Source organism: Pleurodeles waltl, chromosome 4_2 (genome assembly GCF_031143425.1).
Source record: "Pleurodeles waltl isolate 20211129_DDA chromosome 4_2, aPleWal1.hap1.20221129, whole genome shotgun sequence".
NCBI lineage: Eukaryota > Metazoa > Chordata > Amphibia > Caudata > Salamandridae > Pleurodeles > Pleurodeles waltl.
Window position 1 is genome coordinate 595,843,619 of NC_090443.1, and position 72,089 is coordinate 595,915,707.

The window sequence follows — 72,089 nt, forward strand, 5'->3', positions numbered from 1 at the left end:
TGGCGCACCAGGACGTCCTTGGGAGCACACCAACCCCCCATCAGGTCAGAGTCTACCCCCTGAACCTGATCATTCAACCCAGCGTCACCACCCTGCAGTTGAACCATTGCCTGGCACACCAGGACTTCTAGGGGGGCACTTTTACCACCCTTAAGGGACACACCATCCCCAAGGGCCACACAAGAGTCTGGCTGGCGCAGGTCTCCTGACCTCTGCCCATCTGACAAAGTCTGGATTCCCCTCAACCCAGAAATGGTCTCACCAAGGTCATTCATGGGGGGCTCTGCTCTCAGAGCTGACCCCTGACCCTCCAGGTTCTCCACTGGGGGTCCGCAACCCCCTCTCAACCCTCTGACTGGACTTCTGCACCCCCTCACTAGGAGTGGTACTGCCAGACACCTGAACTGGTGGGACGCTGGCTACAGCCGCCCCCCCCAAGTTCTCCTGACACTGTGGGGTCTCCCTCCACAGATGGCCCTACGGTACAGGGTAGGCTCCCCTCCTGGTGTTCCCTCATGGAACCCTCCAGGACCTTGGACCGGATCTCGGGCACCTTGGGCCTCAACCCATCCCCATTCCCTCTCCCTCTCCTCTGAGACTGGACATGGGGTCACTCACCCATCCCACTACACTGGGACCTACCTGGGACACTACAATCCTTCCCTACCTCACCTGGTTGGGAACTACCTAGACCACTCCTCTCAGGAGCACCCCCAAATGCCTCTTCAGACTCTCTGGTACTCACCCAGAAGTCTGCCTCCATTGTAAGCTCCCTGGGGTCAGAGAACTCACACTCCACCTGGTGTTGGCATTGCTCTGGAAAATAAGGACTAGACATATCCTCTCCAGCAATTACATCACTCAGCCCCTCACATGAATTAACCAAAGTACCCTTCACCCAACCATCCAGTGACTCTGCTTTGAAAAAGCACCCCACATCACCCTCCTGAGACTGGTGAGACAGTACCTGACTGTCCCTGACACTCAACCCACACTCTTCTGGGATGTCTTTGCACTCCATAACCAGGACTTCTACCTGGGGGGAACCCCTCTCCCTGTCACTCTCACCTAGAGTCAGTAGAGTGTCCCTCCCACCAGTAGGAATATGACTCCCCATGCCAGTTCCCCAATCCACCTCAGGGACCCTGTGCATCACTGGAGCTACCTCATACCACTGAACCTCCTGGTGTGTGTTAACTCCCTCCTTCAAGTAGAGCACCACATCTCTGGGCATGTGCACTTCTTCAGCAGCACTAGATATAAAATTGTTGCTGCCACCATTCCAGCTGGACTCAGCCCTTATGACTTCCAGCTCCTTCATTTTGAGCTCATAAGCCCAAATCCTCTTTTTGATCTCTAAGTCCCTCCTCCTTTTTTCCAACTCCTTCTCCCTTTGCATCCTCAACTCCTTGAACTTCAACGGGTGAGCCCTCTCTGCCTGTCTGTCCTGTAACTCTTCAGGAGTCAGACAATTGGGTGGCACCCTGCTATCCCTCCTGGGGACCCTCCCCCCAGGCGTAACAGGTACCTCCACTACACCACTGTGTATCCTCTGCACTTCCCCACCCACATTCTCCTCCTCTGTGTGCCCTCCAGCCTCCTTGACTGTCTCCCAGGCCCTCTGTGCCTTTTGCAGCTCCCCCTCCCTGGTGGAGCTCTCAGTGGGACAGTCAAGATCTTTAAGGAACTGTTTCAATTGAGCAACTGAGTACTCCTTCAGTTTCTGTATTTCAAACACAGCTCCAGCTGTTGCATCTCCAGATTGAGACATGATGGTCACAAGTGCAAAGTTCCAAAGGCAGAAAATAAGTTCCCAATGAAGTAAAAAGAATCCATCAAGGGATCAGCACAATCATGGAAGTAGAACAAAAAGGAGTCCTTAAGAGAAAAAGCAAAAGATCACCAAACAAGTAGTATGTGGTCACGTAGTGGTCTGAACTCAAACAGTAGTGTACACTTAATCACTGTATGTCAAGTACAAATACAAGTCCAAATCCCAACCGCTGATCACCAATGTTAGAAATGGGGTCTTTGGTTGACAGTCAGGTTACCCCCTGTTCAAGCAAGGACCCTCACTCTAGTCAGGGTAAAAGAGAATCACCCTTAGCTAACCCCTGCTTACCCCCTTGGTAGCTTGGCAGAGCAGTAGGCTTAACCTCAGAGCGCTAGGTGTAAAGTATTTGTACCACCACACACAGTAACTCAATGAAAACACTACAAAATGACCCAACACCAGTTTAGAAAAATAGGAAATATTTATCTAAACAAAACAAGACCAAAACAACAAAAATCCGACATACACAAGTCAAGTTATGAATTTTTAGAGATTAAACTCAAAAATAGCACTTAGAAACAAAAATGCTTCGATGAGATGTTAACACAGCGTCGTGACAGAGTCGTTCCCAACAAGCCGACACCAGCAGCGCCGGACACAGAGTCGTGTAGACCCCCAAGTACAGTACCTTTGGTGATGAATAGAAATAAGCCGATGCGCGAAGTCGGAGATCGCGGCGTCTGTGCGAAACGTTGAATCCGTGCACTTCGAGCGGCGTCGGTCACGACGTGGTGCGGCGACTTCCACGGAGTCGCAGACTTCAGCGGGGCTGCTGCGGCGTCGGGCCTGCGAAGAGCGTCGCGTTTCAGTGAAGGTCACAGCACCAGGTGCAGGCGGCGTTACCGGATTCAGCAGCGGCGGCGGTCCGGAGTCGTCCGAAGTCGATTTCTTTGGATTTCCACCAGCTTTCCTTTCAAGGGCCCAGGGACTGGATAGGGCGACACTTGTCAGGGTAGGAGTCTCACCAGAGAATCCAGGTGCTGGCAGAGAGAAGTCTTTGCTGTCCCTGAGACTTCAAAACAACAGGAGGCAAGCTCTAAATCAAGCCCTTGGAGATTTCTTCACATGATGGAAGGCACACAAAGTCCAGTCTTTGCCCTCTTAATCTGGCAGAAGCAGCACTGCAGGAAAGCTCCACAAAGCACAGTCACAGTCAGGGCAGCACTTCTTCCTCAGCTATCAGCTCTTCTCCAGGCAGAGGTTCCTCTTGGTTCCAGAAGTGTTTCTAAAGTCTGTAGATTTGGGTGCCCTTCTTATACCCATTTTAGTCTTTGAAGTCACCTTTCTTCAAAGGGGACTCACACCTACTTGTGAAATCCTGCCTTGCCCAGGCAAGGCCTCAGACACACACCAGGGGGTTGGAGTCGGCATTGTCAGAGGCAGGCACAGTCCTTTCAGATGAGAGTGACCACTCCACCCCTCCCTCCTAGCAGAGGTGGCTAATCAGGAAATGCAGGTTACACCCCAGCTCCCTTTGTGTCACTGTCTAGTGCGAGGTGAAAAACAACCCAACTGTCAAACTGACCCAGACAGGGAATCCACAAACAAGGCAGAGTCACAGAATGGTTTAAGCAAGAAAATGCTCACTTTGTAAAAGTGGCATTTCCAAACGCACAATCTTAAAATCAACTTTACTAAAAGATGTATTTTTAAATTGTGAGTTCAGGGACCCCAAACTCCACATGTCCACCTACTCTCTAGGGGAATCTACACTTTAATCATATTTAAAGGTAACCCCCATATTAGCCTATGAGAGAGACAGGCCTTGCAACAGTGAAAAACGACATTGGCAGTATTTCACTGTCAGGACATATAAACCACATTACTATATGTCCTACCTTATCCATACACTACACCCTGCCATTGGGGCTACCTAGGGCCTACCTTAGGGGTGCCTTACATGTAAGAAAAGGGGAGGTTTAGGCCTGGCAAGTAGGTACACTTGCCAAGTCTAATTTACAGTGTAAAAATACACACACAGACACTGCAGTGGCACGTCTGGGACATGATTACAGAGCTACTTATGTGGGTGGCACAACCAGTGCTGCAGGCCCACTAGTAGCATTTGATTTACAGGCCCTGGCACCTCTAGTGCACCTTACTAGGGACTTACTAGTAAATCAAATATGCCAATCATGGATAAACCAATCACATACAATTTTACATAGAGAGCATATGCACTTTAGCACTGGTTAGCAGTGGTAAAGTGCTCAGAGTTCAAAAGCCAACGGCAACAGGTCAGAAAAAATAGGAGGCAGGAGGCAAAAAGATTCAGGATGACCCTGCATAAGCAAAAGTCCAACAGTACCCCACCCCAGAGCCCAGGAAAGCAGGAGTAAAGCACAAAAAGTTTCCTCAGTACACACTACAAGTCGGGATAAGAGATTTTGCAAGAACCAAGCAAGACTGCAAGCAACAAACAATGGATTCCTGGATCTGAAGACCTGTGGAGAGAGGAGTCCAAGTCCAGAAATCAAAGAAGAGTCCAGGAAGGACAGGAGCCCCAGCCAACCTAGAAGATGGTTGAAAAGTGGATTCTCCGATAGGAAGAAAAGTACAGAAGAGCACCAAAGAAGATGGCTGTTGTTAGACCTGACAGCCCTAGGGTGGTCACCCCTAACTTTTTGCCTGCCTTCCTCCACTTTTTGGACACTGTTTTTGCTGGTTTTTAGACTCTGCACACTTTACAACTGGTAACCAGTGCTAAAGTACATATGCTCTCTCCCTTTAAATATGGTAACATTGGATCATACCCAATTGGACTATTTAATTTACTTGTAAGTCCCTAGTAGAGTGCACTATATGTGCCCAGGGCCTGTAGATTAAATGCTACTAGTGGGCCTGCAGCACTGATTGTGCCACCCACTTCAGTAGCCCCTTAACCTTGTCTCAGGCCTGCCATTGCAACGCCTGTATGTGCAGTTTCACTGCCAATTCGACTTGGCATTTAAAAGTACTTGCCAAGCCTAAAAACTCCCCTTTTTCTACATATAAGATACCCCTAAGGTATGCCCTAGGTAACCCATAGGGCAGGGTGCTGTGTAGGCAAAAGGCAGGACATGTATGACACAGCTCCTGCCATGCGGGAGAAAATTCCATGCAACACCCACCGGATCGATGCAGGGCTTGTGACTTCGCTCCGCAAGCCCAGGATTCTACGCACAGAACCCAGGGTGTCTGAAAAACCCCCAACCCGAAGAGGATCCACGCCTGAGCACCGGAAATCGTTGTACAGCTGTCCCTGCGTGGAAACTAAATGACGCATCACTGTGTGCGGCCTGATAAATCAACGCACATCCCTTTGTTTCCACGCTTCTCTCTCTGCGGCCCTTTGTGGAGATTCAGGTGACCCAGGTACATTGTGCTTGAAAAAGACTTTGTTTGCTTTAAAAAGACTTAAGACACTTTATATCACTTTCCAGTGATATCTCTACATTTACTTATTGCATCTTTGATCGTTTTGACCTCCAAGTATCCAGATAAATATTATATATTTTTCTAAAAACTGTGTGGTGTATTTTTGGGGTGCTATATGGTGTTATTGTATGATTTATTGCAGAAATACTTTACACATTGCCTTCTAGGTTAAGCCTGACTGCTCAGTGCCAAGCTACCAGAGGGTGAGCAGAGGATAATTTGGATTGTGTGTGACTTACCCTGACTAGAGTGAGGGTCCTTGCTTGGACAGGGGGTAACCGGACTGCTAACCAAAGACACCATTTCCAACAGCTGTGAGTTTCTGCTTGGTGCAGGTGATGTCCAACGTTGAGTTGTTGCATGCAGGCTGTTTGCATGGCTGGATTCCGCCAACAAGCCTTGGTTCAAGCAAGTACATGATTTGAATCAAAAAGGAACTACCTGGACCCAGCAGGGACCTGGGGGTCTCAACTCAGACTGAGGAGACAGTGGGGGCTCTCAGCACTTCAGAGAGCCCTGAGAAGACCAGGCAGCACCCAAGGGAGTCCCAGAACATAGGGACAAAGAAGATACAAAGTGAAGTCATTGCAGCACTACACAGGAAGGTCCCACGCCACTGGAGAACAACTCAGCAAGTTGTGCTTTGCAGGATGGAGTGCTGGTGACCTGGGCTACACTGTGCACGAAGGACTCTTGGAAGAAGAGCACAGAAGCACAAGGATCTGGAGAAGATGTGCTGCACAGGGGTACTGTTGCAGCATTGGGAGGCAAGCTCTTACCTCCACTAAATTTGGACAGCTGGACCTTTGGACAGTCTGGGTCACTTTGGTCCATCACTTGTGTTCCAGGGAGCATGCTCGTCGTGAGGAGTGGAGTCCCAGAGTACTGGTCATCATTGCAGAAGGGTGCCTGCAGAAGCAGGGGAGTGACTCCGTCACTCCACAGGAGATTCCTTCGGTTCTTCTGGTGCAGGGTGAAGATAGGCCGTCCTCAGAGCATGAACACCTTGGAAACTGTTGCAAATACTGACTGGAGTTCAAGTTGCATGTCACAGGAGTCATCCTGGATACTCTGTTGCAGTTACAGCAGTTCCTGGAGTAGTCTGCGGTTGATCCGACGGTCGGAAGCTGAACCTGAGGATTCCTGGAAGAGTCTTGCAAGCTGAATTTGAGGAAACACCCAGAGGAGAGACCCTAAATAGCCCTGAGAGGGGGATTGGCTGCCTACCAAGGTATGCACCTACCAGGAGGGGTCTCTGATGTCACCTGCTGGCACTGGCCACTCAGAGGTCTACAGAGGGTCCCCCACCTTGGAATCCAAGATGTTTAACACCAGGGACACTCTGGAGGAGCTCTGACACCACCCCTGGGGTCACTCCCCTTTCGTCTGTCCAGTTTCACGCCAGAGCAGAGACTGTGGGTCATTCAACCGGTGTAGACTGGCTTATGCAAGGAGGGCACCATCTGTGCCCTTTAAAGCCTTTCTAGAGGCTCTGGGAGGCTACCCCTCCCAAGCCTGTAACACCTATTTCCAAAGGGAGAGGGTGTAACACCCTGCTCCCAAAGGAAAAGCATTGTTCTGGCTTTCTGGGATTGAGCTGCTCAGTCCCAGGAGGGCAGAAACCTGTCTGTGAGGTGGCAGAAGGTGGGACTGCAGTGGAAACCACAGAGAGCTGGTTTGGCAGTACCTGGGGGTCCATGGTGGAGCCCCCAGGGTGGATGGGATTGGGCCCCCAATACCAGATTTGGAATGGGGGGCAACTGCATGATCTTGGACAACTCACATGGCCATATTCAGAGTTACCATTGTGAAGCTACATATATGTATTGACATATATATAGAGCACACATGTATTGGTATCTCAGCACTCACAAAGTCCGGGGAATTGGTCCTGGACAACATGGGGGCACCTTTGCTAGTGCAAGGGTGCCTCACACACAGCAAATTTGCACCTAGCCTTGAGTAAATGAAGGTTAGACATATAGGTGATTTATAAGTTACTTAAGTGCAGTGAAAATGGCTGTGGAACAGTGTGTGTGCACTATTTCACTCAGGCTGCAGTGGCAGTCCTGAAGAAAGGTTTGTCTGAGCTCCTTATGGGTGGCAATAGAAATGATGCAGCCCATAAGGATCTCATGGAACCCCAATGCCCTGGGTACCTAGGTACCATATACTAGGGGCTGAAGGGGGGACCAGTGTGCCAATTAGAATTTTAACATGGAGTCACTAAATTGTAGTGACAAATTTGGTAAGTAGAGAGAGAATAAGCACTGGAGTTCTGGTTAGCAAAACTTCTGTGAGTTAAGCATACTGACAACACACATAGGCCTCAAACTATGAGCACTGGGGTCCTGGCTAACAGGATTTCAGTGAGACAGTCTGAATATACTGACAGGCATGGTTTTAAATATGGGCACTGAGGTCCTGGCTAGCAGAATCCCAGTGAGATAGTAGAAACACACTGACAAACACTCACAAACAGGCCAAAAATGGGGGTAACCATGCCAGAAAGAGGCTACTTTCTCATGCTCAGCCAAACCCTAATCCAACCACTGACACACACAGGCACACTCCGATACAGGCTCTAACAAACCCATCCAGACACTAATTCTGCTATTGACACATGCATGCACACACTGATGCAGACAAGGACACTCTTAGCCAAACTCTAATACGGTCACTGAAACAATCAGGCAGACACCAGTGTAGGCACTGACATACCCAGTCATACACTAATGCAGCTACTAACACACGCATACGCACACTGATGCAGACAATGAAACACCCAGACAGGCACTAATAAAGTTACTGACACATCTGACTAAACACTGATATGGGCACTGAGACACTCAGCCAAATGCTAATACAGTCAAAGACTGTGTACAAAGACATGTAGAGCACACATATGCCCTAGTGGCATGTGTGTGCTCTATTGCACTTTTAAAAAAAAGCATCTTTGGGTGCTTTTTTCTAATTGCACATGGTCACCATTGACACTAAGGGGGTCATTCCGACCCTGCCGGTCCAAGACCGCCAGGGCCGGGGACCACGGAAGCACCGCCAACAGGCTGGCGGTGCTTCCCAGCCCATTCTGACCGCAGCGGTAAATCCGTGGTCAGAAAAGGGAATCCGGCGGTTTCCCGCCGGATTTCCCCTGCATGGGCTGAATCTCCATGGCGGCGCTGCAAGCAGCGCCACCATGGAGATTCCGACCCCCTTTCCGCCACCCTGTTTCTGGCGGTTTTTACCGCCAGGAACAGGATGGCGGGAACGGGTGTCGTGGGGCCCCTGGGGGCCCCTGCACTGCCCATGCCACTGGCATGGGCAGTGCAGGGGCCCCCTAACAGGGCCCCATAAAGATTTTCACTGTCTGCATTGCAGACAGTGAAAATCGCGACGGGTGCAACTGCACCCGTCGCACCCCTGCAACTCAGCCGGCTCCATTCGGAGCTGGCTTCATTGTTGCAAGGCCTTTCCCGCTGGGCCGGCGGGCGCTCCTTTGGCGGGCGCCCGCCGGCCCAGCGGGAAAGCCAGAATGGCCGCCGCGGTCTTTCGGCGGCCTGATTTTGACGGACGGCAACCGCCGCCCGCCAAAGTCAGAATGAGGGCCTAAGTCTATTGTTATTGTATTTCCAAAATGTCCAATTCGCATTTAGGAAATGCTTTGTATATCTGATTAGGAATTGCTAATAGGTAATCCTTATTTTGGATTTTCTCTTTAGAGGATTGCAAATTACGATTTCTATTGGGAAGAAATCTCAATTTGTGATCCCCTAAAGGGCTTTGTACATCTTAAAAGCCCATTTAGCATTTCATAACGGCCCGAAATAACAATTCAGACCATTTAGACATTTTAAATTGCTTTGTACAGCAGGCCCTTACAGTGGCTATTACATAGTGAAATAACTATTTATGTAGCTACTTAATTGTTTATCTATAATAATTCAATAGTATGTAATGTAAAACTAAATGTATTGTAATTTTCTTTTTGTTTTCAGACATCTACCTGCATTTACAAATAAAGAGTAAGTGTTGGAAAGAGGATTGCTGTTAAGGGCAGGTAGGTACTCACACTTAGAAGCAGGCCACAATCCCATACTAAGTCCAACCAAGGTCTCAATAAATTAATCCTTGCTCAAACCTTGGTAGCTTGGCCCACGGGCAGTTAGTCTTAACTTGGGAGACAGGTGGTAGAGCATTTAGCATCAACAAAAACTTAAATAAGTAAAACACTACACACAATAAACATCCAATACAAATTTGTAAATATAGGAAATAATTGTATCTTAAAATGACATAAAAATGACAAAAATCCAATGTAGGGTACCAGAGATATGAATTGTTAAAGATTAAATGTAAACATGGGCTTTCTATTACCTAAAAATAAAAACTGCCAACTGGGGACATCTGATCACTCCTGACCAGGGCAAAGTCAAAGTTTAGGGCTGACCGTGATGGAGCCCAGGTCGGATACACTGAGCGGTAGGCCTCAATCAACATTTCACCTTCTGACTTAGGCCCTCATTTTTACTTTTGTGGTCTTTTACTAAGAGCGCCAAACCCACGATTGCCAGAAGAACGCCAGTGCTGAAGGTCTTCTGCCTGCCATATAATGAGTACTGCCAGATTTCTGCCACGCTTTGGGTGGAAATCCGGCAGTAGTTGTGCTGGTGGGCGGTGGCGATCTGGTGGTACCACCACCTGCCCTACCCTGCCAGAAGGACTCCACCAGCCGTATTATGACCAATAATGCGGCCTGGCTGTGTCCTGCTGGCGGGGAACTGTCGGTGGTGGAAGTACCCCATCCCTGTCCCCTGCTGTACGACCTTCTCCCTGGAGCAGGTAAGGTGGTTGTCCGACAGGGGAGGGGGTGGGACGGTGGGGAGCATTGTGTGTGCATGTATGAGTGTGTGATGTCTGCGTGTGTATATGAATGTGCGCATGCATGGTTGTATGCGTTTGAGTGAATGTATATATGAATGTTGAAGTGAGTGTGTGTCTGCATGTCAGTGTGCATGCGTGTGAGTATGTGTGTTTGAATGGGTGTGAGTATGTGTGTCTGAATGCGTGTAAGTATGTGTAGGTGAGTGCGTGTATGGATGCGTGTGAGTGGATGTGCATTTGTAAGTGTAGGTGAATGGGTGTCTGCGTGGTGCGTGTTGGTGTCTGTGTGCATGTATGCGGGAGGTGAGGGGTGCTGTGACTGAGGCGGGGTGGGGGCGCTGTGACTGAAGAAGGGGTGGGGGAGGGGGTGCTGTGACTGAAGGGTGAGTGGGGGATGGGGAGGGGGTACTGTGACTGAAGGGGGTAATATGACTGAAGGTGGGTGGGAATAAGGGGGATTTGGGCTTGCTGGGGGGAGCCGTCTACAGGTGACAGGGAATTAATTTCCTGTCACCGGTAGCCTTTCTGCCATGGTTTTCGTGGTGGTGCTACTGCAATGGAAACCATGGTGGAAAGCTGGCTCATAATACCGCCGGCGGTCTTCTGTGGACCTTTGGTTCAGAGTTAATCATCTCCTGCCTGGCGGTTCCAACCGCCATGGTGGTATGAGTGGAGATGTGGCAGGTTGGCAGAGGACAGCCTGCCACACTCATAATGTGGCAGACTTCACCACCGGCCTGTTGGCAGTGGGACTGCCACATTAACCTTGGTGAATGCAAAAAGAACAGTTGATGGACGGAACACAGAACAAATCAAACATTCACTCCCAGTCAAAGATCTGGGTTTAAACCATCAGTGTTTTTTGCTCACTATGTCATTCCAGTTTGGACCCAGCCATGTGCAAATCAGTCTTAATCCAGTTCCCCATGGGAATAGTCCAGCCCGAACTGCCAGACCAGGTCCTCCCTGGACCAGAAACAAGCATCCTGGGACTGGTTTCGGGGTTTCACCCCTCTTCTGCCAGGCTAGCTTGAATCTGGTGCACATAGTGAGCACGGACCCACGTCTGGGCATACCCTTCCCACTTGGGGCAACAAATGCAAAAAGAACAGTTGATGGACTGAACGCAGAAAAATCTAACTTTCACCTCCAGTCACAGATCTGGGTTTAATCCATCAGTTTTTTTTCTCACCATGCCATTCGAGTTTGGACCTATCCATATGCAATTCAGTCTTGGCGCTGTTCCCCATGGGAACAGTACAGTCAGGATCAAAATGACTACCTTAGTCTCTGTTTTTTGGAGATTTTTCTCTCTCCATCGGTCGAAGCTCCTCCTCTGGCCAGCTTGCAATGCAACATTGTCCTCTTCGCACAGCATGAGGTCCTGGTCAACTTCTGGAAGATTCATTGACAGGTAAAAGCTCCAGAGCTTCAGCTGGATAAACCCGAAATTCAGGCCAGGTCGCGGTTCAACGTCACCGGTTTGACTCTTGTCAATGGGTCGGTCACCTTATGAAGCTTTTTCACAAAATTGCTCCAAGCTTCTCGATCTTCTTCCAGAAGTCCTTTTTGAGTCCTTGAAGTGTCCACAAACTTGATCTAAAGTTCCAGACGCTCTGAGTTGGACTGTGGTAGTTTGGACTACACTTCCCTAGGGGACTCTTGTCAGCTCATTTGTACCTGTAGCTTATAAAGAGCCCACTCCTGGAGTTGCTGAAGCAAGGAAAAGTCCTTCTTGTGGTGAAGCCCAGAGTGTGTAGCTGGTGCAGTCCTTGTGGGTGCAGTCCTTTAGGTGCAGAACAGGGGTTCAGCAGGGCAGTCCTTCTTCTCCAGTACTTTCTTCCAGCTGGGATCTGAATTGCTAGGCAGTTCTGCTGTATTTATCCTTGCTCCTGGGGTGGGAAGCGGAGACAGGGCACCCCTGACCAATGCAGTGGGAAGAATCTGTCCCTGAAATCAACATTCTTTGAAAATCTAACATGGAGAAAATCTCTCCTTGGAGGTTACAACTGGCTGAGCCCACCCACTGGTGTGACTAAGATTCCTTAACACACCCCTTCCAGCTCCTCTTCTAATCTAATTACTGGAGCTCCCATGTGGCTGGGGAGCAGGAAATGGGGGAGGTCTGTTTTCCCTCCTTTGAAAATCAGTTTGGCCACCATGCCCCGATCCTGCTCTGCCATCTGCTGCAGCAGTTCTCCTCCCACCAGCTGCTTTCTTTGTTTCAGCCCAGGCCACTTCACAGCTCAGCTCAGGCTGCCAGAAACTGACCAATAAGGAAAGGGCACTATGGGACTGATTTTGGTAGCTTTCAGAAATATTTTTAAAACTCTTTCTCTGTACTTGTTATAATAAATTCAACATTGACAAGTTGTTGAATTTATTCTAAATTTCAGTTTCATATCAAACACGAGTTATTTAGCTCTTTTCTAGTGGAAGTAAGACTTTCTTATCTGAAATGAAGTCTCCCAATGTTAGCCTATGGAACTAATGTACTACATTGGGGAAAATAAATTTGGCTGTTTTTCCCTCACCAGGGCTTATAAACCATTTTTTCTAAAGTCCCTGCTTATATGTACACTGCACCCAACCCTTCGTGCACCTAGGCAGACATTAGGGGTTACGTATATGTACAAATAAAGTAGTTTGAGACTTTAGAAGTACTTTCAATTTCCAGAGTAGAATTTGGGGTTAACTTTCATTTAAAAGCAGCCGGCAAAGCAATGTCACAAGAGACAACAGCAGGGAAACCAGGGGGTGACCTAACTACACTGGGGTCCCTAAACCTACATGTCCTACCATATGCTAGGGACTTATAGGTAGGTTATCAAAGCCAATTATAATGCCTAATTAGCATATACCATTTTCCACAGATCACTGGCCCTAGGACTGTTTAACAGTATCGATGGCACCGTCAGAATCAATAGCCACCAGTATCAGCCAAAATATTTGAGGGTGATCAAGGCCAAAAAGATGACTTTCTCACAGTAAGAATACAAATAAAAGACAGAATCAAGAAAACAACAGAGGAAAAAATACTATCTCCTTGGAAGTCAGAGTGAAAAGTGGCAGAATGTAAAAAATGTACTTAAAGAGAAAAGAGCTGTTGTAAGAAAACTAATAAGTTTCTTAAAATAGTATGTGGAAAAATGCAAAGTGTGCAAAAGCATGAAAATAAAAAGTGAAGTTTTAAATCAAATATAAAAGGAGAGGCAGTAAGTGACATTAAAACTAATAAATGTTATAAGAAAACAGATACTTTAACAAGGAGACAGAAACAATTTAAGGACACACGACCAACAATGATTCATGGTTTGGTGATTCAGAAGTTCGTACAAACTATGAGGCAGTAGAAAAGGAGAAGGGAATCAGTCAAACAAAAACATCATATTGATACTGTAGTTGATAAAGCATTTGCCCTGAATGGAAACTATTTTTATACTAAACAGAATGAAAACACTGGATAAAACAGTGGTGTCTATGAAGAGAAAAAGCCAAAAAAGACATGTAAATAGAAATAATTTTTGTAAAATTTTCAGAGGAGAATGGAAACACAGCTAGTACAGAGCCATTTTTAAATGAAGAAAGTTATTTTCAAGAGAACACATTAGTGCATGCAGTTGATACAACTGGTCATTGCTGTGAGATAAAAGATGGTACTTCCATTGTAAAAGAGGAGATAGTTCCTAGGAATGTAGAGGAAGAGACAGCCAAAGGGATACAAGAAAGACGTAGACAATCTATGCACCTTATTTAAGCAATAGTTTATATGGAACCAAAGACTGGTAAACTACCATCGGCAGAGCTACAGAAAGGTCCTAAAAGAAGAGTTCTCTACTTAATTTGATTTGAAATGGAATATAAACACTGTGGATGTAGCGAGAGATATTGATGAACCACTTATCATTCTAGTGAATGGTACCAAAACAAAAAAATCTGACAAGAGTTATTGCATGTTAATAAATTTAAAAAGGTTACATTATACATGAAACAGAATAATATTCATTACAAAAATGTCAATGTTGTTGGGGATGTAAGTTGTATGGCGGATGAAACATTACCATCAAGTGGAGAGATTGAAAAATAGATCCAAATCAGAAGAAATATATGAACACCATAGTATCTATCCACTCCATTCCAAAGAAGTTATAGGCCATCCTTTTGATCTCTTTCAGATGAAACATGAAAAAGGAGCCCCAAGGAGTGTGTGGCAGAGACGTTTAGAGGGTCGATGTTTTCCACAACTATTTACCACTGGATAGGTGACCGATATGATGACCGCTCTGTACGAACACCAACTGAGTGCAGGTCAAGTAGATTATATTCAGTGGACCTTAGATTTTGCCAGTGTATTCCATACATGTGCCATCTTTTTATGGGAGTGACTTGTTTAGACCACCATATGCTGCAAACCATATACTGAAGACAGGAGTTAATCTACAAAATCTCTCTGCAAGGGAATTTGCTGACAAAGTTCAATGTAAGGATGAAAAGCTAGAATACAATTTGATTAATTTGATGGCATGCCAACGTGGGACAAATGAGTATTGGTAATGTCGTCATGGAGAATTGAAATATATGTTGCAAAATGTAGGTGCACCTACTTGGTTTGTGACACTCACCTGTGCAAAATATTAGAGGGATGACTTGCTTGACTTTTTGAGAGAAGCAAAATCAAACATTAAGGACATCAATGTGAAGACAGCGGGAGAACTTTGGCCAATATTTCTACTTTTTTAGCGCCGCATTTGCATCATTTTTTGATGCAAAAACGTCACAAACTTGCAAAATACAATTGTATTTTGTAAGTTTGCGCCGTTTTTTGCATCAAATAGTTATGCAAATGCGGCGCTAAAAAAGTATAAATATGGGCCTTTGTTCTTTTGATCTGACTAATGTTTTCAGATAGTCTCTCCACATATTACAGGTCAAGCTGTCTTTAATCTGGAACAAAACAAATCCTCTCTCTGGAAAAGTAACTGATTTATTTTGACGTAAAGAGTATCCCCCTGTCTAAGAGCCCTAAAATGCTCACTCACTCTCGTTCTTAGTGATCTGATTGTACTGCCCACATAATAGAGTCCGCACTTACAGACAATCATGTATATAACATAGCTGTTATTGCATGTGATATTCAAAATGATGCGGAATTGATGACCCGCCTGACTGCTTAACCTTAAGGGATTAATTTTAGATACCCCGATCTTCACATATCACAGGGGACGGACTCTTAAGAATATATTGTGCCCCAGTTACCCTGTTGCACACCAACGTGAAGATTGGCTGACTAGTCGCAACAAAGGGTTCTACAAATGAGAACACTGCGGTATGTGCAAATGGACCAGATCGGGAATTTCTACCTTCAGCAGTCAGGCGGGTCATCAATCTGGCACACTCTGATGCATACACTGATACATCCAGTCACACACTGATGCATACACTTAAACACCCAAGCAGACACTCAGGCATATGCTGACACACACAGGCACACACCGATGCATACACTTACGCAACCAGGCTCACAGTGATACTCAGGCATACACTGATGCATACACTGACACACCTAGGCACACAGTAATGCATAGACTACCACACCCAGGCACACATTGATGCATACACCAACACACCAGGTATACACTGATGCACACACTGACATACGCAAACACACAATGATGGATACATTGATAAACCTAGGCACACATTGACACACATGCTGACACATTCAGGTGCAGACTGATGCATACACTAAAACACGCAGGCATACACTAATGCATACACTGACACTTCCAGGCAGATACACATGAATGTGCTGACACATCTAGGTACACACTGATGCATAACCTGACATACTCAGACACACACTGTTTGAAAGTGCATTATTTTTAAGGACAGGTAAGTACCTACACTTATCAATAGGCCACAAACCCCCACTAGGACTAGTCAAGATCTCAATAATTTTATCCTGGTTCAAGCATTGGTAGACTGGCAATGAGCAGTTATGCTTAACTTAGGAGACAGGTGGGTAAAACATTTAGGGCCATATTTATACATTTTGATGCAAAAAACGTAACACAGGCTAATGCCATTTCTTAGCAGTACCGTGCGTCAAATTTATACTTTGACGGACAGTGGCGCAAAGCATGGGTTAGAGTAATTTTGTTTTACTCTAACCATTGCGCCGCGTTGTAAAACAAAATGACATTAATACAGGGAAAATGACTCTAATCCAGTTCGCGAGGTAACAAACAGGATATGTGCCATTTTCCACAGCATTAGCGCCAAAAAGCGGCGCAAACACAGCAAAAAATTCTAAGGAGCCCCAAAATGGATCCCAGAAGCCAGGAGAGACCCCAGGGAGACCCCAATTTACCAGGAACCAGCCACGAGGACCCAGACAAGACCCAGTCGAGAGACAAGAAGAAAAGGAAGTGTTGTTTGAGTGCAGAGGAGCATGAAATACTGGTCAGAGAGGTGATGGAGCACCAGCATCAACTTTTCATCACCTCAAAATTGTCAATGGGAAGGAGAGAGGAAATTTGGCAACAAATTGTTGACAAGATAAACAGTGTGGCAGAGGTCCAGAGAACTGTCACGGAGTGCAAGAAACGCTGGCATGACTGCAAGCCCAGGACAAAGGAAAAAATGGCAAGGAACAGGAAGGCAGCACTGCAGGCTGGAGGTGGGAGTCCAGCACCGCAGGAGGGCCTAGATGAGATGGAGGAGATGGTGGCAGCCGTCATCCCAGAGGAGATTGTCACAGGAATCGCAGGACAGGACATCACAGACTACCAGGAAACAACACATATGCAAGGTAAGTTGCATGCGGGACAAAAATGCCTAAATGTTAATTTCAAGCAGGGGGAGGTACATACCTACTACACAATGCATATCAGCCATGGAAATCAGGCAGTGGAAACAGCAAAGGGGCATGGTACGGGTGCATGGGCTCTGTAGGGGCATCCAGGGGCACAACACAACACCAACAATCTTTGCATGGGGGTACTCTGCCATGCCAAGGCTGCTGGAAATGCTGTAGCAGACCAGGAGGGTAGGGTAGAACGTAAAACTGGGCTGCTGTCACAGGATGGCTGGTATTGTCAGAATGTGAACTGGGGGACAATGCACAGTCTCAGGCCATTTCCTCGAGCGGCATTTACCATTGACAACAGTTGCCACTACCACCAGTGCTGTGTGTGCTGGTCAATTAGGAAATGGCAGTTATGTGCCCATGGATAGAGGGTTCAGGATGACGATGTGATCAGTCCCCTTCATTTCCTAAAAAATTTAAATCCTGTCAAATGCTTAAGTCTATAGGCACAATAAACATCATGTATTGTTACTTACATTATGAAGTACACAGCAGTAATGTCATACCCATGCTGCCCATTCCAGGGTCTACCCTGTGCCTGTGTTACAATAGCTGCAATGATACCTTGTAACATCTCAACTGTCATACTGCTAAGACAACAACATTGAGGGTGGAGGACATATGTGTCTAGCAAGTGAAACACACCCATACAGTCATAAGAGGAAATGGAACACTTCCAGGCCCATCAGTGCAATCCAATGTAGCACACATTGGCAAACATCAACATGACACACTACCAATGCTGACACCTGTGCCGTATCATGCCAATGCAATACATGGTATGTGCTAGGTCTCAGCAATGTATAGGTGTATGTGAAATATCATAGACTGGGTCATTCCCATATTGTTATGTGTGATGCAAGTGGCATCAGAACACCAATAGGCATTGCAAGGCCTCACCATGCTAATGGAAGTAGAGGGAGGGGTGTAGGAAAGTACCATCTTGCCTGGCATGTTACCCCCATTTTTCACTGTATATATGTTGTTTTAGTTGTATGTGTCACTGGGACCCTGGTAACCCAGGGCCCCAGTGCTCATAAGTGTGCCTGAATGTGTTACCTGTGTAGTGACTAACTGTCTCACTGAGGCTCTGCTAATCAGAACCTCAGTGGTTATGCTCTCTCATTTCTTTCCAAATTGTCACTGACAGGCTAGTGACGATTTTTACCAATTTACATTGGCTTACTGGAACACCCTTATAATTCCCTAGTATATGGTACTGAGGTACCCAGGGTATTGGGGTTCCAGGAGATCCCTATGGGCTGCAGCATTTCTTTTGCCACCCATAGGGAGCTCTGACAAATCTTACACAGGCCTGCCACTGCAGCCTGAGTGAAATAACGTCCACGTTATTTCACAGCCATTTTACACTGCACTTAAGTAACTTATAAGTCACCTATATGTCTAACCTTTACCTGGTAAAGGTTAGGTGCAAAGTTACTTAGTGTGAGGGCACCCTGGCACTAGCCAAGGTGCCCCCACATTGTTCAGAGCCAATTCACTGAACTTTGTGAGTGCGGGGACACCATTACACGCGTGCACTACATATAGGTCACTACCTATATGTAGCTTCACCATGGTAACTCCGAATATGGCCATGTAACATGTCTATGATCATGGAATTGCCCCTCTATGCCATCCTGGCATTGTTGGTACAATTCCATGATCCCAGTGGTCTGTAGCACAGACCCTGGTACTGCCAGACTGCCCTTCCTGGGGTTTCTCTGCAGCTGCTGCTGCTGCCAACCCCTCAGACAGGCAGCTGCCCTCCTGGGGTCCAGCCAGGCCTGGCCCAGGATGGCAGAACAAAGAACTTCCTCTGAGAGAGGGTGTGACACCCTCTCCCTTTGGAAAATGGTGTGAAGGCAGGGGAGGAGTAGCCTCCCCCAGCCTCTGGAAATGCTTTGTTGGGCACAGATGTGCCCAATTCTGCATAAGCCAGTCTACACCGGTTCAGGGACCCCTTAGCCCCTGCTCTGGCGCGAAACTGGACAAAGGAAAGGGGAGTGACCACTCCCCTGACCTGCACCTCCCCTGGGAGGTGTCCAGAGATCCTCCAGTGTGCTCCAGACCTCTGCCATCTTGGAAACAGAGGTGCTGCTGGCACACTGGACTGCTCTGAGTGGCCAGTGCCACCAGGTGACGTCAGAGACTCCTTGTGATAGGCTCCTTCAGGTGTTAGTAGCCTTTCCTCTCTCCTAGGTAGCCAAACCCTCTTTTCTGGCTATTTAGGGTCTCTGTCTCTGGGGAAACTTTAGATAACGAATGCATGAGCTCAGCCGAGTTCCTCTGCATCTCCCTCTTCACCTTCTGATAAGGAATCGACCGCTGACCGCGCTGGAAGCCTGCAAACCTGCAACATAGTAGCAAAGACGACTACTGCAACTCTGTAACGCTGATCCTGCCGCCTTCTCGACTGTTTTCCTGCTTGTGCATGCTGTGGGGGTAGTCTGCCTCCTCTCTGCACCAGAAGCTCCGAAGAAATCTCCCGTGGGTCGACGGAATCTTCCCCCTGCAACCGCAGGCACTAAAAAGCTGCATCTCCGGTCCCTTGGGTCTCCTCTCAGCACGACGAGCGAGGTCCCTCGAATCCAGCGACACCGTCCAAGTGACTCCCACAGTCCAGTGACTCTTCAGCCCGAGTTTGGTGGAGGTAAGTCCTTGCCTCACCTCGCTGGGCTGCATTGCTGGGAACCGCGACTTTGCAAGCTTCTCCGGCCCCTGTGCACTTCCGGCGGAAATCCTGTGTGCACAGCCAAGCCTGGGTCCACGGCACTCTAACCTGCATTGCACGACTTTCTAAGTTGGTCTCCGGCGACGTGGGACTCCTTTGTGCAACTTCGGCGAGCACAGTTTCACGCATCCTCGTAGTGCCTGTTTCTGGCACTTCTCCGGGTGCTACCTGCTTCAGTGAGGGCTCCTTGTCTTGCTCGACGTCCCCTCTCTCTGCAGGTCCAATTTGCGACCTTCTGGTCCCTCCTGGGCCCCAGCAGCTTCCAAAAACGCCAAACGCACGATTTGCGTGTAGCAAGGCTTGTTGGCGTCCATCCGGCGGGAAAACACTTCTGCCCGACTCTCCAAGGCGTGGGGGATCCATCCTCCAAAGGGGAAGTCTCTAGCCCTTGTCGTTCCTGCAGTATTCACAGCTCTTCAGCCTAGTAAGAGCTTCTTTGCACCAACCGCTGGCATTTCTTGGGCATCTGCCCAGCTACGAGCTGCTTGTGACTTTTGGACTTGGTCCCCTTGTTCCACAGGTACCCTCAGACAGGAATCCATCATTGTTGCATTGCTGATTTGTGTTTTCCTTGCATTTTCCCTCTAACACGACTATTTTGTCCTTAGGGGAACTTTAGTGCACTTTGCACTCACTTTTCAGGGTCTTGGGGAGGGTTATTTTTCTAACTCTCACTATTTTCTAATAGTCCCAGCGACCCTCTACAAGGTCACATAGGTTTGGGGTCCATTCGTGGTTCGCATTCCACTTCTGGAGTATATGGTTTGTGTTGCCCCTATCCCTATGTTTCCCCATTGCATCCTATTGTAACTATACATTGTTTGCACTGTTTTCTAAGACTATACTGCATATTTTTGCTATTGTGTATATATATCTTGTGTATATTTCCTATCCTCTCACTGAGGGTACACTCTAAGATACTTTGGCATATTGTCATTAAAATAAAGTACCTTTATTTTTAGTATAACTGTGTATTGTGTTTTCTTATGATATTGTGCATATGACACTAAGTGGTACTGTAGTAGCTTCACACGTCTCCTAGTTCAGCCTGAGCTGCTTTGCTAAGCTACCATTATCTATCAGCCTAAGCTGCTAGACACCCTATACACTAATAAGGGATAACTGGGCCTGGTGCAAGTACCCCTTGGTACTCACTACAAGCCAGTCCAGCCTCCTACATTGGTTGTGCAGCGGTGGGATAAGTGCTTTGAGACTACTTACCACTCTTGTCATTGTACTTTTCATAAGAGAAAAATATACAAAACAAGGTCAGTGTATATACACATAGCCAAAAAGTTTTGCATTTCCTCTTTTCACTCTTTTCTAAGTGCTGAAAAGTACTTCTAAACTTTCAAAAAGTTCTTAAAAGTTTAAAAAGTTTTTTTTTTCTGTCTTTCCAAAAAGTTCTGAAAACTTTTTTCTCTTTGTCTATCACTTTAACTCTCTCTAAAAATGTCTGGCACAGGCCAAAAAGTTGAACTGTCCAAACTTGCATATGATCACCTTAGCTGGAAAGGAGCAAGGAGTCTCTGCATAGAGAGAGGTTTGAGTGTAGGGAAGAATCCTTCCTTAGAACTGTTAATTAATATGCTTAGAGTACAGGATAAGGCCATAAGTGCCCAATCTGTAGAAAAAGTAGCTAATGGTTCTCAATCTGATCCAGGGACTCCCCCAGGAAAAGGTTCAGGAAAGAAACTTCTCAGCCTGCCCATTACTAGACAGTCTAGCATAGTTGGTACAGAGGTTGAATCACACCATACTGATGGTGTGCTCTCACATTATACTGGTAGCCAAGCTGTTAGGGTGCCCTCTGTAAGGGACAGGTCTCCTTCTGTTCATTCCCATCATACCTCTGTATCTAGAAATGTCCCTCCCACCCACCCTGATGACAGATTGTTAGAAAGGGAGCTCAATAGATTGAGAGTGGAGCAAACCAGACTGAAGCTCAAGAAGCAACAGCTGGATTTGGATAGACAGTCTTTAGAAATAGAGAGGGAAAGACAGAAGATGGGTTTAGATACCCATGGTGGCAGCAGCAGTATTCCCCATAGTCATCCTGCAAAAGAGCATGATTCCAGGAATCTGCATAAGATAGTTCCCCCTTACAAGGAGGGGGATGACATTAACAAGTGGTTTGCTGCACTTGAGAGGGCCTGTGCTGTACAGGATGTCCCTCAAAAGCAGTGGGCTGTTATCTTATGGCTATCATTTACTGGAAAAGGTAGGGATAGGCTCCTTACTGTAAAAGAAAATGATGCTAACAATTTCCAAGTTCTTAAGAATGCACTCCTGGATGGTTATGGCTTAACCACTGAACAGTACAGGATAAAGTTCAGAGATACCAAAAAGGAGTCTTCACAAGACTGGGTTGATTTCATTGACCAGGCAGTGAAGGCCTTGGAGGGGTGGTTACATGGCAGTAAAGTTACTGATTATGACAGCCTGTATAACTTGATCCTGAGAGAGCATATTCTTAATAATTGTGTGTCTGATTTGTTGCACCAGTACTTGGTGGACTCTGATCTGACCTCTCCCCAAGAATTGGGAAAGAAGGCAGACAAATGGGTCAGAACAAGAGTGAACAGAAAAGTTCATACAGGGGGTGACAAAGATGGCAACAAAAAGAAGGATGGTAAGTCTTCTGACAAGGGTGGGGACAAATCTAAAAATGAGTCTTCATCAGGCCCACAAAAACACTCTGGTGGGGGTGGTGGGCCCAAATCCTCCTTTAATCAGAACAAGGAAAAGAAACCATGGTGCTATTTATGTAAGATAAAAGGCCATTGGACAACAGATCCCAGTTGTCCAAAGAAAGGCACCACAGCTCCTACCACTACAACCCCTACTGCTACACCTAGTGTCCCTACTAATAGCAGTGGTGGTGGGAGCAAACCTACTAATAGCCAATCCAAGGGAGTAGCTGGGCTCACTTTTGGTAATTTAGTTGGGGTTGGTCTGATTAGGGAGACCACAGAGGCTACTTTAGTCTCTGAAGGGGCTATTGACTTAGCCACTTTGGTTGCTTGCCCCCATAACTTGGAGAAGTACAAGCAACTAACCCTAATAAATGGTGTTGAGGTCCAGGCCTACAGGGACACAGGTGCCAGTGTCACAATGGTGATTGAGAAACTGGTGCACCCTGAACAACACATACTTGGACACCAGTACCAAGTAACCGATGCTCACAACATAACACAAAGCCACCCCATGGCTGTTGTAAATCTCAACTGGGGGGGGGGTATCTGGTCCAAAGAAAGTTGTGGTAGCTTCAGATTTACCTGTAGACTGTCTATTAGGGAACGATTTGGAGACATCAGCTTGGTCAGATGTGGAGTTGGAGGCCCATGCAGCAATGCTGGGCATCCCAGGGCATATTTTTGCTTTGACAAGGGCTCAGGCCAAAAAGCAAAAAGGACAGGGAAGCTTGGATCCTGGAACAATGGACCAAGTGCTCCCTAAAGCTAGGGCTAGTAGAAGCAAACCACTTCCTACTATCCCTCCCTCTACAGTGGATTCTACTTCTGAGGAAGAAGAATTCCCTCCCTGTGCAGAACCTACACCAGAGGAGCTGGAAGCAGACACTGCTGAGCTTTTGGGTGAAGGGGGGCCTGCCAGAGAGGAGCTGAGTGTGGCACAGCAAACCTGTCCCACATTAGAGGGTCTCAGACAGCAAGCTGTCAAACAGGCTAATGGGGATGTCAGTGACTCACACAGAGTTTACTGGGAGGACAACCTCTTGTACACTGAGAATAGGGATCCTAAACCTGGAGCTGCCAGGAGATTAGTGATTCCTCAGGAGTACAGAAAGTTCCTCCTAACACTGGCACATGACATTCCCTTAGCTGGGCACCTGGGTCAAATGAAAACTTGGGACAGATTGGTACCATTGTTTCATTGGCCTAGGATGTCTGAGGACACAAAAGAATTTTGTAAGTCCTGTGAAACCTGTCAAGCCAGTGGCAAGACAGGTGGCACCCCAAAGGCACCCCTTATCCCACTGCCTGTGGTTGGGGTTCCCTTTGAAAGGGTAGGGGTTGACATAGTTGGCCCCCTTGACCCTCCTACTGCTTCAGGCAATAGGTTTATCTTGGTGGTAGTGGACCATGCCACAAGATATCCTGAAGCAATTCCTTTAAGGACCACTACAGCTCCTGCAGTGGCAAAGGCCCTCCTAGGAATATTTTCCAGGGTGGGCTTCCCAAAGGAAGTAGTATCAGACAGAGGAAGCAATTTCATGTCTGCATACTTAAAGGCCATGTGGAAGGAGTGTGGTGTAACTTACAAGTTCACAACACCCTATCATCCACAAACAAATGGACTGGTGGAGAGATTTAATAAAACTCTCAAAGGCATGATTATGGGACTCCCTGAAAAACTCCGCAGGAGATGGGATATCCTTCTACCATGCCTCCTTTTTGCCTACAGGGAGGTACCCCAGAAAGGAGTGGGCTTCAGCCCCTTTGAACTTCTTTTTGGACACCCTGTTAGGGGTCCACTCACACTTGTAAAGGAGGGTTGGGAACAACCTTTAAAAGCTCCTAAGCAGGATATTGTGGATTATGTACTTGGCCTCAGATCAAGGATGGCTGAGTACATGAAAAAGGCCAGTAAAAACCTTCAGGCCAGCCAAGAGCTCCAGAAGCAATGGCATGATCAGAAGGCTGTTTTGGTTCAGTACCAACCAGGGCAGAAAGTGTGGGTCTTGGAGCCTGTGGCCCCAAGAGCACTCCAAGATAAATGGAGTGGACCCCACACAATTGTTGAAAAGAAGGGTGAAGTCACCTACTTGGTTGACTTAGGCACTGCCAGGAGTCCCCTTAGGGTGCTCCATGTCAACCGCCTGAAACCCTACTATGACAGGGCTGATCTCACCCTGCTCATGGCAACAGATGAGGGACAGGAAGAAGACAGTGATCCTCTACCTGATCTCTTCTCTTCCACAGAACAAGATGCTCTTGTGGAAGGTGTAGTTTTGGCTGATTGTCTTACTGCTGAGCAGAAAGATAATTGCATAAATCTCCTAGGACAATTTTCAGAACTCTTCTCCATTGTGCCAGGCACCACCTCTTGGTGTGAGAACACTATAGATACTGGAGACAGTTTACCTGTCAAAAGTAAGATCTATAGGCAGCCTGACCATGTCAGGGACTGCATAAAGCAAGAAGTTCAGAAGATGTTGGAACTAGGAGTGGTTGAGCACTCTGACAGTCCATGGGCTTCTCCTGTGGTACTGGTACCAAAACCCAATTCTAAAGATGGAAAGAAGGAAATGAGGTTTTGTGTAGACTATAGAGGTCTCAACTTGGTAACCAAAACTGATGCTCACCCTATACCCAGGGCAGATGAGCTAATAGATACACTGGCATCTGCCAAGTATCTAAGCACTTTTGATTTGACTGCAGGGTATTGGCAGATCAAAATGTCAGAAGATGCTAAACCTAAGACTGCATTTTCTACCATTGGAGGACATTACCAGTTTACTGTAATGCCTTTTGGTTTGAAAAATGCACCTGCCACTTTTCAGAGGTTGGTGAACACAGTCCTGCAAGGGCTGGAAGCTTTCAGTGCAGCATATTTGGACGATATAGCTGTCTTTAGCTCCAGCTGGGATGATCACCTGGTCCACCTTTGGAAAGTTTTGGAGGCCCTGCAAAAGGCAGGCCTCACTATCAAGGCTTCAAAGTGCCAGATAGGGCAGGGTAAGGTGGTTTATCTGGGACACCTTGTTGGTGGGGAACAGATTGCACCACTTCAGGGGAAAATCCAAACTATTATTGATTGGGTTCCCCCTACCACTCAGACTCAGGTGAGAGCCTTCCTAGGCCTCACTGGGTATTACAGGAGGTTCATTAAGAACTATGGCTCCATTGCAGCCCCTCTTAATGACCTCACATCCAAGAAAATGCCTAAAAAGGTATTATGGACAGCAAACTGTCAGAAAGCTTTTGAGGAGCTGAAGCAGGCCATGTGCTCTGCACCTGTCCTGAAAAGCCCTTGTTACTCTAAAAAATTCTATGTCCAAACTGATGCATCTGAATTAGGAGTAGGGGCAGTCCTATCACAACTTAATTCTGAGGGCCAGGATCAACCTGTTGCTTTTATTAGTAGAAGGTTGACCCCTAGAGAAAAGCGTTGGTCTGCCATTGAGAGGGAGGCCTTTGCTGTGGTCTGGGCTCTGAAGAAGTTGAGGCCATACCTGTTTGGCACTCACTTCATTGTTCAGACAGACCACAAACCTCTACTTTGGCTAAAACAAATGAAAGGTGAAAATCCTAAATTGTTGAGGTGGTCCATATCCCTACAGGGAATGGACTATACAGTGGAACATAGACTTGGGAGTAGCCACTCCAATGCAGATGGACTCTCCAGATATTTCCACTTAGACAATGAAGACTCATCAGGTAATGGCTAGTCTTATTGTCCTTCGTTTGGGGGGGGGTTGTGTAGGAAAGTACCATCTTGCCTGGCATGTTACCCCCATTTTTCACTGTATATATGTTGTTTTAGTTGTATGTGTCACTGGGACCCTGGTAACCCAGGGCCCCAGTGCTCATAAGTGTGCCTGAATGTGTTACCTGTGTAGTGACTAACTGTCTCACTGAGGCTCTGCTAATCAGAACCTCAGTGGTTATGCTCTCTCATTTCTTTCCAAATTGTCACTGACAGGCTAGTGACGATTTTTACCAATTTACATTGGCTTACTGGAACACCCTTATAATTCCCTAGTATATGGTACTGAGGTACCCAGGGTATTGGGGTTCCAGGAGATCCCTATGGGCTGCAGCATTTCTTTTGCCACCCATAGGGAGCTCTGACAAATCTTACACAGGCCTGCCACTGCAGCCTGAGTGAAATAACGTCCACGTTATTTCACAGCCATTTTACACTGCACTTAAGTAACTTATAAGTCACCTATATGTCTAACCTTTACCTGGTAAAGGTTAGGTGCAAAGTTACTTAGTGTGAGGGCACCCTGGCACTAGCCAAGGTGCCCCCACATTGTTCAGAGCCAATTCACTGAACTTTGTGAGTGCGGGGACACCATTACACGCGTGCACTACATATAGGTCACTACCTATATGTAGCTTCACCATGGTAACTCCGAATATGGCCATGTAACATGTCTATGATCATGGAATTGCCCCTCTATGCCATCCTGGCATTGTTGGTACAATTCCATGATCCCAGTGGTCTGTAGCACAGACCCTGGTACTGCCAGACTGCCCTTCCTGGGGTTTCTCTGCAGCTGCTGCTGCTGCCAACCCCTCAGACAGGCAGCTGCCCTCCTGGGGTCCAGCCAGGCCTGGCCCAGGATGGCAGAACAAAGAACTTCCTCTGAGAGAGGGTGTGACACCCTCTCCCTTTGGAAAATGGTGTGAAGGCAGGGGAGGAGTAGCCTCCCCCAGCCTCTGGAAATGCTTTGTTGGGCACAGATGTGCCCAATTCTGCATAAGCCAGTCTACACCGGTTCAGGGACCCCTTAGCCCCTGCTCTGGCGCGAAACTGGACAAAGGAAAGGGGAGTGACCACTCCCCTGACCTGCACCTCCCCTGGGAGGTGTCCAGAGCTCCTCCAGTGTGCTCCAGACCTCTGCCATCTTGGAAACAGAGGTGCTGCTGGCACACTGGACTGCTCTGAGTGGCCAGTGCCACCAGGTGACATCAGAGACTCCTTGTGATAGGCTCCTTCAGGTGTTAGTAGCCTTTCCTCTCTCCTAGGTAGCCAAACCCTCTTTTCCGGCTATTTAGGGTCTCTGTCTCTGGGGAAACTTTAGATAACGAATGCATGAGCTCAGCCGAGTTCCTCTGCATCTCCCTCTTCACCTTCTGATAAGGAATCGACCGCTGACCGCGCTGGAAGCCTGCAAACCTGCAACATAGTAGCAAAGACGACTACTGCAACTCTGTAACGCTGATCCTGCCGCCTTCTCGACTGTTTTCCTGCTTGTGCATGCTGTGGGGGTAGTCTGCCTCCTCTCTGCACCAGAAGCTCCGAAGAAATCTCCCGTGGGTCAACGGAATCTTCCCCCTGCAACCGCAGGCACCAAAAAGCTGCATCTCCGGTCCCTTGGGTCTCCTCTCAGCACGACGAGCGAGGTCCCTCGAATCCAGCGACACCGTCCAAGTGACTCCCACAGTCCAGTGACTCTTCAGCCCGAGTTTGGTGGAGGTAAGTCCTTGCCTCACCTCGCTGGGCTGCATTGCTGGGAACCGCGACTTTGCAAGCTTCTCCGGCCCCTGTGCACTTCCGGCGGAAATCCTGTGTGCACAGCCAAGCCTGGGTCCACGGCACTCTAACCTGCATTGCACGACTTTCTAAGTTGGTCTCCGGCGACGTGGGACTCCTTTGTGCAACTTCGGCGAGCACCGTTTCACGCATCCTCGTAGTGCCTGTTTCTGGCACTTCTCCGGGTGCTACCTGCTTCAGTGAGGGCTCCTTGTCTTGCTCGATGTCCCCTCTCTCTGCAGGTCCAATTTGCGACCTTCTGGTCTCTCCTGGGCCCCAGCAGCATCCAAAAACGCCAAACGCACGATTTGCGTGTAGCAAGGCTTGTTGGCGTCCATCCGGCGGGAAAACACTTCTGCCCGACTCTCCAAGGCGTGGGGGATCCATCCTCCAAAGGGGAAGTCTCTAGCCCTTGTCGTTCCTGCAGTATTCACAGCTCTTCAGCCTAGTAAGAGCTTCTTTGCACCAACCGCTGGCATTTCTTGGGCATCTGCCCAGCTACGAGCTGCTTGTGACTTTTGGACTTGGTCCCCTTGTTCCACAGGTACCCTCAGACAGGAATCCATCGTTGTTGCATTGCTGATTTGTGTTTTCCTTGCATTTTCCCTCTAACACGACTATTTTGTCCTTAGGGGAACTTTAGTGCACTTTGCACTCACTTTTCAGGGTCTTGGGGAGGGTTATTTTTCTAACTCTCACTATTTTCTAATAGTCCCAGCGACCCTCTACAAGGTCACATAGGTTTGGGGTCCATTCGTGGTTCGCATTCCACTTCTGGAGTATATGGTTTGTGTTGCCCCTATCCCTATGTTTCCCCATTGCATCCTATTGTAACTATACATTGTTTGCACTGTTTTCTAAGACTATACTGCATATTTTTGCTATTGTGTATATATATCTTGTGTATATTTCCTATCCTCTCACTGAGGGTACACTCTAAGATACTTTGGCATATTGTCATAAAAATAAAGTACCTTTATTTTTAGTATAACTGTGTATTGTGTTTTCTTATGATATTGTGCATATGACACTAAGTGGTACTGTAGTAGCTTCACACGTCTCCTAGTTCAGCCTGAGCTGCTTTGCTAAGCTACCATTATCTATCAGCCTAAGCTGCTAGACACCCTATACACTAATAAGGGATAACTGGGCCTGGTGCAAGGTGCAAGTACCCCTTGGTACTCACTACAAGCCAGTCCAGCCTCCTACAAGGGGGGAGTAGGACAAAAAGGTGGGAAGACACAATTTGACTGAACCTACACCTAAAGAATGTGATGCAGACAATTCCACAAACAACCCACTCTACATGTGACATGAAGGTGGGGCATAGGCCTGTGAGAATGCTAATAATAATGACAGGAACAATGAACAGGAACCAAGATTACAATGTTCCACTAATAGGAAGTCAGTAATGTCACATTACAACTGCCACAACACAGACACACTAATTGTAGAATATCTCATTGCAGAGGACGATGGCTCTCCTGTGGATATGCCTGCCCTGGACTACCCTAATGACATGGATGACAAGCTGACAACCATTAGACAGGAAACCCTCCAAGATGTCCTGGGAACCCTCCAGACCCCACCTTCAGCCGTAAGGAGGAGCACAGATGTACCAGCCATCACAGAGGACCCAGCCACCACCCCAATAATACAACCTGCCAGCTCAAATACAGCTGAGGACTCTGATGACAATGGGACCACCTTTGAGAGGACAGTTGTGGGAGTACAGCGGGAGCTGGCCAAGGAGGTGCGGGTGAGGATGCAAAATATGGCAGCCAGCCTTGAGGGGATGCGCATGTGCATGATGACATTCGCAGAACAGTCAGCAGCCATGCAAGTCCAACAATCCCTACTGCAAGGACTACAACAGTGTGTGAGGGACTTCACCACAGCAGTTAGGGAGTTGCCACAACACCTGGCATGCTAAACATTTCACTGCATGCATGACTACAATCATGACCCCCTCAGGGCTGACCTGGCTGCCTACCTCAGCAATGTAGCTGCTATACTCAATAACCAGCAGCTCCTCATTGCTGCAGTTATGCCCTTAATAGCCCTACAGTTGGCAGCTACCGGGAATTCAGATTCCACTTCTCCAAACACTGAAGAGTGTGTTGCCCCCCTCAAACCCACCACCACCAAGGGCAGAGGAGACTACACACATATCAGAAGATAAAGACATGGAACAGATCATCTTTACCGGTAAGAGTACCCGGTAGCACCAGTCCATGCCACATGGGCGCTGATTTTCCTGTGTCCTGTGCTTGATAACATGCCAGTCTTGCTACAGTTGATAACATGCACTGTTCTCCAACACACTGTTTACCTTACCACTATGGACTGCAATTGTCTCTCACTACCTAATTGTCAATTCATGTTCCTCTGCACTGAATGACACTCCATCACAGCATGTCCAATGACATGTCCCTCACCATTGCACTTGTGTTGCGTCATGGTAGAATGCGTCACACTAATAGACTTACAATCCTGGACTATTTAAATATTGCACTATAACACTTCAAAATAAACAGCGCCCACACAACCACTTTGACTTTGTGTAATGTGACACATCAACTGTGCAGGATTGTTGTGATGCATGTAACATGTCAATGGCCACAGAATGTCAATCTAATACTGTGGAAAGAATGTGGGCTGATATCTATGCACAAGGGTCTGGATTTTATCATCATATGTGCTGCCTTTGGCTTATTTCTGAAGTTAAAGTATCACAAAGAGTATAATGCTGTATAGAACATGTACATGTCAGGCCCAAAGTATCTACAAGATGAAACTCAATGCTGACAACATCCCCTACAAGACAATCATTGTGTATGTGACATATGACTCTAAACTTGAATCCAACACCCACACCATACAGCAGTAATGGATGTGTACGAGTGTTTGGACAATAACGTCACCTGGGAGTACAATGTAATAAATCATAGGTGTGAGTTATGTATACTGAACTTCATAAGATTATGACACCACTCAGTTTATCAGTGTTCACATGAACATCAGGCTGCAGGCAGACGTCCCACAGTGCCCAAGATTCCAACACAGGACTCAAACGATGACAGCTTTAAAATCACACCTACCTTTACAACACATTGGGAACCATAGTCACTTTGAGTGATGGGTTCAATGGATGGCAGATGCATAGAGAAGTAGCTTTGTTGTAGCTGCCAATGTGACAGCTCATTTGGAAGTGGGAATAATCATGCCAAGAATGGGATGAAGATGCAGGATGGAACACACAGTTAAACACAAATTTGACACTGTACACCCATGTAAAGGCCCTGATCCCCAAGCATGTGACACATACTATAAAGGAGTGCATACAACTTTATTATATATGTATGAAAGGAAACTTAAACTGTGTCAAACACCTAAACTAACCTAACCTATCCTAACCATGCATTACCCACAACTGGCCCTAACTGCCCTAATCTAAACTTACTTACCACATGTAATTAAACACTCTAAACATCAACCCCCGCCCCCTTATATGACGGGACACGCGTAGGACAACACATACTAACCTAAACACATACCAACTAATCCTAAACAAATATATATGTATATTTTCTTTAAATACAAATAAACCCGAACATCAACAACACAACAAACCCACTCACAAACCAACATGTAATAATATAACTCCACCACCCCCAACACACATATCCTAACTAAACTAACAGCCTACTTTAACCTATCACTAAGTCCCTTAAACCCACTAAAAAACAGTGTGATGAAAGAGGAGGGAGGGGACGGATTTAGGGGTGAGGAACAATGAACTCAATTATTTGCCCTCCTCAGTATTTTTTTTATCGACCTCAGTTTCCTGCTGTTGCAGGCCAACTCCTACGTTGCATGTCACGTTGGAGGTGGCACAATGCTGCCATGTCCATTACTCCTGCTGTGGTGGTCTGAGTTGCACTTGATGTTGCAGGTGCTGGTGCCGTGGTTGGAGGTGGTGGGACAGATGGTGCTGCTGTTGGGCCTTGTGCTGATGAGGTTGAGGGTCCAGCTGGAGTGGCTGATATCCTAGTTTCCACTGTGCTTGCTGTTGGTGTTGTGGCAGCTGTTGTGGCCAATGCTGGCCCCTCTTGGCTAAAAGCCCTCCATGCATCTGTGGCTCTCGTGACGATACCGCTTACCTATCATGAGGTACCCAGCCTCCACATCGAGGATGTGCATGTACTGCACTGCCCGCCTCTGAAATTCACGGATTTCCTGTGCATTCATGTGGGCAGCTGTAAAAAAGAGACAGGCAAACATTAGTGACACCATTGTGTGATACATGTACAGATGATAATCTAACACTTCTTCACAAATAGCACATGCAGTCCAAATCACAGTACAGATGATAGAATGTCCATGAGGAATGACATGCCAACGCAGCCTACCCATCAACTATCTAACAGCACAGCAATGCACAACAAGGTGTGTACTTAATTAACTGATCTGTGCATATATGTAGGGCTATTGGTCACATAACAAATGCTGCAAGTACTCAGCATGTGCCAGGCCAACTAATCCCTATCTTCTGGATCAAATTCAAGGCACACAAGACCTGTGGTTTGTTTATGGAACTGGCAGGATGGTATGCAGTTGGTAATCATAAGGTGGCATTGTAGTTTGGTACACATGAATGCTTGAATTACATGTCTGTCATCTACACTGTGACCATCACACCTAGCTACATATATTTTCTCCCCCTAACCCTGTGCCTCAGGGGGGATGGGCTTGCAATACATATTTTCAACCATCAAGGTCAACCATGAAGCTTTGTCCAGCTGTACATGGATTTAGTCAGTGTGACACAGGCAAGGAGGCCTGCCAACTAGGAGTGAGCCAACCATTGGACAATCACATCTACATTCATGTTTCCATTTTTGGACAACCATCAACATCAGATCTCACTGACACATTTTCTAAATCAACCACATTGATGCAAGCACCCACCTGGCCTTGACCTGCATGCACGCTTATAACATATCACTCAAGTGCCACGTAAATGGAGTACAACATGTGGAGCTAGATGCTGTGGGACAGTCACCCATACAGTCCTACATGTTGATGACTTAACAGGGATGTGCAGGTTTGTGTGTAAAACTGATGTATCACTGTTTTGTGTGAGTTAGGGTATGACTTGCTGACTAAATTATGACACTGGCCACCTCCAAATCAATTTTTGGCATACATGTGGCTACAAATCACCTCGTTCACCTGCCATGCCTATTGCACTCAACTAGAGTCCCCATATATGACTCTCTGCCAGTGAATGTCTAACTCTTCCGTGGAACACTATGTCAACCTCTTGTCAAATCACATATTAGATCATGTGCCAGGTCATCATATCTTGCAATGACTCCAACACACAGGAGTCAATCACACATCAGCTGCAAACACAACAAAGGACAAACATTTTCACACTTACTGGATACGTCTGGGTCCTTGAATCGAGCCACTTCACCTATGGTGTAGGGGGCTGGTCCACCTGTAAAACATGGAAGGGTGATATGTGCTCAATGTCTGCTCACTGTACAAACATCAGAACAACAAATCACTGTGTGTGGCATTTTATATGATAGAGCTGCACATCAGGCATGTAGACACCCCAACAGACATACCACTGCAAACATGCATTGACAGTGTCACTCCAGTGATTGATAGACACACATATGCACACATGCACTGGCCCTAACAATCATGTGGTGCCAAACATGATTACTCAATTTTGTGGATAATACATTCCAGATGGTACTCCATTTAATCTTTTGTAATTGGGAGACACATGCAATGCCATGTTCCTGGTGCACAGCAACACCAGTGACTCAGGTATTGTGGCTTGTGCATCAAGGGACAATGAGTAATTGTGTGATGGTCATGTGGGTTGATTTGCTTTCAGGAATTATTAGGCTTTCAGTGGTCCATAATAGGTGTGCCAGTGCTGGCAGTGTACCTTAAGCTGTATATGCCCCCTATGACAACATGATGGCAGGGATCCTGTATGTTAATTGATGACAATGTTACGTTAAACATGGATTGGCCACTTTTCTGTTCAAAACTGCAAAATGATGTATGCTGACAGTGTCTTAGTTGATCGTCTTTGACAGAATGCATGGGTACAGGTGTAGTCATTGTACCTGAAATGTGTCACTCTTGGCCATGTGTACCTATATCAGGTATTGTGAATCAGACATTGCCAGACTCAGCAACTTACAATTAGCAAGTTGGGTGATCAAAGGTAGTACACCCGAACTAACACTGTTCGATAATGAAAAATGGGGTAGCAAATGTCCTACTTCTGCATTGATGATGAGGCAGGTCTCTATTTGAAAACACCTTGGGAATGGCAGCACTCACAGGAATGCTGGCCTGCTGAGCTCAGCAGACCACCATTTCTGTGACTGCCTTCATACTGAGAAGGTTACATTTGTAGAAATTCTGCTATATTTCAGCAGGGGTGTACAGAAAGTAAATTAGCAAACTATTTCTTCACTAAAATAGTATAATGGAAGCAGTCAGTGGTACCTTGCACAACATCATGCTCAAAAATAGTTTGTGACCATGCATTCACAAAGAGCAGGGATCCCATGCTGACCCTTTCACTTTCGAAAATGGGTTGGCACCAATGTGACACAGATGGTAACTGCAATAGCTCAGTCCCGGCAATTGTGCCCAAGCAAAAAATGTCATTGGGCCTTGCTACTCAATGATAGGATTTCAACGCCTACTCTGAAATGCCATGAGATGACCCTGTTTTGTGATAATGCAATCTGGTAGCATAATGGCCCATTTGGGTTTGGCCATGTGAATGATTATTTGTCCTGCCGTAAACACACAAAAACAGTGAACTTAGGCCCAGATGTCTAATTTATTTTGAGTCGCATTTCGTTCATTTGTTGACGCAACAGCTGCGCAAATTAGCAAAAGAAATTTGAATATAGCTAGTGTGCGCTACTTTTGCGTCCAGAAATTACGCAAATGCAGTGTAAACAAAGTAGAAATATGGGCCTAAGATAATAGTGAAGGTCATGAAGAGCTTAGTACGTATGGCCCTGAATACTGTTCGGACATGGTTCAACAAAACTGTGGACTGTACTTTTACCATGTCTTACCATGTGTAATACATCCCATTCCTGGTACACTCAAAGTTTGTTCAACTTGCATTCCACATGTCCACAAACATTGCATGCAGCATGTCACAACATCTGCTACTGTTACTACAGAGCATTGTACTGTACACAATTGTCAATTTGGTACTCACCAACAGGGCCACCAATCACCACAACCAGGTGGTCCAGCAGGTCCAGCAGCCCAGCAATGCTTCAGCTGGTGATCATTACGTTGGGTGTTGAAAATCCACCTCAGGTGGAACAGCACCTTTGCCCACCTCAGCCGTCTTGCCTCCATGTGATACCTCTGTATCACATGGCCCCCAGCCTCCAACATCAGAGGGAGGAAGTGGTACACCAGCCACACAAATGCCCCTAGCTCCTCCTCACCCATGTGCCCCAGCTGTGACCTTCCCGACATCACACAAAACAATAATTCAAAAGTTAAAAGGGAAAAACAGGGAAAGGAGGTAGAAAAAGGAAACTTATCTAACCCAATGACAGCCCAAAACTACCCCAACTAATACTACCCACAAACAGACTCCCAACTGTACAAATTCAAATCTAACGACAATTAAAGACCCAAATACACTTACACAGAATACAAAATACACTTACCAAACACCAAAAGACAATATATAGATCACACAGGAGACAAAATCACAAAATCCACAGAGAGACAATCCAAAACACAGCCACACAGTCTAGAATAATCACAGACTGCAAAGTGAAAGTGAAAGTACACCCACTGTACCATTTCTATAAACAAGATATCCTATTGCATCACTTCCTGTCTCATTTGCGGCCAGTTTTTTGCCTTGCGTGTAAATTGTTGAAGCTTACGGAGTTTGTGTCAAATTTTTTTGACGCATATGCGTCAACATCCCAAGAATTGATGGATCAATACATTTTCAATGGATATCTGCATGCCTGGGGTGTGCTGGTGGAATTAACGATAGGGACCCATTGATGTACAATGTGCATTAGCGTAATTTATTTACACATTAGTGTTTTTTACACATTGATGCGTTTGCGTCAAAAATTCTGTCTTAAACTGTGTTTGCATCATTTTTCAAATTTTGACATGCATGCAGCCTATAACTAGACAAAGATAGGATGCTGCCCATAATACTCATATCGTTGTGCAGGATTAGCTTTCTTAACTGACGCAACAACAGCACAAACTTTGGAAATTAAAATGGATTTTTCAAGTTTGCGCAGGTGTTGCATCAATAGAGGACAGCAAGGCTAAGCCACAAAAAAATGATTCAGGGCCTGTGTGTTTTGTTTGTGAATTGACTGTTAAAAGTATTTGTGTGCCTCTGTCGGAAAGGCATGCAAAACATTTGGCGTAATGTTCATGTATGAATGTGTTACAAATGGGTATCACCATCAGATGCCCATCAATGAGGGACATCAGTCATTAAGGCCCATATTTATACTTTTTGACGCAAAACTGCGCCAACGCAGTTTTGCGTCAAAAAAATTAGCGCCGGCTAACGCCATTCTGAACGCCATGCGGGCGCCGTATTTATTGAATGACGTTAGCCGGCGTTAGCCGCCGGCGCTGTCTGGTGTGCGTTAAAAAAACGACGTACACCAGGCAGCGCCGGCGTAGGGGGAAAATGGCGTATGGGCGTCCAGAAATGGTGCAAGTCAGGCTGAGGCAAAAAATTCGCCACAACCCGATTTGCGCCATTTTTTTACGATGCCCATCCCCCATTGAAATGACTCCTGTCTTAGCAAAGACAGGAGTCATGCCCCCTTGCCCAATGGCCATGCCCAGGTGACTTCTGTCCCCTGGGCATGGTCATTGGGCATAGTGGCATGTAGGGGGGCACAAATCAGGCCCCCCTATGTCACAAAAAAAAAAAAAATTACTTACCTGGACTTACCTTAATGTCCCTGAGGTGGGTCCCTCCATCCTTGGGTGTCCTCCTGGGGTGGGCAAGGGTGGCAGGGGGTGTCCCTGGGGGCTTGGGAGGGCACCTCTGGGTTCATTCTGAGCCCACAGGTCCCTTAACGCCTGCCCTGACCCAGGCGCTAAAATCCGGTGCAAATTTGGTTTTTTTAGTCCCGCCCACTCCCGGGCGTCATTTTTGCCCGGGAGTATAAATACGACTCATATGCATCGCAGTCATTTTTTAAGACAGGAACGCCTACCTTGCATATCATTAACGCAAGGAAGGTGTTCACGCAAAAAAATGACACTAACTCCATGAACTTTGGCGCTAGACGCGTCTAACGCCAAAGTATAAATATGGAGTTAGTTTTGCATCAAATTTGCGTCTAAAAAAACGACGCAAATTCGGCGCAAACAGAGTATAAATATGCCCCTAAATGTGTTTGTAATATCTGTTGCCTCTTATGCTGTGTGTACTTAATTGACATTGGGGACAATACATTTCCTATGATAAACAATACACATGAAATATTGAGGATGGCTGATGAGGGCTATGTCAAATATGTTACCCCTCACATCTCATGAAATGTTGGCTACCACGTCATGATCACTTGTGTGTGTACTACCCATTAGTCAGGCATTTGAATATGCTAGGTAGGTACAGTGTTTGTGACACAGAGTCTCAAATCCAATCATAACATTGTGATGTACACCACAGTTTGACTAATGTAAATGAGCTAAGTTCTTCCTGTGGCTGTGGTGGACCAGCAGACGATGCTGCATGTGTTCACATATTTCCAGTGGTTTACTGCACAAAAGTGTCCAGTTCAAGTGTGTGGGCAGGTGTACCCGGTGTCAGTATTGGCCTCCATGGTATAACAGTCATGTGCTGCTCTAGTCCGGAGTCTGTGGAGCCAACCCTTGAATTAACCAAGTATCTTTCAAAGCAGATTTGACCTAAAGCCAAAGATCAGCTAACGGCGTACAAGGGGATAGGGCAGCTATGGTACAGCAGAAATTTCAGAAGGGTGACGACAGAGCAACCTTGTTGCGGTCAAATACGTTATGGATCAGTGATAGAAAAACAGGCAGGTTTCATCACTACATTTGGACACAGGGTAGGGCTCTGAAATTCCCACAGCAACAGGGAACATCAGTGCCTCTGTGCTGATTCATTTCACAGCTAGTCACCACTCAAGCCCCATCAAAAGGGGGCGGCAGAAGTGAATCTGTGTCTGGACCGTCAGGGCACAAACATGTATTGTCCTTACATACACATTAGCAGCCATTGTTTGTTGTGCTGGAGGCACAGTACCAAATCCAGGCATACAGCCATAGCACACTGTCACTGTTCGGCACTAATGAATACATGCAAAACAAGACAAGGGCTGGATTCGCCCCTTGGAAAACATATCCTGGAACAAAGAAAGATAAGAAAACAAATTAAACTATTCTATACAGTTGAGGACTGATCGTAGACCTACCAGACACAATACCCCAAGAGGAAACGGAGGGCATGGAAATCAACTATGAGGCAAATGTAGCCACATGGAACATCTCTGGTTACCGCAAAGACTGGAACTAATCTGGCTAACAGGATGCAAGCTCTGTCAGGAACAAAAATGAACAAGGCAGATAAACAGTGAGCAGAGTCTGACTGGAACAAGCATGAACAACACTGTGGAAACAAAGAGCAGTTTCAGGTGTATTCAGCATTGTCACAATCCAACAAGGGCTCTGGTACACAAATGAATTGTACTCTAATGCAAGGAAATTCAGGAAATGGCAGCTTCTAAGCAGTTCCTGGCAGCAGCAAGGGCAGGGCAGAGTCAAATGGCTGGGCTGCAGGGGAGTGTTCACAGGTGTGTGCAGCTTCAGTCTCTCACAAGTCCTGGAGTTGGTAATCCACTATAAGGGGCCAAACTGACCTTTCACATGGGAAGCAATGGACAGCAGATTACAGGTCTTACCGACTAGCAGCCAGTGCCTTATGGGACCTGAAGTCCACACAGACTGATGAAGTAGAACTATGGCATGCCATATTGAAAAGGGAAGCACACAGGAGTCCGAATGGCAGTCTGGGTGAGTGAAGATGATGATTCCCAGGGTACAGATAGTCCATTTACAGCACCCCTTAGAGAAGGATGGGCAGAGACTTAAAACATGGCAGTGGCAGGACTTATTACCTGGGATGGACTGCGCAGGGCATGTCTTGTGAGCATTGCTTGTCATACCTGGGGCACTTATGCTATCCATTTTCAGGTTTGATGCACTTCTTGTCACACATGGTCCTTGCAGAGATAGCTGATGTCACACTTACTGCTGTCAAGGGTCTGGTCATACATTCCTGTTACCAATGCAATTTCACATCCACAGCCTCATGTATGATGCACTTTTGTACCTTATGATTGATGGTGTCTTAGTTGGGTGTCATATGCTGCAATGGACCATGTTGGCAACATGGATGTGTCTCATAGCTGTGGTCCTATGAAATTGCCCTTCAAATGTGAAATAGACAGGATGTATTTCATACAAACTGTGTGTGATGTTTGCTGTACCTTCATACCCATCAAATGTGATATGGCATCTGAAGTATGCAAATTTGTCTTTCTGCAATGCTCCATGAGGTAATACTCTGATAATGATTTCTAGAGATCATGTGATGCATAAATAATTACCCAGAGCATGATTGAGTGATAAAATATGCTGTTTAATTCATTATGGTAACAAAGTGGTGATAGTGACTATTGTTGGATTTTTTTTTGTACTATATGTTGTCTGCGACGCATTCCTGCAGCTGTGTTAGGATGTTCCCCCTCAGGAGGAGGCTGCCTCTGGTGATGTCCAGGCACCTGAATCTGGACTCCAGGATGCCAAAAGTCTGTTCAACTATGGTGCGTGTCCTCCGAGGTGGCTCATTATAGGCACGCTCTGCTGCTGTGCTTGGGTTGGCAAATGGGGTCATGATTCATGGCTGGATCCCATAACCCTGATCAGCTGAAAGAGAAAACAGGAGTAAGTATTTTGTTGTTGGTTGCACCGGGAATGTCACTTTGCATGGCAGTTGTTATCTTGTGTCGTCTGTGACTCATATGTGTTTGTGGTATTGTGTGGGATCCTAGGCTTCTGTGAGGTTCTTTCTGCATTGGATTGTTTGACTGGCAAAGCTGGTGTTTGGCTAATTGACCTGATATCTCTGGTATATTCAGAAACTTGCATTTCCCATGCATTATGTAGTGAGACATATGTGTCCATGTGCATTCACTGGAGGTGACATGATACTTCCACACACACAATAGATTCCACTGTGGTAATAACATGGTTGCACTACATGGCCTGGACATCTCATCCAATTAGACATATGTAATTGCAGGTGAAATGCAACAATGAGGCCCTTTTATTTGGCTGGGTGACAATGCACAACTCATCTCCTTAAGTTGACAGCAGTGAAGTGTTCAGTATTGACAATCCACAATTATTCCATGTTTGACTAGTTCTATGCAAACCTGTTTTTGTTCCCTCACCCAGTTGGCTCATGTGCAACCGTGCACCTACACTACTGAACTTGCTCCAGGTGAGCTGGCTAACCTGGTTGTGGGGGTGAATGTTTTAGTGTAGGAAGGTCCATCTCCCTCTACATCTGTTATGTAGATGGGAAATTGTCTCTTTCAGTATGTGGAGCAGTGTGCACTTTGCAATAGTGTCACATTAACATGTTTTCATTGCACAGTCCACTTCCTTATTGCTAGCTGGCAAAGTCACCCCTGGAGTGATGTGGGATGTTGGTACTGCCTCAATAATTCCATGTCACCTTCATTTGAGTCAGCATCATCATGCCATGTGTCTCATGGTGTTTGACCTGCAGCAACACACATCGCACACCCCTTACACACAAAGTATTGCTTGGAAGGGTGTAGAATTGACTGTGGCCTTATGTGATATTGAATGGTTAATCTTCCAAGTTGTACTGCCAGTTAAGGCCATGTCATTGTCACTGTGTGGTTTTAAATTGGTCCCTTGTGTCTCTAGAATGGCATCTATTGTTATTGGCAGCCGTCATTTGTCTATAGGTGTAAATCCCATTGGGTCAGGATATCAAACATAACTACCAGTGTCACACCTCAGTGTCTTCCTGCCCACATGTCAAGGTAGTGGTGTATGTCTTGTGTGCCCTACAGGGTTTCTGTGCTGTGTGTATATTACTAGGTTTCTGGACTTACCAACAAGAAGGCCATTGCCATATCGTCCATCCTGGAAGTGACGATTGATGGTGCTGTGGCAGAAAATGAAGGAATCATGTACACTCCCAGGATACTTTGCCATGATGTTGGTGAACAATCCCTGGTAATCAGTGATGGCCTGCACTTTGATGGAGTGGGTGTGCTTTCTGTTGCGGTATAGGTGCTCAGTTGCAGCAGGTGGCGCAATCCAGACATGTGTGCAGTCAATGGCACCAAGCACGTGAGGGAAGCCATTAATTTGGTAATACCCCTGTTTGGTCTCCTGCTGCTTCTGCTGTGTGTTGGGGAAGCTGATGTGACGGGTTGTGAGGGAGATGATGGCATCAAGTACCTTGGGAAGGAAGGCGGAGAATGATGGCTGTGATACCCCGGCAACCAGGGCACCAGTAGTTTGAAATGAGCCAATTGCCAACATGTGCAGGACAGCTAGCAGCTTGGTCTCCGGTGGAATAATGTGGGGTGTCTGCAAGCTGGCTGTTAACTGTGGCTCAATTTGGTGCAGCAGCTGCTGTATGGCTTGCCATTTGAGTCTGAACCTCTGGATGACATCCTATTCCCTGAGGCACAGGAGGGTTGTACTGGTCCTGAATAGCCTTTCCTGTCTTCTGCGTTGCTTTTGGGGTCCACATTGGTGTGTTGGTAGCTGCTGGTGTTGGTCCTGTGCTCTGTGTCTTCTGTCATGCTGCATGAGTAGCACCTCCATGTCGTCCATCTTGAGCAATGATGTTGCTTGTGTGAGTTTTCCTTAAGTTGTGGTGTGTTTGCCCCATTTTAACACCTGCCCTGACCCAGGATTGGGATTTGCAGCATTTTCCAGGTCTACCTCCCACACGTGCATAATTTTTGCCCGGTTGGATAAGTATGGCGCACAGGTGTTTGAGTCCTTTTTTGGACGGGTACGCCTACCTAGCAACTCATTAACGCAAGGCGGTTTCACGCATCCAGAAAATGACACACACCCTGAAATTGTGACGCTGGACGGGTCTAGCATCAAAATATAAATATGGTGTTAAGTTTGCGCCAGATTAGCATAAACAAAATTACGCTAATCCAGCGCAAAGGGAGTATAAATATGGGCCTTAATAACAACAAAACAGAAAATAAGTAAAACTCAAAACACAATACAAATCTAACACCAATTTATAAAAATAGATTATGTGATGTGTGAAAATGTATCCCATCTATAAAACATTAACACTACAAGTACCAGAATGCCCTGACATTGACAAAAGGCAGCTAAATTGGAACAACGTGCAAATGCAAATTGAAACCACCTGATAAGAACGGAAGTTGAAACGCTTTGTGGTGTTCGAGAAATGCATGAAATTTGCTTATTAATTGCACTGGAATAAATTTGAAACTGCCAAGATGTTACCTCTGGGGGTGCAGTGTCATCTTTGTGGTATATATATATATATACATATATATATATATATATATATATATATTCACTGAAAAAAACACAGGTTACAGGGACGTTTTACTTATGAATTTACTCGTATAAACCATAGAAAATGCAGCAGTTATAGTTCTTACAAGTAACTATAACTCACACCCTAAGGTAACCATAACTCATGCCTTTGCCATGCACAGTTTTCTTATCAATAATATTATTGCACATTTTGCAGTAATAATATCAAAGATGCCATAAAAGATTTAATCAATGAAGTAATATATGGGGTAATTAGCTGTGAATGGTGAAGGCACACATTATAGTAACCTTAGGGTACAAGTTATAGTTACTTGTAATCCAATCACCCATGCCCTGTCCAATAAAGGGTGGGTGCCTTGGAGCCCACCCAGGGCACCCAGTGCATCCTTGTTAGGGGCCACAGGGGGCATTTGAGATGCCATTAGTGATGTCATAAATGATGTCATAGAACATATCATAAATGATGTCATATGTGACATGTTAGTAATTGGGTCTCTGGTTGGCAGTGGTATGCTTCCTGTCTAAGTAGGAACCACAATTATAGCCAGGGAAAGTCAGATACACATCCTAAGTTAACCTGTGGTCACCCTCTGGTACCTTGGCACAGAGCAGGTAGGCTTAACTTGGGAGGCAATGTATAAATTATTTCTGCAACATTTTATTTACAATAACACAAGGAAAACACTGAAAAAAGACCAAAACAACAAAAATAAAAATGGCTGCTTTGCAAGATAGGCGCATTTTATGAGCGTATAAAAGGGTAATCAGATCACAGTAGCTTTATAGTTTTGAGTGTTAGGGGAACCGCTCGTGTTTCATATGTGTGGTCCATCTGACTCGACCTCAAAAAGTGGCTTAGGAATTATGCAGCTGAAAAGTAGTAGTGCAAGCCATGCTCAACAAGCACGGGAGATCCTCAATGAGTCCCCTGAACCGCACCAGTCCTTTGTACACAGTAATATCTTCAGGAGCTGGACTCCAGCAAGGTGAACCACTGACTGGGAGGGCCTTGTAGTTGGGCTCCCTATGCAGCAGTCATCTGCCTGGGACAACGCTGAGTAAAACGGCATGAGGTGCTGCGGCAGTCTCCCTTCCCAAGGGTAGGCAGGGCCCAGCATTTTCTAGCAATGGTCTGTATCAACAAGTGGCCCCATTCAGCAGCAGCAGACATGGCAAGGCAGGAAGGTACTGGAACCCTTTCCCAACAAAGTGCATGTTTAGAGCACAGTACATGCGGGCGGTCAGACACAGTCTGTTTCAAGCAAAAAAGACACCCAAGCTTGCTCCCAACAAAGTGTATGTTTTGAGCACAGCATAAGCAGGGGATCAGACACAATGTAGGTTGTGCTAAAGTTCAGTTGCTGACCTCCTGATGATAAGAGTCCCACAACAGTGGTGAAGCCCTTGATGACACTGAGGCTTCAGAACAGAAGGCAAGCCAAAAAGCCTTTGAAGAACCTTGGTTCCAAGGATGTAGAGAACAGGTTCAATCCTTCTCTCTCCCTGGCAAGAAGCAGTATGCAGCAAGCCAACCCAGCAGAACAAGTTGCAAAATGGCAGTCCCTCTTACAGCACAGCAGCTCTTTTTCATGTGAGAACGTCCTTGGCTCCAGTAGAGTTCTGATTGATGGGGATGGGGGTCCATTGCAAATACCCAAATGTGCCTTTGATGTATGGGAGACTTTAAAGAGGCCTTTAACAATCACAAGGTCTTTGCCATTCATTACCCGGCTCCAGACACTTTACAGATGGAGCCAGTGTGGCTCCCTACCCTTTGTGTGGGGAGAGGCTTAGCCCTATTCACCTGCATGTGTCAGCTCCACCTTCTCATGTGGCCCAGGAAGACCCATCAGTCTGGCAATGGGTCATCAGGGCATAAATGTCACACTCCTACTCCCTTGGTATGTGACAGTCTTAAGAGAATGCACAAAAAGCAGTTGTCATCCACCCCAGACGTGTATTCAGAGCCAGGCAGAGGCACAGAATGGTTAAAGTAAAAAAAATCCAACTTTCTAAAAGTCGCATTTTCAGACTTACAGTTTAAATTCTGATTTCACCATAAGTTGTGATTTTAAACTATGATTCCAGAGACACCAAACCCTATATTTCTATCTTTTCCCAAATAGAAATTATACATAAAAGATCTTTTAATGCAATCTGAAAATTAACTTATGGGAGAGATGGGCCTTCCAGTAGTATTTTTTTCATTACTAGGACATGATAAACTTAGAAGTAGATACCTAACGCTTTAAATACATTCCACCTGGCTCTTGCAGTTATCTAGGGCCTACCTTCGGGGTGACCTCCATATAATAAAAAGGAAGGTTTGGGCCTGGCAAGTGGGTACAATTGCCAGGTAGCATTGGCAGTTTAAAGCTACCCATCTGCTCTGCAGTGGCAGTCCTGAGGCAGGTTTACAGGACTACTGTAATGGGTGGCACAATCAGCGCTACAGGCTCACTAGTAGCATTTAATTTACAGCCCCTGGGCACCTATAGTGCACTTTACCAGAGACTTACAAGTTAATTATTTAGGCCAATGGTGAATAAGCTAATATTGCCAAGTTTTTTAGTACAAAGCACCTGTACTTTAGCACTAATCAGCAGTGGTAAAGTGGCCAGAATCCTAAAAGCAACAAAAATGATGCCAGAAAAGCAGGCGATCAGAAGGCAAAAAATCAGGGGAAACCAAACCAAGGAAGCCATTTCTAACACATGCTTCCCCTCCAGCTGAAAGTGGGGAGACCTACCCAACACCTTGGGAGTTCTCTTTACTAAGGTGGAAGAACCTGCAGAGACCATCAGCATTGGAATGGTTTGTTCCGGGATGGTGTTCCATCATAAAGGCCATTCACTGTTGGGAGATGTATCACCTGAACAGTTTGGGATTCTCACCCCTCATCTGCAATAACCATCTGAGAGGTCTGTGGTCTTTCTGAACCCGGAAATGAGTGACAAATCTGTATGGCCATTTCTTCTTCAGCGAAATGACCACAACAAAGACTTCTCTTTCAATTGTGCTCTACCTCTGTTTCCAGGGAAATAGCCACCTACTGATGAAGGCTACAAGCTGATCCAGGCCCTCTTCATTTATCTGTAAATGCCATGCCATGCTTTGTGGCGTCCCTTTGAACAACAAACTCTTGGGAGAAATCATGGGCCTTGAGCAAGGGTGCCAAGTACATGGCTTCCATCAGGGCATCAAAACATTTCTGGCATGCCTCTGTCCAGATCAACCCAAAGTGGGGCAACAATGGTGCCATATCCCTTGCGGAATATTCTGTAGTATCCAGTGAGGTCTAGCAAGGCTCTAACTTCTGTCTGGGAATTGGGGGTTCCCAAGTCAGAACAGTGTAAAGCTTGGGTTGCAAAGGCTGCACCTTGCCACCCCTACTTGTGTTCCATGTAGACCACAGAACCCTACCCTATGTGGCACTTACTGTCCTTGATAGTCAGGCCTACACTGTGCCGGGCCTGAAACATTTCTGGAGTTGGTACAAGAGCCATTCCTAACTAGAGCTGAAGACTGCAATGATGTCCAAGCAGGCGGCACTGAAGTTCTCCAATCTAACCAAGACCTGATTGACAAGCCTCTGGAAGATGTCAGGGGTATTCTTCAGCCCAAAAGGCATGGCATGGAACTGGAGTGCCCTTCTCGTGTTGAGAACGCTGACCTCTGTTTAGCCCCCTCGGTCAAGGCAATCTATTGGTAGCCAGGAGTTAAGTCAAACTTGCTAAGGAACTTGGCAGCTCCAAGCCAATCGATGAGATAATCAGCTCTGGGAATGGGGTGTGCATCAGTCTGCTGCACCATGGACTGTTTGAGGGTTCAATAACCCCTAATCCTATCATCTTGAAGACCTCCTCCTTGATAGTAGCCCTCACCTTATCAGACAGCCTGTAAATTCTGTTCTATACAGGTGTGGTGCCCCTAGTATCAATATCATGGGTACACAATGTAGTAAGTCCTGGAGTAAGGGAGAACAAAGAGGCAAACTGCCCCAGCAACTGGTGGCAGTTTCTCTGTTGATCGAGTGTTAGTGTAGGGGAGAGGATGACAACCTTCACTGACCCATCCTGCTCCTTCGAAGATAGGCGGTCAGAGAGAAGTTCAGTCTCCTCTTGCACCCCATTATCAGTAACCACAAGTATGGAAATCTCAGACCTCTTGAAGTGGGGATTAAGGTGGTGCAAATGCAGGATCTTCGAAGGGTTCCTAGGAATCTTGAGGTCCACCAAGCAGGTAACATCACTCTTGCTCTCCTTCACCTCATATAGCCCAAAGCAACTGTCTTGCAGGGCCCAGGGCTCCACTGGCTCCATTACCCACACTTTTTGACCAGGCTGAAACTCAACCAGAGTTTCATGTCTTCCAGGCTAGCTTCCAGTTTTTCTTGTGTGAGCTTCTGGAAGTGGGCTGTCTGGTTGCAGACCACCAACATGTAGCTAACTACATCCTGGGTGGCTTCTTGGGAACTTAGCTCCCAGCCTTCCTTAACCAAACTGAGAGGCCTCTCACAGGGTGTCCATATAGAAGTTTAAAAGGGCTGAAGCTAACCCCCTTCGGTGAAACCTCCCTGTAGGCAAATAAAAGGCATCGCAGGAGGAAGTCGTACTTATGCCTCATGGTTTCGGGAATACATATAATCATGCTTTCAAGGGTATGGATGAATCTTTCAACCAACCCATTTGTTTAGGTGTTGTAAGGAGTGGTAAACATATAGGTCATCCCACGCTCCTTCCACTTGTAGTGAATCCTAGTTTGTTTTAATGGGATAACAGGAGTTAGCTTAGCTTTCGCTTGCAGACTCATGCCCCCGTCACCTAGTGACTTTTAACCTACTTAGCTTGCTCTGTCTTAGACCATTTAATTAATTAAATCTTTTAAGATGGCTGCTGTGTTTATAGTTAGTCCCTTTTGTTTAGAGTTATATCAGTGTCACCTAGCTAAGGCGTCAACTCATACAACAAAGACAAATAAACTATAGGGGCTCACATTAGAAATTACCGTCCCAAGCATGCAGCATTCTCTATTGTTTTGGAACAACCTACGTCAGGGGTCCAAGTAGATCTGCATAAATACATCACACTTTAGACAAATAATCAGAGGGATTCTGAACAGATACCATCGCTGCTATCGATGCTGCACGTCGCCTTGACGTTGACCCGGACTTCGTGTTCTGCCGAAGTCTGAGCTCGAAACCTCATTTAAGGTAACCAGGGTTGGGGGCTACTTCCAGGGACATGTCATTGGCAGATTAGGTTTAACATACCCAGCTCTCTTTTAGGTAGAAGGTTAGGCCTATTATGATAGGGTACACGGACATATGATACACTTCATGTCTTCCTATGCTAATACAAGATGGTGGGGGTCTTCATAACCATGACCCCTGTCTTTACAGTTCTATCTCTTGTACTGTTCATTATCCTAATCATTGCAGCCAATATGGTTTACCATGTTATGCTGAATAAAAACTGTTGAAACATTACAGCATCTTTGTTAGTACCTGTATTTGGTTGAGAGATAATATATCTGTGAGAAAGGGGTGATCTCCGTTTAACCACAACATTCCCTGAGATGTTGTATTTCTGAGTCCATGCATAAAGGCTACCACAAATCACCTTTGACTGTTCAGGTTATTGGTGAGGTACTGCTAGTGAGCCGGAAGGGTTGGGACTACAGTTGTGATTTGTTGTAGGACGGGCATAGTCACCTACAAACATAAGTATTGTCATTCCTAAACCAGCAGTCTTGCCCTGGGCAAGAGTCCAAACTACGACATGGCGCCACCAATGATGTTGTTTAGGCACTAATTTACGGATACCCTGATTATCGCTGTCTCACAGAAGACAGGTACCCTAGGTACCATTATACGGAGACGTCCGTGGTCTTTGGGAAAAAGCTCCTCAGCTGAACAGGGAACACCTAATTAAGCTGCAATTTGTTAGAGCTCGAACTCTTAAAAAAGGACTTAATAATCCGCACTTGGGCCCATATTTATACTTTTTGACGCAAAACTGCGCCAACGCAGTTTTGAGTCAAAAAAATTAGCGCCGGCTAACGCCATTCTGAAGCGCCATGCGGGCGCCGTATTTATTGAATGACGTTAGCCGGCGTTAGCCGGCGGCGCTGTCTGGTGTGCGTTAAAAAAAACGACGTACACCAGGCAGCGCCGGCGTAGGGGGATATGGGGCTTGGGCGTCAAGAAATGGGGCAAGTTAGGTTGAGGCAATTTTTTCACCTCAACCCGATTTGCACCAGTTTTTACGACTCCCAACCCCCATAGAAATGACTCCTGTCTTAGCAAAGACAGGAGTCATGCCCCCTTGCCCAATGGCCATGCCCAGGGGACTTCTGTCCCCTGGGCATGGTCATTGGGCATAGTGGCATGTAGGGGGGCACAAATCAGGCCCCCCTATGCCACAATTTTTTTTTTTTAAAAACACTTACCTGAACTTACCTTAATGTCCCTGGGATGGGTCCCTCCAGCCTTGGGTGTCCTCCTGGGGTGGGCAAGGGTGACAGGGGGTGTCCCTGGGGGCATGGGAGGGCACCTCTGGGCTCCTTCAGAGCCCACAGGTCCCTTAACGCCTGCCTTTTGCACGCGCAAAAAAACTACGCAAAAGTGGCCGTATGTCATTTTTTTGGACCCGCCCACTCCCGGGCGTGATTTTTGCCCGGGAGTATAAATCCGACGCACATGCCTCGGAGTCGATTTTTTAGACGGGAACGCCTACCTTGCATATAATTAACGCAAAGTAGGTGTCCACGCTAAAAAATGACACTAACTCCATGGACTTTGGCGCTAGACGCGTCTAACGCCAAAGTATAAATATGGAGTTAGTTTTGCGTCGAAATTGCGTCAAAAAAACTACGCAATTCCGGCGCAAACGAAGTATAAATATGCCCCTTGGTGTTCCATCTCTTTGCCCATTTTTTTTCCCAGTATGGCTAACGCCATAGACATTCCTGAAAATGCCAGACAGGCATTAACTTTACATCTAGTAGCGCATGGCTTAAGAGATGACGATAGGGACGTCACTTTCATAGTAGAAGCTAATGAATCTTACCAAACTGAAACGTTCTATGCCTGGGTCACCTTTTCTGAGGAAGACACCAGGTCAGTTACATTTCACACATATAAAATTGCTGACGTACCTCAATGGTACCAAGCATACCAGTATCAAGAAATACCGCTCACCTATCAAGAGCATAAGAACTGGTTTGAAGGCGCCCTCCCACACGTTATACAGCAAGTGAGATTAGGTCCTTTGACTAATGACGGACCAACATGGCCTATGTTTGCCACATACACACCGCACCCAGAGATACAGAATATGCCAGTAGCAGATCTGCGAAACTGATATAATGAAATTATGACATTATACAGAAGGCTTGTTCAGTTCGCAATGCGGACTTTGAACACAATGCCAGTGCGCCCAGCACCACCGGCACCTGCTGAATATCAATTGACTACTGGGATTAATCCACAAACTGTACATACCATTATGGGTAAGGTACCCACAGATAGGGAGAAGGTACCTTATTGGATAGCCCAGAAAACTAATCAGCTGAAAGCTGTGTTTCCCCATACGGGACCACAGGAGAAACAGAATTCTAACGATGTGCTTGCCCTTTGGGATGGTTCCCTCAGTGGATGACTGTGCCACATGGGGTACAGTCTTCGCTGCAATATATACTACCCCACATGGTACCCCGACACTTGCCAATTTACCGGAGGTGTTAAAACAAATTCAGAATGAGCATGGGGCAGCCCCTGCCCTAGATTTGGGGATGAAATTGATGCATAATTTTGATGCAGTATCCTCGATAATACTTAGTAATAATAAAAGGGAAGTGGTAGCACTGGCTATACGCCAGCGTCTCCGAGAAACTCCACATTTGGAACAAGAGAGACAGCTACCAAAAATTATTTCCGATACCTATACTAGTATAGGACAGGATGGTTTGGGAGCCAAGCCGAAGAAATTGGAAGTACATGGTACCACCCCTAAGGAAGGTACTAAACAGACACAAGAAAGTTTGAGAAAGCGTGGGGAGAAGTCAAAACAATTTAAAGAAAGACAGAATAACAGAGCAGATTCTCCACATCCAGAGAACTCCTAAAGGAGATATACTCTCAGAAATAGGGAGAATATTAGAACTCCAGATAGATATACTGGTTCTCCTCCCTCTTGTTCTTTTCAGGACTCTCCGGATAGACGTAACGAGAGAGGGGGCCGTCCTGACTGACGTCCGGACTACGTGAAACCAAACAAAGACTCACCACAGTCTACAGTAAAAAAAGAAGAACAGACTTTGCAAGTAAAGCTACAGTTTAAAAAGAAAAAGGTGGCAGCACTATCGATTAAAAATGTCAATACACTTGAGAACTTTGCTGAAGAACAAGAAGTGGACAGTGACACTGCTAGACAGCGCAGCAGAGGTCACGATTTGTCGCCAGAGTCTGAAAGAACATCTGGATGCAACAGCAGCTAGTGATTTTGTTGCAGTTGAAACGGCGGACGGGCGTATACTCCCACCAGATAGACTTTATGACCTAAAAATCCAGATTGAGGGAGATGTGGAATGCACCATTGGTGTGATCTTTTGGGACAAACTTTATTGTGACATCTTATTAGCCGAAAGAGACTGGCCGCCCGAACACGTCCATAAGCTCCCACATGGGGAAAATGTCATTTTGCCTTGCTTCTCCAATCTTGTTCCAGCGGCTAAAAAGGGAGCCTATGCTGTCAGTTGAGCTTTAGCACAGGCACCTGCATTATACCGCAATAATGTAGGTTGGGACAGGGATTCTTCGTGTCATGTCATACCTATTAGGTCTATACCCCAACCTCAGCCACAATATCCAGTAAAACACGAGGCGAAACTCCAGTGAGGGAGATCCTCACTCAGCTGGAATATCACGGGGTAATTGAGCCCTGTGCCTCTGCAATGAATAACCCGTTATTCCCAGTTGTGAAGCCAGATCATTCCTATTGAATAGTCTCAGATTACAGACATTTGAACAGCCATACCCGTACATATGCTATACAAAACTCAAATAGCACAGCACTGACTAATAACATAGTGCGAAAAAAATATAAAACGACGTTGGATATATCCAACGGATTCTTCTGTCAGAAAGTAGGGACCTGAGTGCATTCTCATTTGGCTCACAGAAACGCTTTTGCCGTAAGAACAGCCCAGGGCTGTTCTCAGCCCGAGTAACAACAATATTACATGATATCGATCCTGAGGCGTTATCCTATGTGGATGACATTTACGTCACAAACGACGACCTGAACATTCACCTTGTGAGAGTCGATCGCATAATTTTGGGGTTTGCAGAAGTCGGTTATAAATTCAACTTTAAGAAAAGTGCGATCGCCTTTCTCAGTGTACTGTTCCTGGCATATGAGCTATCAAATGAAGGAAAGAGCTTGGCCCCACACTTCCTAGAAAAAAGAGCACAACTGCACCAACCAAATACGCTAAGGAAATTACAGTCTTTGCTTGGTTTCTTTAATTTTGGCAGAACATACATTCCGGACTATGCACAACGCATTAAGCCACTATGGCCCTCATTACAAACCTGGCGGTCAAAGACCACCAGGGCTGTTCTGGAGTTTGTACCACCAACAGGCGCCACTTTTGTCCCGGCAGTTGTAATCCCCCAGGGCAGCGCTGCTTGCAGCGCTGCCCAGGGGTTTACGAGTCCCCCTCCCACCAGCCTTTTCATGGCGGTACTAACCGCCATGAAAAGGCTGGCAGAAAGGGGAGTCGTGGGGCCCCTGGGGTCCCCTGCACTGCCCATGCCACTGGCATGGGACCCCTACCACGGCCCCATGGAGCTTTTCACTGTCTGCATAGCAGACAGTGAAAAGCGCGACGGGTGCAACTGCACCCGCCGCACCGCCGCACCACCGCAACTCCGCCGGCTCCAATTGGAGCCGGCTCCCATGTTGCGGCCGAGATCCAAGCTGGGCCGGCGGGCAGAAACCATGCTTCTGCCTGCCGGCCCAGCTGGGATCTCCAAATGGCCTCCGCGGGAGTGCGGCTGCATTGGCGGCCGCCCGGCGGATACAAACACTTACACACCTGTGACAACAAGAAAAATGTAGTCATCAGAATAATTGCTGGTGCCCTTGGGTTTACGTATGTCACCTTTAATGAGGATGACACAGTGCCCATAGCAAATAAATCTCATCTATACTCAAATGCAGAGCAACGCTTTGCGCCTATAGAAAAAATTCTAACTGCAGTTCAGATGGCTGTCATAAAAGAGAGACCACTTGCCCAGGGGAAACACATGATTGTCGTTACCCCGGTGCCGGCTCTAGAGGTCATCACCAAAGCGAGCGTTCCTAACGCTAAAGCACTACACCCACGCTTGATTCAGTGGGCAATTTCTCTAACAGCTACTGATGTGGATTGTATTTTTGATCCAAAACTGCAGACACAAGAATTTCTCCAATATGAACAAGAATGCCCCGCTCCTCTACATCTTCTACCCTTAGACAACTATGATATTTTCATTTATACTGATGGTTCAGCCCAACCAGCTGTAGGTACCAAACATCAATAATCAGCCGCTGGCGCAGCCGTGAGTGGAGTGATGAAGGATGGGATTTTCCACCTGCATAATACCTATATGCAGACTCTAGGAGACTGCACAGCTCAGTTGGCTGAACTTAAAGCCCTTATTTTAGCGCTAGAAAAAACTGAGACAAGAAGACAGACTTTGATAGTCTGTGATTCATATTATTGCGTTCAGTCTTGCAATGATTATCTTAATCATTGGAAACTGAACGAGTTCAGAAATTCTAAAGGGAACATCATAAAACACAAAGGGGGTAATTTTGACCCTGGCGGTACGAGACCACCAGGGCTAAAATGACGGAAGCACCGCCAATAGGCTGGCGGTGCTTCCTGGGGTATTACGACCGGAAGCTATGCAGACAGTGAAAAGCGCGACTAGTGCAATTGCACCCGTCGTACGGCTGCAACACTGCTGTGAAAGCTTCTGCTGAGGGCAAGCCTCTCCCGAAAGGGTACCCTACAAACTCTTCCTACCATATCAGTGCACAGAATGTTGCCTATGCAAGAATTCCTGGGGTTGGAGATTGGGTGATCCCCAATGAAGACCAAAGGCTAGGTCTAGTGAAAGCAGCACATGAGGGTGTTGCTTCCTCATGCTGGTATCTCGGCCACAATAACACTCTTACAGAAATGCTTCTGGTGGCCTGGTCTATGCAGACGCACAATATGTTCTCTGTTGTGACATTTGCCAGCAAATTAAGGGTTCCAACATCAAACGCCCACCACAGACATCCCTTATGGTGCCCAGTAGGCCACTACAATGTGTGTACCTGGATCATTGCAGTCCACTTCAACCTGATGGTGCATACAAATATATTTTGGTCGCTGTGGATTCCTGTTCTAGATTCCTGTGGGTATGGCCGCAGCGGTCGGCTGACGCTCGGACTGTTATAAAAGACTTGCTGATCTTTATCGGTACATATGCAGTTGCAGCATTCCATTCAGACCAGGGCCCTGCATTCAGGGACACCCTGGGGACAATGGGTGTTGAACTCCATTACTCCTCACCATACCATCCGGAGGGAAATTCGGTCGTGGAGAGGTGGAACCGTGATCTAAAGCAGTCCTTAACAGCAAGGGTATTAGGCTCTTGCCGCAGCTGGCTTCATCACCTATATGGGGTACAGAGAGCAGTGAATAATCTGCCAAGACGGTCCTTGGGAGGACGAACTCCCTATGAGGTTCTCTTTGGGATATCTATGTATGTCCCAGATCTTGATGGTTCTGGTATGGTGGCAGCAGAAACACCTTTTGACATAAATGAACGTCTCACTGTCTTACAGGAGCTTAAACAATTTCGAGATGAAAAATCATCTACCAGTGCTGCCACCTTAGGAATAAGGGATATTCCAACAAATTCCATTGGCTGGATTCCTAAAGTTGGGGATCTAGTTCATGAAAAGATTGCTGTGAAGAAGGAATTTGGTCCATCCTACAGAGCACCAGTCTTAAGAAGACAAGGTACCAGAACAGTAATCTTGCCACCGTTGCCAGGTTCCCAAGGAAACAGATTTGTTTCAGTTGACAATGTCATATTACACCATGTGGCCGATCCTGCACAGTAGACCCAGATTTCCCCTGGGTGGTTCCCGATCCACTCTCACTACCCAACAGGACATTCCTCTTCCAAATAGAATGACCAATAATACTATGGACTATGTTACAATGGCCAACAATGCTATGAGTACCTCCTCAACCATGGGGAGGGTGGAAAATTAGCTCCTGCTGGTTCCAGTCACCAACTCCACAACTTCTAGTCAAGAGTTGGTTGTTTTTTACACCAATACAACACAGACTGATGGCACAATTTACCATGAGCCCCCACGAGAAGTCAACACGTCTACGAATACTGAATTTGCCCCTGTTTTTGCAGAGACTGGCCCTGGCTACTTTTCTTCAGACTCATCGACTCATACGATTGAAAAGAACTATTTGATATATCCATGGAACTATTTTTGGTTCTGCTTGACATTCATTACTTTATTTTTTTGGGTCTGATTTGTGACTGTTTTTTTCTTGCTTATAAATGGTCAGTACATCCCTGAACGTGCAATTATTAAACCAACAGATGAAGTTTTGACTCCACACCATTCCTCACACACACCTGAGACCTTCCTCATTTGAGACTAATAAAAGTGGATTACAAGCCTGTCAAAGTCTTTTCTTGCTCCAAGTGACATGCCAGTGGAACATCATGAGCCAGACACAGTATGAAGATCCTGAAGCTCTGGTGTACCACCAACACATGTGTTGCACCAGGCTCAGGAGCCATAGGCTCACTATACAGGAGATCATTCTCCCAGTTGATCAGGAGATAACCAGAGGTGACACCAGTTGTCTAGTCCTTGACCAGCTTATGAAAGACCCACAAGACTAGTGCACTCCTTCTGCTCTTAGCATCAATCGCCCTGGTGGGACCTACTTCCTGTTGGGTAGCACAAGCAGGCTCCCCAGTTCAGCTATTTCTTACCCTTTAGGTACCAGGGGCATTGCCCTAGTACCTACAGGTTCATCCTCTCCAAGACTGTGGGAATTTCAAAAGCGGGTATCCCACACCCCTTGTCCATTCTCTTTTGGGCAGGCACCTCAGCAGTTCTTCCAGGCTCCAGATCCTCTTGACCACTTTGTCAGGCTGCCATGGACCATGTGGTCAGGCACACACACTCAGGAAAACCCATCATCTCAAAGTGTGACTTGAGCCCCACCTTCTTCCATATGGTGTGTTCCAGGTCACTGCCCAGAAGACAATCCACAGTCATGGATGGACTCATAGCTACCTTCAGCAGACCTGAGAACCCCCACTCAAAGGGAATCAGAACCAATGGGTAATGGCTCAGGCAGCTGTCAGAAGCAATAGCTTGGTGGACATGTTAGGAACTACATTCTCTGAAAATACCAGATGACACTTGACTGCTGTCATGCTCGTTCCTGTGTCTCTCAGAGCCTTCACCCTCTGTCTGTTGATGAACACCCATTGACTGTACTTTCTAATATTGTTTCGTCAGGCATATGGGTTCTCTGTGCCATCTCCCCATCACCCAGGGACACTAGAATTAATTCTACACACCCCTAAAGCTATCTTGGGAAATCATTTTCCCAAGTACTACATTAGCCATCCCCAGTGACTGCTCACCAATAGGGGGCTGTGCCACCTTGGGACACTTGGCATCCCCCTTATAGCACCCTTCCTAATGACACTCACAGCACTTCACAAGAGCCTTTCCTGCAGACTTGTTCTCAGGGAGCCATTTCTTCTTTTCTCAGAGGGGGGAAGGGAATCCTGTCCCACAGAATTAGTTTTGGACCCTTTAGAGAACTTCTTACTCTTTTTGTCCCGCACTCCTTCTTCTGTCGAGGACCCTGCCCACCCTTGGTGTGATCCCCCGTACCTTCTTTGGGACCCCAGTGCTAACCTAGCGGTCAGCATCCTTAGCAAGATCTCTGGGTTAGTGTGCTTGCTGTCAACAAGGTGTTGTCACAGATCTAGAAAGAAAGACTAAACCAGTGCTGTTTTACAAATACATTTTATAACTCCTGGTAATCTTTTACCTTTCGGCCTTCACCCAGCCATACAGTCCCTGGCAGAAAGAATCCACACAACCCACCCAGGTCTGTGTGGAAATCTTCTGACTATCCCTGAATTCTTGTCTATGTTTCTCTGAGGTCAAACCAAACTTCCTGATTAAGGCTCCTTCATGGGGGGAATACCTTTTTCTGTCACTCCCTTCTTGAACCAGTAGAGTGCCCATCCCTTCACTAGGTATTTGCCTCTACAAACTAGCTCCCCAATCTGCCTCAGGGACCTTATGCATTTGCAGGGCAATTTTGGAGGCCTCAAACCATTTGTCTCTGTCATTCCCTCACTCTACTATCAGACACCCTTGGTTTTGTGGACCCATCAATCAGAGAGCACAGAAGAATTTCTGCCATCATCACTGCTGGAGTCCACCTGTCTGGCCTTAATGTCAAAATCTCACAAGCTCAATTCATGGGACAAAATCATCTTTTCCTCAATAGACAATCTCTTCTGGCTCGCCTCCATCTCCATGGGGAGCCTTTTTCCCAAAGGCCTGTTTCTTCTTTTTCTCCTCCTGTTATATGGCCAGTTACTTTTGTTTTTTCTCCATTTGAACTTGGCAATCTCCAATCTGAAACTTCATTCCTCCCTCCTGTCCTCCAGCTCCTCTGGGGACAGGCGTTTTTGATGACACACCGTTCCCTGCCCAGGAAGGAACCCCCATTCCTGGAAGTAGGCTGCCCTCCTGCTCCACAGACAGCAGTATAAGACCTCCACTCAGACACTGGTCCAAATCATTCTCCATCTCCAGTTGTTCATCAGTCTCATTCTCCTCTGACATCTCATTTATTGCAGCATTGGCTTTTGAATAGGTTCTCAGTGACTTTCGTACCTCTAACCTCCTGGTGTTGCTCTTTATAGGAAGCCCAAAATCCTTGCAGAAATCCTTGAGCTAGACAACAGTGAGACCCTCAAGCTTAACCAGTTCAAACTTAATTCTTGCAGGTGCAGAACCTCCAATGAGAGACATGATTTAGAGTAAAAAGCAACATTGCCAATCAGGGTGCATTGAAAAATTAAAAATGGCAATCAAAGAAAGCAGGAAAAATGCCAAAGTTGCACAGTAGCAGTTCCTCCTGTAGCACAGGAATCAGCCTCCAGCAGGCCAACACAGAAAAGCAGTTATCAAAGTGGCAGTCCCTCCCACAGCACAGCAACTCTTCTTCCTGGCAGAATGTCCTTGGCTCCAGTAGAGTTCTGATATGGTGAGGTTTTTGGGTCCAGTACTTATACTCAAATGTACCTTTGAAGTGGGGGAGACTTAAAAGAGGACTTTGAAGATCAAAAGGTCCATGCCCTTCCTTCCTTAGCTCCAGACACTCTACAGGGGGTTATACAATCCTTTGTGGTGGCCCTGTTCAGTTGTGTGGGATCCTCCCTCGTATCTAGCCCAGGAAGACCCACCAGTCGGTGATAGGCCATCAGGGTACAAATGTCATACCCCGGCTCCCTTTGTGTGTGGCTGTCTGGAGGGAATGCAAAAAGCCCAGCTGTCATTCACCCCGTACATGTATTCAGCGACAGGGAAAGGCACAGAATTTTTAAAGTAAAAAAAATACAAATTTTCTAAATGTGTCATTTGCAGACAATTTAAACTCCTCCTTCACCATAAGTTGGGATTTTAAATTGTGAGTCCAGAGATACCAAACACCATATTTCCATATTTTCCTAATTGGAATTTCAACTTAAAAGATGTTGTAAGGCAATCCTAATATTAACCTATGGGTGAGATAGGCCTTGCAATAGTGAAAGGTGAATTTGATAGTTTTTCACTACCAGGACATGATAAACTTAAAATTACACGCCCAACTCTTTGAATATATTGCACCCTGCCCTTGGGGTTACCTAGGGCCTCCCATAGGGGTGACTTACATGTAATAAAAAGGAAGGTTTGGGCCTGGCAAGTAGGTACACTTGGCAATTTGATTTGCTAGTTTTTAAATGCCCATACAGACTCTGCAGTGGCAGGCCTGAGGCAGGCTTCAAGGTCTACTGTAGTGGGTGGCACAATCAGTGCTGCAAGCCCACTAGTAGCTTTTAATTTACAGTCCCTAGGAACTTATATTGTACTTTACTGGGGATGTTCATGTAAATTTAACATACCAATTGTGGATAAGTCAATATTACCAGGCTTAGAGAACACAGCACCTATACTTTAGCACTGGTCAGCAGTAGTAAAGTGGACAGAATCCTAAAACCTAAAATCCAAAAATGAGGTCAGAAAAACAGGAGGTCAGAAGACAAAAAAGTCAGGGTGCCAGGTCAAACATGAAGTCATAAGCAGTGCATGCGTGGGCTTAGTTTATAGTTAGCTCTACTAACAATAACTGGTGAATTTCTGTTGTTCTTAAGTTCAAAATGTCAATGTTGTCACTGAGAACTCCCCCTAATTATAATGTAACTTTTATTTTTTGTTTTTTCAGCTTTAAAATAAATAAATAAATATATATATATATATATATATATATATATATATATATATATATATATATATAATTATAAATAGACTCTAACTACTCCAACAATGTTTGCATTGAGAATATTCAACTTCTACGTTTTTGTAACTCACATATACAGAAATATTCCCAGCAGAGTTTTTTACCCTTTGTATGTATCTTTACATAAATGTCATATTTATATTTAAAAAAGACACTGAGCAGTTTTTCCTACACTGTAAATAATGTGTTTTCACCATGTACATTTATTTTGAAGGTGTGTGATTACACTCGCGGAGGCTCGCAAGATCTCAAAGTAATACATTTAGCTCTGATCTGTTGTACAGACCTTTTTTTCATCTGGTCTGTTATTGCTCAATGGTAATCTTTAATAATTATTAGAACACAAAAGAGAGTGGTGGGAGTCATACCACCCCACACATACTCCCAAGACAAATTAACACATCCATATACCACTGGAAGTGTGGCGTGGTCAGAGATGAAGGTGAAACTGGATTAGTGCACCCTCAACTTATAGTACCGATAAGGCGTGGGTTTAGTTCTATGGGGAGGTGTGTGTAGAGTGTCTCTATGAGGGTGGCTGTATCTTACAAAAGGGAGTTCCTTTTACGGACTAGGTGGTCTCACACACATAATAGTGTCATGCTTCATCATTTGACCACCTAGGCCCACCCAGGTAAGATAGTACTACCTGGGCGGACTCAACCTCGTTGTTAAAGGAATGACAGAGGGAGTGCTGAATTAAATCTTACAGGATAATTATCAGGGATCCAGATGGGGTGAGAATAAAATTACCGTACATGTCACCTATCTCAATTGATTAGGTACTTTAATAAGGGTGCATGCAGGTAAGGTTAAACCAAAAGTTACAGGGACGTTATAGTTAGGCTCACATTTTAAATGTACAAAACCATAGAAATTCACCTGTTATACTTAGAGTTATTTCACGTGACTATAAGTCAGGCCCTAAGGTAGCTATAACTCGTGCCCCCACCATGCACAGTTTTTTTTATGAGTAATTCTACAACAGATGTTACAGTGATATTATCAATAATGTTATAAAAGATGTCATGAGTGTTATAATATCTGGGGTAATTAGGAATGCATGGTGAGGGCACGAGTTCTAGTTTATTGCATGAGTTATAGTTACTTGAAATACCTCTAACTATAACAAGTGAATTTCTATAGCTTTTTACAATACAATTGCGAGCCTAACTATAATGACTCTGTAAACTTTGTTTTTTTAAGTGAATTTCTAAAGTTTTTTTTATTCTATTTCCTAACTATAATGTCCTGTAACCTTAGTTTTTTCAGTGTATTTCTATGTTTTTTTTAGCATAAAGTAATTTTTCATTACCACATGTTAATGCAACCACTCCTGCACACAGCCTGCGGCTAACCCCTATAACCACCCAACCCTGCGCCGTGCATGGCCTCTGACTGTGCGCAGTGGGGGTTGGCTACAAGGCCCTGCCTGCAGCCAGGCCCTGTGGCCAATGCCCTATAATCACCCAACCCAGGAAGCGAGAGATAAAGTGAGAGATTGAGAAAGATAGAGAGAGATAAAGTATTTTTAGGCTTTGATGAATGACAAACATAGAATGAGATATTTCCAGACAAATTGAAAAGAAACATGCCTTGTCAATTAAAAAGAGTAAGATCTCCTTTCAGTATGTAGCTTAACTATTTATAGTTAAACAGAAACTAAAAAAAGAATTGACCACAGACTCACCTAGTCTGGAATCCCTAACCTCCACTGTGCATGTCTGAGACTTTAAACACTAGGCCAGAGGTGCCTCCTTAATGTGTAGTGTCCAGACTTAGCTTTGACATTCAACCCACAGATTCTGAGGGGAAAAAAGACTCCAATGTTCCATCACTGGGAAAACAGTCAAAACACTAGAAAATAAAGAAGCACACTGTCATGAGACACTAGGATTTGAACCTTCAACCTACTGATAGTCCAAGACCCTGGGCTGCTGTTCATCAAAATATAAGTATAAGAGCCAAACATCTTGCTAGGTTGACACTTTGAAGTCATTACATGGAGTGACCATTGCAGTTACAATCTCTCTCTCTCTTTTTCTTCCATCCTGCTGTTTGACAGCTCCCAATTGAAGACAGCAGAGTGTTTGTTCTGACTTGGAGAGCTGTCAAAGCTCCTGCCAAGTCAAAGCAAAGAGCTATGTCCCAGGCGTGGGCACCCTGGGACATAGCAGGAGCTGGCCCTGAGGGGCCTTTATTGGCTCCATGAGAGGGACAACATGGCCCCCCTCCATCATGAAGTAGCCCCAGGGAGGTTGTGGTCCCCAGGGCTGGGGGGTCTGGCTCCCCCTTTAAATTCAGCCCAGGGGAGGTGGCAGTCCCCAGGGCTACAGGGGGCCATGCAACCCCACGCACAAAACGTGCACTGCCCCGGGAAGATGGCAGCCCCCAGGGTGGCAGAGAGACTTCACAGCCCCTCAACATTAATTTTGAGCAAAGCCTTGGGGAGGAGGTGGCCTCCGGACTGTGGGGGGACTGTGTCCCCCCTCCATTCATTTTGATCAAAGCCCTGGGGAGGTGATGGTCCCTGCTGCTATGGAAGGCCACAAGGCCCCCTGCATTCCTTATGATTTTAGCCCCAAGGAGGTGACGGTCCCGGGGGTATAAAATGACCTAGGAAATGGGCCCTGTGCATCTTTGTCCTGTTTTTCAACATGCGCCTCAGACCTGACCAACCCACAGGCTTCATAAAAACAAACAAAGGAGCCTGCACTTGTTTATGCCGTGAATTTGCAACGCCATCATGAATTTGCAGCCACATTTTTTTTTAAAGTGCTTTTTCGCCCTGGCAGGGTCCTTCTGGAACCCAGCACCAGAGCTAAGGGGTCAGGGTGTCCCTACCCTGCCCCCCCTTTTTTTTTTTTTTTAGTTTTTTTCTGGGGCTCGGCTGAAGTAGGATCCCAAGATGGCTGCCAACACTTCCTGGTTTGATGTGTTGACAGACAATCAAAGCTTTGCAGCTCTCTGTACGAGCACTTATTATTTGCAAAGTTGTCAGGCAGGAACTGTCATCCTAGATATATAAATTTAGTTTCCCTTTAGTATCCCAAAAACTGCCTAACTGATTTCCACTAAATATTCAAAAGCACAATCTGCTGCACAAAATCCAGCTTTCTGCCCAATTGAGTGCAATTCTGTCCAGCAGTTTGGGCTGTAGTTGTGTTAATAAAAAACTCAGATGGGAATTAACATGGGAAATGCACGTTTATAAACCCCTCCTTTATCTCGGCCCCCACTTGACGGATCACCCTGAAACTTCCCAAACACAACAAGAATCACAGGCACACTTTTGAAAATTTCACAAAGATTCATCGAAAGATGTAATATATAGGCAAGGCAAAAATACTTTTTCCATGGAAACTTGGTCCTGACTATAACTGCCTATTGGCAACCGCCAGTACGTAATATCCATTAAACTTCTGTTTGAAAGTGGATTATTGGCAAGGACACCCTGGGACATAGCAATAGGCGACTAACCCCCACTGGTCCAGTTAGGTCTCAATAAATGAATCCCAGCTCAACCCCTGGTCGCTTGGCAACGAGTGACAAGGCTTAAATTAGGCGACAAGTGTGAAAAGCATTTAAACATAACAAAACAGTAAATAAGTAAAACACAAAACACAATAAAAAATCAAGCACCAATTGATAACAATTGATAATATTCTTATCTTTGAATTACACCAAAACGATTAAGGGGAACCAGAGATATGAATGTTTTCTAGCACATTGAAACTAAAAGAGCCAATCCAGAAGATCTGGTCGCACTAGACCTGGGTAAAGTCAAAGTTTGAGGCCGACCACGACGGGGCCCTGCTCGGCTACAGCAAGCGGGAGGCCTTGGTCAAAAGTTTACCTTCAGACTTAGGTGGTCATTCCAACATTGGGGGGAATATCAGCTTACCGCTGTCAGAAGACCGCCAACATACCGCCGCGGCCGCGGTAAACCGCCACGGTCATTCTGACCCACAACAGGCAAACCGCCAAAATACAGACATCCACAAAAGTCCGCCACACCAAAGGGCAGCGAGAAACTGGCGATGACCAAACCTCCACCGTCACGCCAACAGAAATACGCCCACACTATCACGACACACGAATCCACGCAGCGGTCATTCAACCGCGGTATTCTATTGGCGGTACACACCGCCGCGCTCAAAATACACACACACTTACAAAATACAACCACATTGGACAAATCAAAATACACACACCTGATACACGTACAAACACCACTCCCACACACCCAACACAATATAAAACACACACCCACATCACCCTCAAACCCCCACTCCTCCAGAATCGGGAACACGCACAGAGAAATAGAGATCCGAGCACCCAGACGCGCATTTTACTTTCACCCAGCAATATTACCACGCATGTCACACAACACACCAATACACATCACCACACTTAGCACCACACAAACCACCCCACACATCACCCACACCACCCCATGGCACCGCAAAGACACCCCAGGTTTTCTGAGGATGAACTCAGGGTCATGGTGGAGGAAATCGCACGGGTTGAGCCACAGCTCTTCGGAACACAGGTGCAGCACACCTCCATTGCCAGGAAGATGGAGCTATGGAGCAGAATAGTCGACAGGGTAAATGCAGTGGGACAGCACCCAAGAAATAGGGACGACATCAGGAAGCGGTGAAACGACCTACGGGGGAAGGTGCGTTCAATGGTATCCAGGCACAACATCGCGGTGCAGCGGACTGGCGGCGGACTCCCACCTCCTCCCCCAGAATTTACAACATGGGAGGAGCAGGTCTTGGCGATCCTGCATCCTGAGGGCCTCGCCGGAGTATCTGGAGGAAAGTCTCACCTTCACTACTTCATGCCCCCCACCCCACCAGCATGCCAACTCATACCCCCACCCTCACCCTCACCCCCATCACACCTACTCCTTGCAAATGTCTCACCATCACAACCCACCCATCCCAACCCCAAGCCCTGCATGCGACCACAAAGCATGGACACCCATCACCAAAGCATGCCCACTGCACATCCCCATCCCCCCCAAACCACCGTCACAAAAGCCCCCACACAGGAATGCCAGCACTGGGGTACACGGGCACCCACCCATTGCACGCTATGGCACACACAGATGCAATAACCATCCATTTATACCCCCTGCAGGACCCGAACGCCACGTCACTGCGCAGGAGGGTCCACAAATGTCCACTCCACCCCCAGAAGAGGGCCACAGTGATGACAGCACCTCTGTCAACCTGGATCTAGATGACCAGCCCGGCCCATCGGGGACCTCAGGACAGTCGGTTCCCCTCAGACAGCCACAGGCCACAGCAGACCTTCCCCCCTCTGGGAACACCAGCACAGCACCCACCCAGCGGGCCCATACCTCTGTCCCCAGGACACGTCAATCAGCGGTGTGTCCACCACTACAGGGCACCCAGGTTAACCCACCACCCCAACAACAACAGGGACCTGGGGGCAGTGGTAGTGGGCACACGGTCCAGGGGACAGAGGCCCAGGGAAACAGGGGAACTGGGAGGGCTGCTGTGCGACAGGTGGGGGACAGGCCCAGGGAACCCACTCTCCACGAGGCCCTCTCCTCCATCATGGGAGCCTACAATCATTCCCAGGAGACGATGGCGACGGTCCTGGCCAGGTTTCAGGAGATCCAGCTCCTGCAGGAGGAACAGTATTTGGGGTTCAGGGAGGAACTACGAACCATCAGTTCTGCCATGGGCACCATTGTAGGGGCTCTGAATCAGGTAGTCACCACATTGCGGGACACTGTGGCACCACAAAGGGCCCCTGACACTAGCATGGACCAAGAACTGCCTACCACCTCTGCCGGCGCTAGTGGACAGGAGGCCCCACCACAAGACCAACAGGCCACCAGCACCCCACCCCCTGCAGAAGGAGAACCACCCCGCAAGCGGGCCCAGAGATCCAGGAAGAAGACAGAGTAAGATGCCAAGACCCCTGCCAGCAAAGGATACCTCCCTGATTGTCATCCCACTGACCCAGATTGTCACCCTGTCCATCCTTAAACTGCCCCTGCTCCACTTCCCACAGCCATTTGGACAATGCACCTGTGATAATACTAGTCTGGACTCTGCCATGGACAATCCTCCACCATCACCCCTCACCGATCTGCAACCACCCACCAATATAGAGCACAGAAATAAACACAGTCATTGCACAAAACATTCTGGAGTCTGGCTGTGATTTATTACAAATGTATTAGAGATTACTGTGCCAAAATGCACATTTACATTGTGATGCCAACATACCACTGTCACACAGCTGTAGTCCATGGGGAAACAAAGCAGATGTCATGCAGTGGGGCCCACATCTCTGAAATCAGAAGGGAAAGTTACAACTCAGTTACCATACACTGGGGGAAAAGGACAGACAGTAGAGACGTAGTAGTGGTTAAGTATATGTAATATGCTGGTGTGGATTCTTACCTGTGTGTTACTGAAAATACTGCTGTAGTACTGTGTTCCTGTTGTCTATGTCGTCCTCTTCGGCTTCCTCGTCTTCACTCTCCACAGGCTCCACAGCTGCTACAACACCACCATCTGGACCATCCTCCTGCAGAAAAGGTACCTGGCGTCGCAAAGCCAGGTTGTGAAGCATACAGCAGGCCACGATGATCTGGCACACCTTCTTTGGTGAGTACAATAGGGATCCACCTGTCATATGGAGGCACCTGAAACTGGACTTCAGGAGGCCGAAGGTCCGCTCGATCACCGTCCTAGTTCTCCCATGGGCCTCATTGTACCGTTCCTCTGCCCTTGTCCTGGGATTCCTCACTGGGGTCAGTAGCCATGACAGGTTGGGGTAACCCGAGTCACCAATTAGCCACACACGTTGCCTCTGGAGTTGACCCATCACGTAAGGGATGCTGCTATTCCGCATGATGTACGTGTCATGCACTGAGCCAGGGAACTTAGCATTAACATGGGAGATGTACTGGTCTGCCAAACACACCATCTGTACATTCATAGAATGATAACTCTTCCTGTTTCTGTACACTTGTTCACTCCTGCTGGGGGGTACTAAAGCCACATGGGTCCCATCAATGGCACCTATGATGTTGGGGATATGTCCAAGGGCATAGAAATCACCCTTCACTGTAGGCAAATCCCCCACCTCAGGGAAAATGATGTAGCTGCGCATGTGTTTCAGCAGGGCAGACAACACTCTGGACAACACCTTGGAAAACATAGGCTGGGACATCCCTGATGCTATGGCCACTGTTGTTTGAAATGACCCACTTGCAAAGAAATGGAGTACTGACAGCACCTGCACTACAGGGGGGATCCCTGTGGGTTGGCGGATTGGTGACATCAGGTCTGGCTCAAGCTGGGCACACAGTTCATGAATAGTGGCTCGGTCAAGCCTGTATGTCAGTATGACATGTCTTTCCTCCATTGTCGACAGGTCTACCAGCGGTCTGTACACGGGAAGATTCCTCCATCTCCTCGCATGTCCCAGCGGACGGTGCCTATGAAGGACAACAGCGAGCACAGAGTCAATCAACCCACAGGTACGTAACCACAGCTTGCACGAAACACGATTCCCAATGCATTGAATGGCTTGTATGAGTGTTGATGCAAGGCCTAGGTATGTGTGAAGCTGTAAAAGAGTAAGCCATGTGGGCCCTTGAAATGGCGGCTGCCTGACCTGTGAAGTGCGACAATGGGATGTGAGGTAAATGCGCTGGCGTGGCACACCGTGGCGGTAGGCGGTCAAAGAACCAGCATTGGTTAACATTGAACCCTATGGGTCTCAGGAGCCAATGACGATGTGCGCCGGCGGTCGCGGTACGCACCGCCGCGGGCGTGACCGCCATTTTCTATCGGCTTAATCACTCGATACCTGATCTTCGACAGGAGAGGACCTACACTGCAAGTGCTGCTGTGACCTCGGTCTGGAAGAGACAATGGCTCATGCGACTGGGGAAAGGGCCCCTGCCTTCACTGCTCAGGAATTGGATAAACTTGTGGATGGGGCCCTCCCCCAGTATGCGCTACTCTACGGTCCTCCAGACCAACAGGTAAGTACACTGGGGCCATGCTTAGTGGCCAAAGCCTGTGTGTAGTGGAGTGGACGAAAGATGGTGGGGAGGGGAGCGATTGAGGCATGCATCAAACGACGGATGAGAGCATGTGCCACATGGCAAGGGTAGGGATGGGGGGCCACTCACATTGAGGGTGCAGAAGGTGATGACTCTTTTTCTCCCCCTGTACATTTCACATAGGTCAGCGCCCACTAGAAGATTGATATTTGGCGTGCCATCGCCAAGGACGTCCGGACCCTGGGGGTCCACCAGAGACGGGGCACCCACTGCCGGAAAAGATGGGAGGACATCCGACGCTGGAGCAGGAAGACGGCGGAGGCTCAGCTGGGGATGGCCTCCCAACGTGGGAGGGGTGCCAGTCGGACTTTGACCCCCCTGATGTTCCGGATCCTGGCGGTGGCCTACCCCGATTTGGATGGGTGCGTGAGGACATCACAGCAGACACAAGGGGGTGAGTACACTCTTATTCTGGTGACTTTGCGCGCAGTGGAGGTGTCTGGGTGGGGGAGGGGGCTGTGGGTATCCCTAGGCCAGGGCGATTTCTGTAGGCTAGGCCCCTCCGTAAGGCATGGCCCTGTGCCCCCGCCCCTCACCTCTGTAGGTTGCCAAGTACAGCTATTCATGGCCCTGTGTCATCTATGTTTGCAGATGTCATCCATAGGCTTGTAGGCCATGTCCCACGGATTGAGTAGTGGACCCCAAGTGCGCGGCGTAGTGCAGGGGGCTTCTATGTCTGTCCTGTCCGCCAACGGTGTCGCCAATGCATGCACTCAACATGTCTTTATTTTCTCCCCCCCCTTTTTGTGGTTTTCCTGTTCATGTGTGCATTAGCATCATCAGGCGGAGGAGAAGTGGCATCGGAGCACGAGGGAGCTGCATCCCACATGGGCATGGAGGGCCATGCAACGGATTCCGATTTCACCAGTGGGATGGAGGGCGAGGGGAGCTCCACAGCGGGAACTCGGGCAGACATAAGTGACAAGGACTTGTCCTCTGAAGGGAGCTCCGTTGTGGTGGTGGCAACATCTGTGCCCCCCGCAACAACAGGTACAGCCGCCACCCAGCGCACCAGCACTGCCCTCCCACCAGCCCCTCAGCGTTTGCCCTGTGCCCGCTCACCCAGGAAGGTGGGCATCTCCTTCGCCCCAGGCCCCTCAGGCCCTGCCCCAGTCACCCCTGCTGCCCTCAGTGAGGAGATCATTGACCTCCTGAGGACGTTCACTGTTGGGCAGTCTACCATATTGAATGCCATCCAGGGTGTCGAAAGAGAGGTGCACCAGAGTAATGCATACCTGGAGGGCATTCATTCTGGTCAGGCTGCCCTTCAGCGATCGTTCAACACTCTGGCCTCAGCACTGATGGCAGCCATTGTCCCCGTCTCTAGCCTCCCCCCTCCAACTTCCTCCACCCAGACCCTATCACCTGTACCTCTGCCTATCCCAGACACACCATCAGACCAGCCTGCACACACCTCAACACCCAAGGGAAGCTCAGGCAGACATAAGCACCACACATCACACAGGCATTCACCCAAGCAACATCCACATACAGACATACCAACACCCACTGCCTCCACTGTGTCCCCCTCCTCCTCGTCTCCCTCCTCCCTCCCTGTCATGTCTCCACTCACACCTGCATGCACTACATCTTCAGCCACTACGTCCATCACCAGCACACACACCAGAACCCCCGCACACGTGCAGTCACCACCCCCACTGCCATTTACACGTCCCCTGTGTCCTCTCCCAGTGTGTCTGTGACCCCCTCTTCCAAGATACACAAACGCAGGCAGCCACCCACCCAACAGCCATCCACCTCACGACAGCCTCCAGCCCAAGCACCTGCACCCAAAGACACCAGACTTCAAACTCCTACAACCACATCCTCTTCCTCCACTCCCATACCCACTATACCTACCCCTCCCATTGCTCCTAAAAAGTTTTTCCTGTCCAAACTTAACCTCTTTCCACCAACTCCCCCACCCCGTCCATGTCATAGCACTCCAGTCAGCACCTCAGCCACCACAAAACCGGGCCCTGTCATGACAGTCTGCCATGGACTATGGAGTCCCCCACCCTCCAGGGCAGCCAGTTCAGTACGGAGCCAAGGCACGGGCAGCCCACCCCCGGAGAAACAATCAAAGATAGGCAGTGTCCGGCGCGAGAGGGTGAAGACACCAGGCACAAAAACCCCTACCATGGCTCCGGCAGAAGGTGTGGAGACAGCTGTCACACCGCCCAAGGTTGGGAAGGGCCACAGGCGATCAGGGAAGGCCGGGAAGGGCAGCACGCCCGACAAGACCACCATCAGCCCAGCTGGCCAAGAGGGCCCCACCAGCCCCATCCCAGGTGGGCAGGAGGCCACCAACATGCCCGGCACTGCAGCCCAGGAGGGCCATGCCAGCCACAGGACAGATGGGCAGGAAGGCACCGCCAGCCACAGGACAGGTGGCAAATGAGCTCCACGCCATGGCCAGATCCGCTGAACTGGGCACCGCCGTCTCAAGCACCGCTGAACTGGGCCCTTCATCTCAAGCACCCCTGAACTGGGCACCGCCATCTCAAGCACCGCTGAACTGGGCCCTTCATCTCAAGCACTGCTGAACTGACCACCGCCGTCTCAAGCACCGCTGAACTGGGCCCTTCATCTCAAGCACCGCTGAACTGGGCACCGCCGTCTCAAGCACTGCTGAACTGGGCACCGCCGTCTCAAGCACCGCTGAACTGGGCCCTTCATCTCAAGCACCGCTGAACTGGGCCCTTCATCTCAAGCACTGCTGAACTGGGCACCGCCGTCTCAAGCACCGCTGAACTGGGCCCTTCATCTCAAGCACCGCTGAACTGGGCCCTTCATCTCAAGCACCGCTGAACCATGAGCGCCAGGGGCTGGCCCGCATCTTAGTCGGGCAGGGCTGCACGAAGCAGTCTGGCCACCAGGCCCCACCCAGAACCAGTGGAGACTGTTATCCACTTGAGGGACTGTGGCTCTGCACTCCCCAGGATTGAACAGTGGGCAACCCACCCACTGTCCGGACTTGAGAGACTGTGGCTCTGCACTCCCCAGGATTGAACAGTGGGCAACATACCCACTGTCCGTACTTGAGAGACTGTGGCTTTGCACTCCCCAGGATTGAACAGTGGCCATGGAGGCCCCTCGTGGATCTGGCGTCGTGGACTCATCTGGCTGAGGTGGCCCCTCTTCCCTTCCCCCTGAGGTGCCTGTAGTTTTGCTATCAGATGCCTCGGCAGTGTTCTCTCCATTGGAGTCAGGTATCTTGTGTGGGCTTTGCCCATGTGATTTGGGCCCAGTGGTCCACGGACAATACATGCTACAATGCTCAGACTTGTACATTTATGTATATAACAGTTTATGATGTAGATTTATATTTTTGAGCCAGTAATACAATATATTCCTATGTTTAGAATCTTTTCCTTTTGTGTTTGCATTCTTCCGGTGCGTTTGGGGGTTGTCACTCTGATGTGTTGATACACATTGATGTGTGTGTTGTAGTGGGTGAGGGTGAGGGTGGGTGTGTCGCGTATGTGTGTACCCGTAATATTTTCTCCACCCCCATGCCCTGTGTCGTAGGTGCAGTACTCACCGTTGTCTTCTGCGCCGGTGTTCGTGCTCCTGGTAGAGGAGTAGGAACACAATCGCTGGGAGTATGTGGAGTTCGGGTTCCATGCTGTCCTTATTCCTCGTGGTCTGTATGGAGGTTAGCGTTTTCCCTTCGAAATTGCTGTTTCCGCCGTGTTTTTATCGTCGGGGCTACCGCCCCGGACAAGGTAGCGGATTGGTAGTTTGTGATACAGTGGGTGGTTCATTGTCTCCCGCCTGTCTGTTGGCGGTGACCGCCGCGCTGTTTGTTTGTGCCGCCGTGGCGGGCGGTGTGGTAATGTGGCGGTCTCTGTTGGCGGTTTCCGCCAGGGTCGGAATTCCTTTTGTTTCCCCGCCAGCCTGTTTGCGGTTTGGCCGCAGGTTTAACACCGACCGCCAGGGATGGAATGACCACCTTAATCTTTTTCTTGAAGATTTTCTTCAGCGGAGTGAAGTTACCAATCCAATCCGACCTCCCTGGAGTCCTCTTCAGATACGCATCGCAGAAGACCTCTGTGAAGAATTTTACCTTTGTACTTAGATGATTTTTCAGGACAGAAATTTTCATCCGGGCCATGGTTGAATTTGAATCCAACATCCCTGGAGCCTTCCTTGGATATGCTGTCCGGGAAGTCCCAGTCAACTTTTTACTGTTCCGACACCAGACGACCCTAAACAGCAAGGTGATTTAGGGTCAACATTGTTAGATTGCCTTTTCAGGAGCCCATGGTGAAATCCTCGAAGTCTGAGGCTCCAGAGCTTTTCAGCTGGATGAACCTGCAAGTCAGGCCAGGTCACTGTTAAGGTAAGCCGACTTGACTCACGATGTCGGGTAGGTCCCTTTATTGAATTTTTACCAAAAGTTCTCAAATCTTCTCCAAATTTCTGGATCTTCTTCCAGATGGTCTTTGAAGGTCCTTCAGGAGTCAACATGTCACACCAAGGTTCCAGAAGCTCTGAGCTGCTCCTTGAGGGTTAGGACTATAACTCCCAGAATGCACCTGGCTCAAACTCCAAAATGACCACAGGACAGTGGTCAGCTCATCCGTTTTTTTTAGGATTTGATGCAGAGGACTCTGGT